Source organism: Populus trichocarpa, chromosome 4 (assembly GCF_000002775.5).
Source record: "Populus trichocarpa isolate Nisqually-1 chromosome 4, P.trichocarpa_v4.1, whole genome shotgun sequence".
In the NCBI taxonomy this organism is placed as follows: Eukaryota; Viridiplantae; Streptophyta; class Magnoliopsida; order Malpighiales; family Salicaceae; genus Populus; species Populus trichocarpa.
In genome coordinates, this window is record NC_037288.2 from 328,714 (window position 1) to 384,391 (window position 55,678).

The following is a 55,678-nucleotide window of genomic DNA, read 5'->3' on the forward strand; positions in this document are numbered from 1 at the left end:
AGCAAACAAAGAAAGAAACAATGCAACTTATCTCAGGTATGGCGTACTATGAGTATTAATATCTTCACTTTACGCAACTAGTTCTTTGCCTATAATCTCTAAAAGACCAGTTAGAGTTTCTAGTAATTATGATACTAAATGGGGACTTCTAAACCAATAAAAGACCTCCCGGACACACCCCGAAAGGGTCGTCGCGACGTCACTTTCCCGCAAGGAGCGTAAGACATCATTGTAGCTTAAGACACAAATTATTATGGATTGTTGCAGTGAAATTATCATGTTGCCCTTGAGTGGAAAAATATGAAGCCTTGAGGGTGGGGGTGTTTTGATCTTTTTCACCGGCCCATTGGTCTTTAGAAGATTCTACGGGAGTGTTTACGTCTTTTTAAAATTTTCAGCATGCCAAAAATACTCTTTTACCCCTAAAATCAATAAAATTTACAACTGTTGATCAAAAGCTTTCTTAATAGTAAAAATATTTATTTGCTTCCAAGGTCAAAAAAATATTGGGTTTCTGGATAAGGGTTTTTCTAGATTTTTAAATATCCATGTATAATGAAAGTACATCCTTAACCTTGAAAAAAACAAAAAATAAGTTTTGCATTTGAGGGTATTTTTGTATTTCACACGATTATTTTGTGCAGTTGCTATGATCATAGGGGCATTTTGGTATTTTTTACATTGTTTTAAAAAACAATTTATAATGAGAAAAGTTGTTGGCATGTGTTAGTGAGTGGTTGACGTCCGCACCATTTAAACGGCGCGTGTGATGCCACCCGGTGACCAAAATTGGCATTCCTCCGTCTTCCTAAATGTGTCATTGTGTTCTCTTTCATGTGGAGTGACGCATGGTAGCTTACGGTAGTCGGATTGTCAATGATGGTCGTTTGATTTATTTCCTTTTATTTTCTTTCTCTTGACAAATAATGTACAACATTATCCTCTTTGTTTCTTACTTTTCCATTTCAGTCCCCATTCTTTTAATTTTCTATTTCGTTCTTTTTACATTTATAAAGTTTTTTTTCTTTTCAATTTAGTCATTCAATTACAATTTCTCATATGTTTTTTTTAAACAATTTTAATCCTCATTCTTTTAATTTCTTATTTTGTTCTTACTCTTTTTTATATAAGTTTTTTTTTCAGCTGCAATTTTTCATGTGTTTTATTTTTCATTTCGGTTCCTATTTTTAATTTTTTTTCTTAGCACTTTTGTTGAAGCTTTTTTGGCTTTCAATTTCATCTCTCAATCAAATTTTTTGTTGTTTTATTTTTTTAGTTTGACTCTCATTTTTTTGATTTGTTTTTCCTTTCACTAAAGTTATTTTTCAATTCAATTTAACCCTCCGACTAAAATTTTGTATCCCTCTAATTAATGGTTTTTTCACCCTATTTGTTTTAGATCTTTTTGTGTAATTGATTTTTTTTTCTGGTTTCATCTTTCGACATTTAATTTGTTGGAGATTCAACTTCGTATAATCTTATCGTTCTACTTTATTTTTTTATATTGGTTTTGTGATTATCTTCAAGTTTTTTTTATGGGTTTATCCCGGTCTCATGATTTAGGTTACAAGTTTTGCATGTCTTTTTTGAATATAAGTTTTTTTTAGTTGTTCTGTTTTTGTTTGATTTTTCAAGATATTATTCTAATTCATCTATAATTTTTTTAAACAAATGAAGTTTATTTTTTAAAATAAAAAATATTTATTTTTAAATAATATTGCTTATGTGTTTGGCCTTGCGTAATATTTTTTATGGCGTGAGGTTACTCAATCAGTTTCATTTGTATTTATCTTTTAAGTCATGAGTTTTTTTGGGGTATAAATTTATTTTTTATTGATTTAAATAAATAAATTTAGTAAACACAATCGGGTGAATGTCTCATTTTATGTTATTAAATATCTTAATCTGCATTCATCTCTCGATTTTTCCACTTTTCTCTTAGTTGTTGCTAACGATTTTATTTATTTATATAAATGGTTATTGATTTATTTAATTAGGTATTTGTATAAACTTTATATATATATATATATATATATATATGTTAAAAAATCTTGTATAACCAGTATTTTTTTAAAAGAAAAGAATTTATAACCAGAGAAGCGCGCGGGCTAAATGCAAAGTCTTTGCAATACTTTTTGTTTTGTTTTTTTTTTTTGCAAGACTTGTTGTGAAGGGTAGAAGAGGATAGTTGCAGATCGGCTGACCAGCTCCTAGCTAGGCATGGCCCATAGCAGACAGAAAGTGAGGCTAGCAACAGAGAATTTGTGAGAATGACTATAATATTTTCACATGTGAGCTGATGCTGCGAAATCACCCTTTTTTGACTTGCCTTGCTTCGTGGCTTTTTAGGAGTGAAATGAGATGTTTCTTTGTCTTGTTCCTTTGCACAGCTGCCTTTCATGAATGATTATCGATCTTACTTTATTTCCATGCATTCTTTCTTGGAATCGAATAGTGGTGGTGGTGGGGGAGCGAGAGGCCACGGAGCTGGTGGTTGCTGGCTGGCTGGCTGGCTAGAAGAACTGCATGCATTATTAAAAAAGAAATTTGTGGGTGGTGGTGGAAAAGAGCTCTGACATGGGTGAAATCTTGGTAAAGTTGCTAATCATAAACTTCGAAGGAGGACTGGTGAGGCATGGAAATGTAAAGTGGACTGTACATTATTCTCTTGCCCGATCGATCGAGAGCTAATATTTTTTGTGGCTTCTTTTCAAATAGCACTGGCAATTTTTTTGTTATTTACAAACTAGAATAATCTGAAAAAGTATATATTTGAAGAAAAAAAGCACATATCTATGATTTGCATTATTCAAACAGTGTAATTTATCTAGGAATTATGTATTAATTGTGTTCTTCCCCGCAACATCGATCGCAATCTAGTAAGTTATGTTTTTTCTTTGAATGTGCTAGCTAGTTTTCCATAATAATACATTAGGAAGCATGATTTCGATCTCGTGAAGGTGCTTAATGTTGATTCGGGACAGTCATTTTGCTACCCTCAGTAGACCAGAAAAGGAAGAAGAGGAAGGAATCTCACTGGTAAGTTGTACCTAAATATGACCTTCGATCTGTCTTATTAATATTCCAGAATCAAAGATTACTTGCTAATGTCGAAAACCCTGTTCTTTTTTTTCCTTGAATATAAAGGCAAAAATGTGCTTGCGATCTGCCTTAGATATTCCTTCACTAATAATACAGTCGCAAATAAGAGACAACCTCACTAGTTGATCAGAGGTATCTTGCCAAGTCTCTCAGGTAGTAAGTAGCGTGTAAATCCTAGAATTAGTCAAGGTGGTGCTAGCTACGTCGGCAAGCTACCACGAGAAAGGGTCCATTGTTGCAGCAGGTCTCTAGTCTCATCATTTGATTCAGTAGTTGTAATTATTTGTCACCCACCATTGGCTTCTAGGCCCCATTAATATCTTTATTATATATTTGTAGCAGGTCATGGAGGTAGACGACGCATTTCTGAAGTGATTGGCTCTGCCCAGCCCTTCCTCTCTGCATCAAATTTGGCATCCTACTATTCTTTTTCAACGATAGGCGTCATGGGAGTTAATTAAATTGATATTACAATATAATAATTAAATTGCTTACGTATATATATTAATTCAAAGGACCACATTGATATGTGACTTGTGATTTTTTTTTTTTAGTTTTACGTGGGTGTCCGGACCAGCTTGCGCGCACCTCGACTAATCTCATAGGCCCTGAAGTTAACTACCATGTAATCCTCCAGTGGCCATCATATGAGCAACCACAGGGCTCAAACCTGAGACCACAGAGGGAGTAAATCTCTTGGTCCCAAGTTCTTACCATTGGGTCACCACCTAGATGGTTGACTTGTGCATTCTTTGAACGATGTTGTGGACATTATTCCCAGCTCGATATCTATATATCTAATTAGTAATATAGTGCTAAGTATTTCTCAAAATTCCCTGTTTTTTTTATAAAAAAAATATATTCTGTTACTTCCAAAATAGAGAATGATACAATATATACATTTATTTTTAATCACAAAAAAAAAACAAAAAAACAAAAAAATCATGATAAGGACTTGTGAAATTAAATTAAGCCTGCTGTCGGTGATTAATTTCTATCGAGATCTTCCACCACCCATTTCAAAACAGTGTAGAAACTCAATGTCTTCTTCAACTCTTTGGACGGTGACCTGCAAGAAATTTCTTTTTTTTCATGAAAATGACACCAAAATAATTCATATCATGCACACTGAATTAATTTGATCTCCTATTATAATGTTTTTTATTCGAAGTGGGGTGATGATTGACACACTACCACTCAGTAATGATCACTTCGGACAATATTATGCAGCGAGAAAGAGTTGCTAGCAAGGCTGGCTGGATATAGGAGAAAGAAACCATGTTTATAATTAATAAACTACAAAAAAGGGCATAATTAAAGTGACAAAAAACTTTATATTATTCAACCCTTTTTTAATGCAACGAGGAGGAGGAGGCAAAAGAATCCTACCAGTTGGCAAAAAATCTGTCACTTTCTTGAGTTTCAAGTAAGATATCCGGCCATTAACGGTATATATTAGAACTCGAACATACCATATACTCTACTACCTGGGCTAGAAAAGAGTAGCCTACAAATAGCTAGTTTCTTGTGAATTAATATATAATAATACAATTAATTAAGCACAGATTGATTGTTTAACTATGCATGAATCTTCCATCGAAATTATCAAGAAGAGGAAATTAATGAGAAAGGATGGTCAACATATTGCTTCGTGGCTCAGCAAGTTTAATTTAATAAATTTTGATTAAAGAACCTCGCAAAAATCAGATTAATAAATTTAAAAGAAAAATGAGCCGCTATAAAAGTTATGCACTAATATTAATGCCATGCATGCATGGATGAGCAGTCGAGTAGTTAATTATAGTAGAGATAATTAATAACAATTTAATTACGTGTAGTTCTTGGTTAAACATGCAATACATGTTTTGTCGGCTATCCACCAACTTATTTTAAGCGGTCCACATGTAATTTTTTCTTATTGAATAATCTTTGAATCTCCTATTTCTTATGGAATGGCCAGTGAACACCTTGTTAGTGTTTGTTTTTTTTTTATTATAATTTATTTTTTAAAGTTTTTTTAATTAAAAAAATATTAAATTGATATTTTTTAGGTGTTTTTGGATCATTTTAATATACTGATATAAAAAAAATCATTTTAATATATTTTTAATTAAAAAAAACACGAACCCTTTAACACAATACTAAACGCATGCTAATCTACTAGATTTAAGAGGTGAACTTATTATAATAAGACAATAGAATATGCTAATATATTTGATCTTACGATAAAAATAAAACATAAAAAACTTCTTTTTTTTTTAGTTTTAAAAATAAGAGTGTTTTTATATCAATTTTTGCGTACTAAAACTAGATCTCTTACCAACTAAATCCTAAATTAAAAACTCTCTTCGTGGACGTTGGTGTTGAGTTATAATGTAGGGAGGCCAATCCACTTATCAAACAAACTGAATTATAAGGGAAGAAAACCTTTTTGATTTTTTTTCATTATAATAAACGTATCTTTAGATTAACTTTCACGTATTTCGTGTTAATTTTTAAGCTAACCATTTATATCCGAGCTAGTAAATTTTCTTAATAGCTTCCTGTTTGAATTATTATGGAGTTCATTCCCATCTATCAATTCCTGTTTGAATTATTGCCTGGAGATTATTTTTGCAAAAAAATAAATGGTGTCGCCGAGATGCACCAGAAAAAAAATATGGTGGAAAGGAGAAAAAATTGACAGGAAACGTGTGGCCCATGTACTTGGCATCGGATCTATAAGATTTTCGAACATTAAATTCACCCAGATTCAGAAATGGGCACAACCTAGCCCCAGAGAGATTGTTGGCCCATGTTTAAATTCAGATGGCATGTGTCTTGATCTTACTAAATGGATTGGCCCAGCAGCACAGCACACAATCAGTTCCTAATCAACAAGCAATAAAGCTACTGAACAAGGTTTTAGGTTCTTGAACAGTATAACGACACAGAGAATTTGATGGTGCTCAGGATAAGCTTCACGTATTTTGAAATCATCAGTAAACAAATACCAGAGATCAGAATGGTAAAGGAAGTGTCAACGATCCAGTGTTCATGAAAAATCATAGCATCTTCCATCTTGGCAGTCAGCAGCAATCTCAAAGACACTGCAGGTTCAGTTCATATTTCAAATTCTTTAGAGAAGTTATAAGACATGATCAAGAAAGATGGTGTTTGTTTAGGAGCAGTTTACAAGACAATCACGAGAAGTGTCTTTAAGAGATGAGATTCATGGAAAAATCATTAACAACAGAACAGCACAACTCTCAGATCACTTTTCTCCTAAGATTATGTCCTGGTCTTAGAATTATTTTTGTTAGTGTTGCAATTAGTCTGACTTAAGAACTCAGAACACGCAAGTCAGAGATAATCTCCTTCAAGACGGAGGACTGTCCTGATTGCGGAAACATGGAAAGGCACTGTACTCCCATAAATAGGCAAAAGCACTGCTCAAGAGGAAAATACGATATGCGGTTTGGTACTCATCATCTGCTGCTGCATCGTCGTCATAGCAGCTGCTGGATACTGCATAGCTGCCATCCATTGTTGTTGTTTTAAAGGTCCCCCAGAAATACTCGCCTTCGGTTATTAACCTCAAGGGTTTGGTATCATCTGGGATCTGGAGGTTTACCCCCTCAGGGTTTGTCTCGAGTTTAAACTTTAAAATCACCTCTAAATAATTTTGAAAAATTTAATAAGAGCGGAAATAATGTAATGAGGTCTAAATTGACAAATAAAAAAAGCATAAGGATCAACAGTAATCCTTTCCATTTTCAGACACTAAAGATGCAAAGACGAGTAAAACTAGCCATTTAACTTGCGCTTTGCCGTAAGTTATAATTTTGTTTTTTCAAAAATATACCAGGTATATATATAGGTTGCTTCAAAGTGTTTTTTTAACAAGAAAAATTAAAAGAGTAAATTGAAAAACCTACGCAATCATCTAAATAAATAAATTAATGATTATTTATGTAAATAAATAAAAAGTTGCTAACAATAACAAAAAAACAAACTGTAAAATTGAGACATTTAACCAATTATATTTAATAAATTTATTTATTTAAATAAATAAAAGATAAATTCACCTTAAAAAACCCAAGACTTAAACGATAAATACAAATTAAACTATCAGAATAAACTTACACCATACAACATATTACGCAAGGCCTAATATATCAACAAAATGTAAGGAATGTACACTTTTTAATATAATAGAAAGATATATATAAAAAAAAGATACAAAAAAGTCTCGAAAGAACCCAACAACCAACCCATGTCAATAAATCAAATACATGATCTAAGACATGCAATTTGGATGACCCCATAAATAGAAAACCGGAAAAAATACGAGTAAAAAAATATTTGAAAAACAATACTTTAAAAAAAGACCAAAGTCGACCCGGGCTAATCTTTCAGATCTATGACCTAGGTCATGAGACCGGGGTGACCCCATTAAAGATAAACCCGAAAAAACTGAGAAGAAAGATTCTTAATAAAGAAATATTTGAAGAATGAAATTGAGAAAAAATGTCAATAAAAAAACAATGAAAAACAAATAACAATTAAAAGAATTAGGACTAAATTCGATATAAAAATTAAATAAAATTAAATGTTTAGGGATGGAATTGAAAAAAACAATTAAGAAAATAACAATTACAAGAATCAGGATCAAATATGACATAAAAATTAAATGAATATAAATGCTTAGGAATGGAATTGAAAAAAAAAAACAAATCAATCAAGAAAATGATTAAAAAAATAACAATTAAAATAATGAAAATCAGATTCGAAAAAAATTAACAAAATCAAACAACTAGAGATGAAATCGAAAATAAAATCTAATTAGAAATAATCAATATAAATAAAACAATTGTAATTAAGAGAAGATTGATTGAATCAAAAGAAAAAAAATTCAAGGGCTGATATAATTTTTTGCATGTCCAGCACACAATCTGAGGAAAAAAAATAAGGAAAAAAAAGAAAAAAAAAACAAATTAGCGTCAAATCAGACCCAACCATCATACACGCGCTACCTAAAGAGGAAGAAGATGTTGAGACAAATCCAATGATACAATGGAATCATGATTCAAACCACTAGAGTTAGCCGAACACGCCACTCAAAGACATGCATCAACAACTTTTGGTCTTAATTTTTTTTTTGTACAAAAATAAAAATACCCTTAGTATTAAACAATAATAACAAGAAAAATTATTATAAAATTACAATAAAGTCTCTAAAACCAAGGCTAACAGTTTTAAATGGTAAAGGCAATAAAGTAATCACACTTTTTATTAATTTATAAAAAAACAAATATGCCTCTAAAACTAAACAACAATAATAAAAAAATCATTATAAAATTATAATCAAGTCATGGAAGTTAAGGCTAATAAATTTTAATAATAAAGGTAATAGAGTAATTAAATGATTTATTAAAAAATCAAAATTATTATGAGAATTCTGGATTAAAAGTTTTTATTGTTAATTTTGTTTTAAGGGTAATATGATAAGTGTACTTTATAAAAATTAAAAAAATATTGTTGCCCCTTAACAAATAAAAAATGATGAATTAACTATATGCAAATTTTATTTTATCCTTTAAACAAAGCCTTATAAATAAAAAATAAAGAATAAAATAATAATTTTATTGTAATCAAGATATATTTTTACTGTGGATTGGGGTTCAATAGTTTTTTAGTTAATACGGTTAGTTTGTGGATAGCAATGCGTCACCAATCAACAACAGAGGTCAAACTGCAGCCTTAACTGTCTCGAAAGTCATTTATTTAAACTGAAATTTAGGGAAAAAAACTGTAATTATAATATAAATAAATGAACAAGAAAGGGTTATCGATTTTAATGCGAGCTAAAATGAGACCCAATAATGACCCATCAAAGCTCTCTCCTTTCTCGCCTACTCTATCTGTAAGTAATTTTGATTTTTTTTTTTAAATTTATTGAGAATTTTGTTTTTAATTATCGTTAAGTATTGCAAATACTTAATTTATTTGTTTCAAAAACAGAATGGGATTAACCAAATGATGACTGATCCTCCAAGAAATCAACGGTCTACTGATGATTCACGCAGCAACTTCAGTGCTTCTGGGAATCATTACGAGAGGTCTTAATTTTATTTATTTTTTATGTTGATTTGTTGTTTTTTTATTTTTATTTTTAGTGGGATTTGATTGTTTTATTTATTATTTATGTTGATTTTTTGTTTATTATTATTAGTGAGATTCGATTGTTGTTTTATTATTTAAATATTTTTTTTGTTATTAATTTATATTATCACATTGATTTATAGGAATTTTGATATAGTGAAGGACTCCATGGGCTTGGCGATATCGCTGAACAAAACTGAATCTTTGGATGTTGTACTTGATGATTTCTCACAGGTAGATATAGATATATAAAATTAAGAAATTTGTGATCGGTGTTTTTGTTTGATGTACTGATTTGAGGATTGTAAACTGTGTGTGTGTGACTTTTAGGGTTATTTTAGTCTTTCGAATGAAAATCGGAAGAAATTGGTGATTGTGCTTGCCAAAGAGTATGATCTTAATAGGATTCAAGTTCGTGAATTATTGAAGCAATATCTTGGACTTGAGCTTCGTAGTGGTGAGGTTTTTGTTGGATGTGTTACTGTTGTCATGTTTGTGTTGAGGTTTGTATGGATGTTTTGTGAGATTGACGGGTGTAGATGTTTTGAGTTTCAGGTAATGAAGGTGAATTGAGTAATGTTGATGACGAGAACATGTTTTCTGCTTTTTATCGGATTGAGAGAAACTTGAGACAAGCTCTTAAGCCAACGTACAATGTTCTTTTTGAACGACTTAATAACTATACTGGGGGATTGAAGTTCTTGTCACTTCTTCGAGCGGATATTTTGTCTTTTCTTGGGTAAGGTTATGGCTTTTTCTGCATATTTGCATGGATTTTATGTTTTGATTTCGATGTGCTCGGTATGACTCGAGTCATTGGAAACATATATTTATTAGAAACTTATATGGAAAAACGGAAGAGAGAACGATTTTGTTTAACAACTTTAATATTTTTGCTTCTCATTTTGATTGTCTTTTGAGTTTTTAGATGTCTGTGTAGAAGTAGACACGAACACTGTTGTCAAAGTGCTGCAGCTTCTACCTTTTGATGCATTAATGTTGCACGTCCATCAGTCTTACACAATTTCATTCTCCACCCAATGAATTGGTTCTTTTTACAAGGTCTTGCAAATTAATTGACAGTCAGAATGCATCATTTTTTTTCTTGAAGAACTTTTACCGATCATTATTGTTAGTTTGTTACTGCTGGCATTAAGTTTTAATATATGCTAAATTAGTGGTATACCGATAGTAATATATGGTGATGGAATTCAGAATTTCATTAGTTGATTCTTTCTGTGTGCAGAGAGGAAAATATTGCCTTGTTGCGAGCATTAGATTCCTGCTTAAAGGAGAAACTTAGTACTTGGCTTAGTCCAGCTGTGTTGGAGCTTCATCAGATTACGTGGGATGATTCTGCTTCTTTGCTGGAGAAAATTGTGACTTATGAGGTATGTTTCTTTAACCTGTCTTGCACTAATCATGGATCTAATTGTTTCCTTGTCTGGGCTGTGTATATTCTAATAGTGCTGTTTTGTCCAGGCAGTGCATCCAATCAGCAATCTTTTGGATCTTAAAAGAAGGTTGGGTGTTGGCCGCCGTTGTTTTGGATATTTCCATCCAGCAATACCAGGTTAGCAAATCTTTCACTGCATGCATGGACAGTGCAGTTTATTATCCTTTTACCTAACCATTTGGTTAATGTTATTCATACATGTGATAGAAAGTTTGTACCTCAAAGCCTTGGTGCAATTATTTGGCTTCCATTCAAATTGATGTAAGGTAGTAAATGTTTGATAAACTGTTTCATATCCTGCACATGTCATTGGGAATTTTTTGATGGAGATTAACCTCACCAATGTGAGAAAGGCAGATACCTCGCAAATAAAAATGGTGTTGATTTAGCATCTTTATCAGTAAATTTGGAGTGCATTTATTGAGTTAAGATCTTAAATCTGTCACGAGCAAATTATAAAAAATGTTTACCAGAAATCACAGACTTGATTAACAAATAATGAATTGGAGTTATAGAATGCTTCTACTTTTTATTTTTTTTTTAAAAAAATTTCAACAGAATTTTTAACTATTTATTTGCTGTGGTCTAAATCTTGAAATTCTTTTAGGCGAGCCCCTTATTTTCATAGAAGTTGCACTTCTGAAGAATGTGGCTCAGACAATACAGGTTCATTTCACAAATTGAAATTTGTATTTTTTTTAGGGCATTGCTGACAGTTTCTTAAAATCTAACAGGAAGTTTTGTTGGATGTTCCTCCCATACCTGAACATGAGGCTGCTTGTGCATTATTTTATTCTATATCGTCAACTCAGGTAAGAATAATTACTTCTACCTATTCTCTCTTTGTTTCAGATTGAAGGCATGTGTGGTTGCAAAGATTTGGTTTGCCAAGCCATGTGATGGTTGATTATCAATTAGGGAATGTATAAAGTCAAATAACCTACCACACCATGTATTTCTGCTCCCTTTTTGCTTGAGCCTTTGCCTTTAGTTGAACTATACTTTCCAGAATATTTTTGGTGAGAGCAACTGCATTATTTTATACCTACCCTGGCCTTACAAGGAAGCTTATTCTTCTTTTCCACTGATGTGCCCTGTAGCAATTGCTTTTTTTTGTTTACCACATGCGCCTTTTACTGATGAGGATATAGACGTGGCAGTTGTAAAATAAAGTGTTTTTTGGTGTGCACTCGTATTTACTTGTGACAGCTATTGTTTATCCATAACAGAGTGTTGAACAACAAACTTTGATTATCTGCTTCCTTCTTACCTGATTACATACTTACAGAAAGTTAACAGCCTGGCTTGGCAGGGATCAATCTAGGGAAGTTTCTTATTAAACGCATGATTACATTGGTGAAAAGAGATATGCCACAAATATCTGTAAGTATTTTTCATTCTCGTTCTTAAATTAAAAAACTGGTATCTTTATTGAACAAACTTTCCTGTAAGCATTGTTGCTTCATTCGGTTGAAGCATGAAATGTATTTCTTTTTTGCGTAAGCAACTTGTGTTACTGGTATGAAACCTACCCTCTTCACTTGATTAAAGTCCTTTGATATTAGTTGTTTTATTGGAAAAGAAGAAGTTACACTGATCTTTGTATTTTCTGGAATCTGGAATGCCATGGTTAATTAAAGTCTTTTGTCTTGTGAGATTCTATTAGTTGCTGACATTTTTCATTTATTCTACAAAGACATTTGCAACTCTAAGCCCAATCCCCGGATTCATGCAATGGTTGCTATCTAAGTTGGCATCTCAATCAGTAATTGCTAAAGTTGACAACATGGAACAACCAACAGGTGGATCTGGCTCCACTTTTCAGGAGAACTTACTCGAACCTGATGAAGAAAGAATGCTTTTGAATTCTGCTCTGTAAGTTTCTATTTGTTATCTGTCTCTTTGAATTTTGATTATTCAGCAGTTCTTATCCCCAAGAGAGTTTGGAACCTCATATTTCCCCCCCAGTAGCATCTGGAATACCATTCTTTAAATACAGCCTGCTTCCAAATTTTCCTTTTTTTTTTCTTGCTTCATTCACCCCTAGGTCATACACAAACCATTAGTCTTTTCTAAACCATAATTTCCTACATTTTTTTACCGACCTAACACATATGAGACTACTAATTCCCTCACCCAGCAACTCATTTTTTCACCTTTCTACTATCTTGCTTTGCTATTTTCTTAATGAAGCAGATCCCAAAGAGCCTAAAACTTGTTCTTTCACCAATTTAGGCTCTAAATTGCTTTTAGTAGGTTTTCCTAGTACACAAAACACATACACAGAGTATGCAAATATGTCGTGCTTCTTATAGTTCAGGATGATCTGAAGCCCTGTAACCTAATAAGTTTGTACCCTCTTATGTCTTACACAATAGTACCTTGTGTCCAAAGAAGCTGCAAGTACCTCTTTGAACAACATTGAAAGTTTGCAGGTCCAGTCCCCAGCATATAAAATATGGATACATGATCCTTGATGCTCTCTGTTTTCCTCAAAACTCTAATGCTTCTGTGCACAATCTCTCCATTGTCCTCTTGGACTAATCACGATGATACTATTATGTTTCTAAAAATACGACTAGTTAAAAACTTACATTACGGCATTGCTATAGGCTGGATAACACACTTTTACCTGTAGGGAGACTTATGCTGGAAAAAATGGCATGGAAGTGATGCTAAACTTGCTGACATCCAAAAACTATGAGTGGACCAGTTCAGCCGAATTACTTTCTGCCTTGAAGCCCCCTCTAATGCGGCTGTGTGCCAGGTAAGATAACCTTAACATTCAAGTCGAATTAAAGTGCCGGCCAGGGGCTTTGAAAAACACTCACTAGTTTATATTTCCAACTGAAAATGTGGAAGGGACCAAATTCTCATGAGGCACTGCACTTGAAGCATTGTATGATACTAATTGAAATTATAACTTTCTCTTCCTTTGGTACAAGGAACACCTATTCATAACGTTGTTCCATTTGTTTCATCAAAATGATAGGTCATGTGTTGTAAGTGACACAGAGGTCTAATAATTGGGCATGCTGGAGATGTACTTATATTTCTCAGCTCTGTTGTTGCATAAAGCTTATTTTTCTTCATTTTATGAAACTATTTATAGATTTTGGTTCTGTGGATATAGGTACCTTCTCCAAGAGAAGAAGAGAGGAAAAGCTCTAGATTCCGTGGCAAATTTTCACTTGCAAAATGGAGCGGTATAACCTTAATTTTGTAAATTAGTAATTGAATCACTTATAGAAATCACATCTACTAGCTGGCCTGATATGGTTTCTCAATATATTATATATTGCTTTAATTGTTTCATCATGGATCGATTTAGAAGCCTGTAGATTTAGAGTTTGAACATGCTCCTGTTGATTTCATGTTGTTTACGAATTGAAAGTTGGAAAGCTTATAAACAAAATGATCTCCAAGTTGAAAACTTTTTTATACTAAAATTATGCATTTCAATGTTTAACAGATGGTTGAAAGATTAAATTGGATGGCAGACCGGTCAGAGAGAGGACTTCGTCAAAGTGGAGGTATCATGGTGAACTACGTGTACAGGTGACTCTTCATAAAACCAACAGTATTTTCTGATTGTGCACGATTCACCAAGGAAAGGCTGCTTCCACATACGATACTCATGGTCTGGATTAGATCTAACCTATGAAGCTCAGATGCTTCAAAACCCCTCACTTATCCATATCAGGCGTGTATCACCATTCATACTTGACCAATACTTTCAAATACATGTCAAACACTACTATAATGTATCCAAAATTAATAAATAGTTTCTAGAATTGACATATTAACCTATCTGTATCATGTCATATCCGTATCCATGTTTGTACTTCCTTGGATCTAAGATTTGACAGCTTTTTCCTAGAAGACCTGTCCCTTAATTGAACCAATAACAGTAGCTTTCCTAGTTAATTTTTCTGCTGACTCTTCTCATCGTTATTGAACTTTGCTAAAACAAAGAATTGAAAATTATGGACAATTTTTTGATGGATTTGTGGCTTGATAATTTTTTATTCCACTAAAGTTTCAACCACACACAAATGACATGCATTATTGAAAATGACTTGCAGGGTCGAGTGCATAGAACAATATGCTCAATCATATTTCAGCACTGGGCATATACATGCTTCAAGTGATATTCGCTACTATATCATGGTAACATGTTTTCCATGCATAGTATGATTCTGCATTTTCGATTCTACTCTGCATATTCAAAAAACAAAAATCCCCTTTTATTTTGTTTACCACCTCTGATTTGGCTATTGTTTGCAGGCACAGAAGGAACCTGAGGAGACCACCACAGCTTAACTTTGAGGGATAAAAATGCAGTATATAATTTTGGTTCCAGTTTAGCTATATCTTGCACGTGTAGATTACTAGAACGTGTTCAAGGAAGGACAGTTAGCTCAATTTATGGTATTGGATGAGCTTTGATCACACAAGGCTCGCAAAGATGCCATACTTGTTCTGGATTCGACCTCGGACATTGATGTTATTACACGGTATTCCTGTAACTTTCTACATATTGTTTTCAAATTTCCTTGTAATATGAAACTAAAAACCAATAAACTGTCTACATTGTACACAGATGGAACATTAGAAAGCATTACAATAAAAACATCTTTAGTGTAATCTTCATTAAACGTTTATATATCACAATAATTTGGCCTCAAACGCTTCCATTCTGTGACTGAGCTTCGGGACTTTAAACCATTTGAGAATGGTGAAAACAGCTTGAATCGGAAGGACATTTCTGTTGCATAACATAGCTATGGTGTGATAAGGCCAGAACATCGGAACGATTCAGACACACGAGTGCTATTGCATCTATAGATTGATCATTTCTCGTTTTCTACTGTATGCCTTGTTTCTACAACGTAATCTCACATCAGCCATCTGTAAAAAGTAGCAAAAGGAAGCAACACAACCACAAAAAGATGAGAAAAAAAAATCATCCATTATGATTTATCAATGAGAAGCATCAGAAACAAACTGAATTCTGACCTTGACTGATAATCTCTTCAAGTTGTCCCTTCCAAAATCATTCTTACGGTATGCAGATCGAACCTACATCAACATGCCATTATTTAGATCATTGTTTACTTAGCATTTTGGATAAACAATGAAAATGTGAAGAACCACAATTAATATGCTCACCTCTTAAGATTCCTAAAGCTGTAATGTGGACACCATGTAATGATTTAATCATGGGATTTGGGCACATTTTAGAGAGAAAAAATTCTGATGCTAGAGATCAATAATTAAGAACAAAAAATAGAACATAAGAACCATATGGAGATTTGTGGTCAGCATTACCCAAACCATGGATCCTCATTCTTTTACTTGTTAGCATATCTAATTAGTTGTAAATCTTGAAAAAAAAAACAGACTATATATATAAAAATATTCAGTAATAAAATATGAATTATAGCTATAGTTTTTAAGACTTTTCGGCAAAACTTTATCTTTTTTTGTGCTTGTTTTTTTTCTTGTTGGTTCGGTTGTGTCAATATCTTTTACCATAAAAAAAAGGTTTTCTTTGAATTTATCTCATCATCGTAAGTCTGTCTATATGGAGTTAATAGAAAAATAAATATATTTTTTTTTGATTCATTTCACGCACAATTCTTTATTTGATCAAATACCTATAAAATTTCTTTCGTGTGAACTAGAACTTGAGGCTTTCATTTTAGAACCAGATTGAATCTTGAAAATGATGCACTGAGTTCAACCTCTTCTTTACAGCATAGGAAAAAAAGAGTTTGGAAATTACTTCATGCAGTCTTACATCAATGCATGTTGACTTAGTCTCCTGAGCTCTTCCTAATTCCAAGTCCTTTCCATGAAATTTTCCTTTCGAAAATGAAATATGCCTAAAATATTGGGTCCCATATCAAGTTGATTTTTTTGCTGGTCTCTCCCATAAACAGCTCTCAGGTCAAGCAAAAGTTGCAGAATTATGATATCAACAACAATGGAGGAAAAACCAAAAGAAGCTAAAACGCCAATGACAGGCTTTGCGTCAATAAACGAAGACCTTTTCCAAAACATACTCAAACGAATACCAGCTTTATCCTTTGCATCAGCAGCTTGTGTAAGCAAATCATGGAGCCGAAATTGCAATCAAATCCTCTATAAACCAAAGCTTGCCTCCGCTTTTTCTCTGAATCCAGTCCAAAAGGTTTGTTGGGTCTTCAAAAAAACCAACAGAAAAGCCATCACTTTACTGTACAGTCTCTAACTTGAATAGAGTTTTTGTGTTTTCTGATGATAGTCAAATTAACAGGTTGCATTAGAAGAGGTTGTCAATAAGGTTCTCTCTGAGCCAATTAGACCCCAGTTTGCCATTGCAAATGTTATTGGGAGTGGGGTTGATTTGAGTGGAATACTCGATTTTGTAAGATTGAACATTAACTGCAATATCAAACATGTTCTTGTGGATTTTCTCCTCTTTTTTTGTTGTTTTTGTTAAGTTAACGTCGGATTGCCTGTACGGTTTGTGTTATAGTTAGCAGCAAAACTTGGTTCCAAAACTCCAATTATTGTGTCTTGTGCTGGTGGAATCATGGGAAGAGATGCTGTTACTGATGAATATAAAGAGGTCAGCTCTGTAACATTCTTTTAATTGCTTGCTTTTGTTCTTTCTAAGAGACATGAAAGAATGCATTATTGGCTTCTTTTAAAAAATATGTAGGTTATGATAGAAGATTTTTGGGTTGATGGTGCATCAAACTCAAGCTTTGGTATCATGTTGGCTGTGGGATTTTTACCAGGACTAAAAGTTGATGCCATCCCGCTGCTACGACCAAGAAAGGTAACAAATTATGCAACCAATTAACCTTCGTTTAAAAGATGATGCTCTTAGCTGTTAGTATCCAAGGATAGAGTAGACAAACACAAAAAGGATAGAAACATGTTTGGTTGGAAGGACAGAAACAGACATAAAATAAATCTGTTTCTAGTGCAGTTTTGAAGTGAATTCTGTCATTTTAAAACAGGAAAGACAGGAGGAGATGTCCCATATGTCCTCACTATCTATATCTTTTCTGTCTCAACTTCTAAGTTTGGATGGCTTGTTTAAGATCGGATCGAGAAGTCTTCTAATAACCCAATAATATCCTTACTGTTAAAACCTTGAAAAAATCTTAAATTGCATAATCGGCGAGCCATAAAAGTATTAATTGAAGAAAATACATAGACCTTTATGTATTTGTTGACAATAAGCTAACTAATCTTGAGTATTTTTTCTGAAATGGTAACATCAGGCACAGGGAGTGGCAATGGTTGATAAGTTCGTGATGGATATTAGGAATTATGCAGCTTTAGTATCTGATTCCACATCACCGAGTCTGATTATAATGTTTGGAGTAAGCTAATTTTTTTCTTATTTTCTTGCAAATATCCTTGTATTTCTTCAGAAAGTTTCTCGCTAAGATGTGACTTTAATTCATGATGATACAGAGCGAAAAAACTGACCAGAAACCTGTAATGGAAAAGCTGGGTGAGTTTTTCTCAACTAAAACCCTTGGCCTAGATTTGTGTGATTGAAAAGCTGTAATGAGAACTTTTGTGCTGCTATAGAGCGAAAAAACTGACCAGAGTCCTTGGCCTATATTTTTAAAATATTTGCCAGACATGATAAACTGTCGCGCATCAATCTACTATATTGCTTCTTGAAGTTGATAATGCATTGTGTGTTGCAGATCATGCCATGTCGAGGGAAACAATTGTTGTCGGCGACGAGAGAGCTCAATTCCTGTACAGAAGTGGCATAGAGTCAAGAAATGTCTATTATGGGAGCGTCGATCAATATTTTTCTGATGCAGTTGCTCTTGTATTTGCAAGGGATCAAAACAGGCCTTCTGGTATTTTAACTGTATTCATCTATGTTCTTGCAACTAAAATAGATAGACAATGTACTTGCCTTTTCTTGATCCTGATCAATCTGTCTTAATGGCAGGCACAGGGGAAATCCATTTCCATTCTGCATTATCAAGTGGTGTTTCTGCAATAGGTCCAAGGTTCAAGGCAGTTTCTGCCAATGAGATTGAATCTGAGACAGGTCTTAGTACATGGCTTTCTGTCAGAAGAGAAGGAGGACAAGAGATTCTAGGTGGTCAGAGGATTATAGATGACATCAACAATGAGGTATGATATCTAGTCTTTTGGAAAGCCATGCTTTAGGCATCTGGTGTTTTCCTAAGGAAAAATGATTTGTAGACAGTGGATTTTTTGGGAACATTGTATAGTTTAGTCCCTATCATTTTTGAAAAGAAGAAAAACAGGTCCTTCATTTAAAGATTTTGTAATTAGGCCCCTTTATTTTGAATTTGCTTTTCTTCTTCCTTCATCAAAATTAAAATACATCCCTCTTTCCTCTTTTCTTCTTTTTCATACAACAAAACAAAACGAAGTGCCAGCCATAGCTATACTTTCTCTCTCCTCATTTATCTCTTCGTCGAACTGTAAAATAAATTATAATTAAAAATAAAAATGTAAATTTTGAAAAAGTTGAGGATTGAAATGAACATTTATCATAACTTAATAAAATAAAATTTCATCACTTTAATATATTGCATTCGAGATAAAATGTACTGTATAATGCAAATTCTATACTGTCTAAAGACAATAACACGTAATGTAAATTCTCTGCCACTCTCCTTCATTCGTGCATGTTGCAAGCCACTTCTGCTACCATATATGAACATCAAGTTCTTGAGCTGTCTACTAATTCGTGTCCTATTAATTATCTTGATTCTTAATTAATTCAGTACATCCTTTCGTTGTTGTTAGTTTTCTATTGTATTTGTCTCTTTTCTGAATTATAATTTAATATGTTAAAGTTGGGGAACCAAACTAAACTGTTCATTGGAGTTTCTGAACAAAGAAAATGCTTTGTTGGGCCAGAGAAGCCAAGACAGATGAGATCTCTAGCTTTCCATGAAGTTATGGGGTGAGTGGTTGAACTCTCACCTTCTATTTTAGCCTTGTATTTTTCATGCAGAAGTTTTCCATGTACTCCAAAGAATGTGCAAAACTTGAAAAATTGCAGAAGTTACTGATATTTTCCGTCTTGATCACCCCATTAAACATAAGGGTTGATCAGTGGTATTTGTAGCCATAAATTAATTTAGAAGCTTTTTTCCTTTGTTTGATTTAAGACCATTTTCAAAGATTCTCTTCTCATTGAGATAGTTGCTTGTCAACAGTGGAGATGTAGAGCACCTTTTTGTGGATGGAGTCGGCATAAAAACTGGAGACTACTTTCATCTTTACCATCCAGATCCAAGCGCCGCATTATCTTCTTGTAGTAATATCTCCAAGAATTTCAGAAACCTGAAGCTAGATTGGAGTTTTAGAAGCTGCCAGCTTCATGCAGCTAGGGGTGTTGGTGAAAAGGAAGTTATTGGAGGTTTCGTTTTCGCTTGTTGGGGCCGTGGTGAGTCATTCTTTGGGCACAGCAATGTTGATAGCTCACCATTCTTGGATAACTTTCCTGGGGTCCCAATGGCAGGGATATTTACTTATGGGGAAATCGGACGGGGCTTTTCAATCTTGAATACAGATTTTGAATCAGGCCAAGAAGATAAGACTTTGTGTTTCTGTGTACATGTTTATAGCACTGTATATTTGTTGGTGTCTTATACTCCGGCACCTATAGAGCATTAGATCTTGTCTATCTTCTTCTTCATGAAATCGTATCTGATTTCGTGTTGTTAGGGTCATTGAAAAATCCTTGAGGTTGTAGGAGTATACTTTAGAACTACGTAGTTCTCAGGATTCTTTTCACATTTTCTGCTCATATTTTAGTATTTCTATATCATACGAGCCTCTATGAAGTTCGCTCGAACGTATATGAGTATATAAAATAGCTAAACGTGACTGCATAGTAGAAAATGTATAAGAACATATCGAATTAAGAGAACAAGTTTAGAATTTAGAAGCAGATTGAACAAGTTGATGAAGGATGGAATTTGGTTGCCCGATTGCTTTCAAAATTGTTTTCTCCCTCCCTTGATAATGGGACCAATCTACAACGAAAGAAAATGAAATGGATTGGACATGGAATACTTTAAATTTAATTGAGAAACTGTGGAAGTGGCTAAGGAAGAATTTGAAAACAATAAATACGCAAGAGAGGATGGTCTCGGGCCAAAATCTTTTATGAACCCACTAGAACTACCCTAAACCATGGGTCATGGGCTTGCTGGTGGAAGAGACAACCGATAGTAGTTTTAAAACACTCAACAAAAGATAAAACAATCTATTTTATTTCATAAATAACAAGTTTATATAAATTATAAACTCTCTAACTCTTATTGTCTTTTTCCCTCCAATGTTTTTTTCTTTTATTTTTCACACAAAATAACATAAATTTAACTACTTATTTATACATAAAATAAATATATGAAAAGTCAAAGTTTTAAGTGCAAAAAATAATGGTAGCTAGGTACTAGTATGACAACGGCTGATGTCTATCAATCAATAGCTAGTGATATTGAATTTAATACAACATAGTTAGTTTTATGTGCTATTATCTAACTTCATTTATCTGAGATGCTCTTAGGGTCTATTTGAGATTATATTAGTGGTCATGATTTATAGTGCTTTTTGTTTAGAAATATATCAAAATGATATATTTTTTTTTATTTTTTAAAAATTAATTTTGAGATCAGCACATCACAATGATATAAAAACATTAAAAAAAATTAGCAAAAAAAAATTTAAATTTAAAAAAAACATGGTTTTAACTATATTCCCAAACACAGACTTAATCTATGCCGTGTACAAGAAAATAAACCTAAATTCAATTTTTAGCCTCTTATGTTCTTCTCCTCCTGGCCTTTAAATTCCAAGCCAAGTGGACAGCTGGTTGTGACCTTGCCTTAGCCTCATACTATGTATGTATGGCAAGGGTCAAACCTCACACATATATATCAGCACCATCTCTAACATAGACATTAACGAAATCCTTCGTTACAATCCTACTATCCCAAATCAAGATAGCATGCGTAGTGATACATACAAGAATCAAAATACCCTTTTCTTGTGATTGTTTAAATGGTGATTTTTCGGGCCATACTTTTTCTTACATTACTCAATCAGATGATACTTACCTTAAGATTGCAAGGAGTTTTGCTAACCTCACCACTGAGGATTGGGTACATGGAGTCATCATATGGGATACCACTAAGATACCAACCATGTTCCTATCAATGTAACATTGAATTGTTCGTGTGGAGATGAGCAAGTGTCAAGGGATTATGGATTATTGTTCGTGACATACTCGCTTCGTCCAAATGAGAGCTTGTCATCCTTAACGACGGAGTCCGGCGTGCCGGCGGACTTGCTAGAGAGGTACAACCTGGGGATGAATTTTGACTCCATATGAATTTTGTGTTTTTCCAAAATCTTTTCATGCATGAATCCAAAATGTTGTGGCTTGTTAGATGGACATTTTGGGATAATAAAAAAACTTGTATCTTAATTTGGATCTTGGTCAAAAACATGATAGTGATTATATAATATGGTTTGTCTCTGTAACATTGGACCCCCTCGACCTAGTTACATGCATGGTTGGCCCTGTCAACGGTTCGAGTAATAACTAGAGTGTTTGAAACATTTTATGTTTGAAATATCGAGCAGAGTCATTGCAGGCGTATCTGTCGCAGGGCTAGCTTGCTGGAGCTTTCTTTTTGGCTACTTGTTTTTATTTTGGACTTTATACAAGAAGGAAGGTTGAGGTATCATCACTCCCAGAAACAGCTGATTATTAATCATACATCCTTGGAGAGGATGGGAGCGAACTCTTGATCCCTTGTAGCTAACTCTAATTAAGCCTAATGCAGTGCAAATGCACTTGTAAGCCTGTGGCTGTTCAAATTGCACGAGCCCTGCCCCTGGCCTAGGGGAATATAACGGAGAAGACTTCGGAAACAGCTGCTCATGTTTGTTCTCCGGGGCTATCAGGTATTACAGTAGACAAATCTGTGGAGTTTTCTTATGAAGAGTTTGCTAAGGCTACCGATGACTTTAGCATAGATAATAAGATTGGGCAAGGTGGGTTTGGATCAGTGCACTATGCTGAACTAGGAGGCGAGGTTCGTTGTCATGATCTTTATCAATCATTGATTCATCATTAATAAATGTAGAAGAAACAACCAAGGAAATCTCCTGGAGAAAAACATCCACTGGTTAAGTGCCATTCATAACAGGATTAAATTGCTTGAATCTAATCCCTTCCGCGCTGAATCAACGCACTCTTTCCTCCACCTACTGTATTTGCAGAAAGCTGCAATCAAGAAGATGGATATGCAAGCATCGAAAGAATTCTTGCTGAGCTGAAGGTTTTAACACACGTTGATCACTTAAACCTGGTAATTAATATTTGATCCTTTCACGCCACTCTTGCTCGGGAACTTTGGCACCATTGAGCAGTTATCCAGGAACTTATGTGGGATCTCATTAATTACTTTGCATTTGATGTTCCTTTGTCATATAACCATCTCAACCTAGAAGTTTAAGCTGTTAGGTGATGTCCCAAGCTTGAAACTTGCACAGGCCTACATTGCCTTGTACTTAATTTTTATCAAATAAATGGGGGTGGTGAGATTCGAACTCAAGACCACTTGGTCATCAAGGCTCTGATACCATGTCACAAAATCATCTCAACCTAAAAACTTATGTTGTTAGATAAGATTCCAAGATATGATTTATATTATTCTCTAACACTCTTAATGATCTTTAAGTATTCAATCATCTTATAGCCACTGCATTGCTTGCGAAACAATTTGGGGCAGGTATGATTAATAGAATATTGTGTTCAATCACTATCACATTTAGCAGTTTTATCGATATAAAATTTTATCAATGTTTACACTAATATGCTACCGATGAATATTTTACCGACGGATTCATGGACAGATACTGATTGTTGAAAAAAACCTTGTTGGTAATTTCTACTATGTTGTTAATAAAATTTTTTTACCAATGGCATTAGAAACAGATAATACATGCCAAAAAATAACATACTCACTTCACTCCGTTGGTAATTCTGTCGGAGAGTGACTTCGTCAAATGATCATCCTCATATCTCTCTTTCAACAGGATTGTGACTTTGTCGGCCATTTTATCAGTATTAATGCCACATTACTGTATGATTTACTTTTTTAAATCTCACTGTAATTGTATCGGTAATTGCGTCCGTAAAAACTTACACGTCATCTACTGTTTGGTTTTTTTTATTCCTTCTATTCTGACTGCGATTCTCTTGATATATACCGATGATATATTTCTGTCGGTGTTTACCGATGGAGTTAACGATGAAAAAATTTGATTGGTAAATATCACCAAATATAAAATACTGATAGAAAAAATCCGTCAGTATTTTCATTTATATTTATCAATTTTCTTGCAGTGAAGGTTACTATTCTTGGCCAATGAGTTCATTGAGAATGGAAATCTAAGCCAACATTTGCGTAGTAATTCGGGTAAGAATGCATCTGCATAATCAATTTCTAGATTTTGTGTCAAGTTATTCTAATGATCATGTTAAAGATCTGTTCTTTTCTCAGGGAAGGTTCCGTTGCCATGGTCAACTAGGGTTCAAATAGCTCTAGACTTGGCCAGAGGCCCTGAATACATCCATGAGCATACTGTACCTGTATATATCCACCATGATGTCAAATCAGCAAACATTCTGATAGACAAAAACTTCCGCGGAAAGGTTGTCGATCGTCCCGTATTCATACTGTAGCAGTGTAGCCTCTGAAGTCTATTTATGTGAAGTACTCCAAGATAATATTTTGTACAGGTTGCAGATTTTGGTTTGACAAAGCTTAGTGAAGTTGGAAGTGCCTCATATTGCTCACATGCCTCGTGAGTACATTTAATAACTTGACTTGTATGTCTGGATCTTCTGCAGTTCGAGGATGTTCTGAGACAGCCTGATCCAAGAGAAAATCTCCCTAAACTAGTTGATCCTAGGCCTAGAGATGACTACCCTCTTGACTCCGTTTGCAAGGTGAAATTTGATCACAGGAAATCCAAGTTTCTGCAATCTAGACCTGTGTCATTACTAAAATACTTTAGTTTTGTGTTTTGTTCACAGATGGCTCAGCTTGCTAGAGCTTGTACACAGGAAATTCCTCAACTAATTAAGACCAAGCATGAGATGATCAGCTGTGGTAGCAATTGTGATCCTTTCATCCACAACTGACGATTGGGGTGTTGGTTCATTCTATGATAATGCCTGTGGATTGCAATGATTGTTACCATTATAAATCCCGATTATATTTTTTTTTCTATTTTATTGACTTTAGTCTTTGAATTTCTAGATTATTTTCTTTCTATATTCATCAATTTACATAGGCTTATGATGCAAAGTCTCAGAATATTCCTTTGTAGCTAAAGTTTTAAGCAAAAAAGTTTTATATGTACAAATTTTTCTCCAAAATCTGGCTGGAAAAGTTTGGTTAGCTTTTGAAAAATTTTGAATTTTTTTTTAGTTTAAATTATTATTTTTTGATATTTTTGAATGGGTTTAATATATTAATATCATAAATAAATTTTAAAAAATAAAAAATATATATTATTTTAATATTTTCTAAATAAAAAAAATACTTTAAAAATAATCATTTCTATCACATTTTTCAACATCCTCTTAGTATATCTTTACCTTTAGATCACAGTAGGATTTGGTTGATAAAAAAATTGAGTAGTTGAGGCCTAAGGGTACTTGATTGAGACAATTGATTGGTGGGAGACCTGATTGATTCAGACATATATGATAGTTTTGGGGGCAAATATATCCTTCCTTTTGTAATATATATATATAGTATGCTTGCTTTAGGAGGAATATCTTAGGTATTGTTTGGTTGCTATTTTAAAATAAAAGATAAAATTGTTGGGAAAGATTTATTTTCATGTCCTTGTTTCTTGCTCTCTAATCAAATAAGTTTCTATTTATTATGTATGTATTTATCTCTTCTTTCCTCTAACACAAACCAAAAGTTCTTCCATTGAATTACAGTACGGAATCATCTTTAATTACAGTACGACTTGAAGCTTTTTTAGAATAAATTTATCATGCAGTAAATCAGCAAAACACAAAGTTACGTGTTTCCTCCTTCAAGTTTACCTACTATGGTAGAAAAGTGACTATGATCTCCACAAGAAATACATCCCAGGGTGCTTCTTCTTCAACAAATTCACCTTCACGCAACAAATTAAAGATGACCTTTCTTGAAAACGTTTTCTTCCACAGGCTTGACAATGGCGACTTGATCAGGATGATAGGGCGGTGGTTGAACAAATACAAATCTTGGATGGCTTCAAGCATAAGGACTCCTGGCCCCTTCCTTCCCAAGTCCTCCCATGAAATGATTATCATGCCAAGAATTGTTATCGTTATGATAAAATAAATCCAAATCCGATGGAGTAGCATCGCCTTGAATATTCCAATATTAAATCAATGGTTCAACCACTCCTACCTTTATTATCATTTGTGTGGGCAGATTTGGTCCACCGGCTAGCTAGTGGGCAGGCCAACATCATTGAATTAATTAAATCCAGCAGCAAAAACTCTTAATTTCTTGATTGAATCATCTCACGTGGGATTTAGTTCTTGTTTTAAATGAACAGTAAGAAATTAAAAAAAAGTCATAATTTCTGCTCTTAAATCAATCTTCTCCTCCTTGGACGTACACCAACCACACACGGACGGCACACCATCCCCACCCCTCTTCTATGCCGCCGCGTTGGAAGGTCTTGATTGAGCTCACGTTAGTTCCAGTTTTTTTTTATATATAAAAAAGAAATTCAAAGTTTTTTTTCTGCATAATCATCGAATTTTGACTTGTGATCTCCCAATCCTAAAATATCATTATCTACAAATAAAAAAATAAAAAAATAAAATCGTGTAGATCCTAAATAAAATTGGAGTCAACATGCATGCATAGTAAAGTAAAACAGTTGGAAAACGAAGACAGCGTTTACTGTAAAGCCGGTCACCTCCAACTCACTGCTTGCTGTCTCCCCCAGTTTCAAAGCACACACGCAATCCACACTTTATCCACGTGCCTCTCCATAAATATTGTTCTCTTAGGGTACCATTTGGTCCCTGTTTCCTTACTCATGTTCCAATCTGGTCCTCTCTTGATCTATGATCTTAATGTCGTCCTTTTATTGAGTCTATTCCCTGCTTTGTACGGCAAATTTGCATGGAATAAAATTATTTTCTACTAATATGATCTTGTTTTCAACTCTTTCCGAGATGATCTTTAGTGATTGTAGGCTGAGACATAGAATGATTATAGCAGTTGAGGGACTAAATTGAAACAGAAGATAGTAAGAAGATTAAACGAAACAAAGATGAAAGCAGGGTGATCAAAAAACACAATCTCCCCTCCATTATTTGACAGATCCCACTAATCACCATTTTAATTGGATCGTGAGACACAGCCTCTCAAACAGCGCGTGAAAGGACGTCCTCATTCCCTCCATAATCCGCAAAGTAGCCGTTGCAAATACCACGTGGCAACTTGCCGACATGAGTGTTGGCTTGTCACAGATACTCTTACGTGTAAGAGCATAAAATAATACTATTTGTCTTAATTGGGTTGTTTTGTTTTTTTCCTAAATACAAAATAGTGCTCGCTTATAATAGTTTAATTTCAATTGAGTCCCTTAACTTTAACCTCATGCAATTTAAGTACAATTATTATTGAACTAACAATCAAAGTTCCTCAATCACATTTGCTGAAAAAACAAAATACTAGTGAGTTTGATACAATTCTTACAAGCTTAGGATTTGATTGCATTTTGAGCACCAAAATAAAGCATGTCAATAAAATTCATAAATTGGGTAATTTTAAATTTATTTGAGCTCTTAACTCTTTATCCAACTCAAAGAAAATAATATAAATTTCATCATTTTATTTGATATGAAATGTAATAATTACCAATCATTTTTCATAAATATTTAATCAATTCTCCTTATTTATTTTCCATTTTTAGCTTTTACTTTATTTATTTATTTATTGGGTTTGATAAAATATATTTTCATGAGGCTCTTTTCAAAATAAAAAATTGCAATTTCCACTTCATATTAAAAAAGAAGAAGTTGTGTGTAGGCATATGGTGATGGGACACCACAACCAGCCACATCAAAAAAAAAAAAAAAGTGATATGAGAACTTAATTTCAAGACAAGCGATGATCTATTAATTTCAAGACAGCAATGGTGAATCTACAAGAATTAGTGGTTTAAGGACTAAAATGAAATATTCGTGACAATGTCAGTACTGAATTGTAGCTCTCATTTCTCGAGTCGAGCGGAGACACACTTTTTTAGCAGTATAAAAAAAGATGGGCTCAAATCGAAAACGTTAGCATCGAAACAACCAGAACGGGAAATTTTCACTTTCCGATATCTTTTTTCTTTACTTTCTCCCCATCTTCATCTTCTTGTACTATATATTCCCATTTTCGGACCTTACCTTTTGATCTGTAATTATTATTATAATAATTACTGAAGGCGTGTGTGGTAGCGTGCTAGCTACTTATCCTTTCAAACGAAGAGGAAGCATACTGTTTACTTGGATTAAGCTATAAAGTTATCCAAACACTTGCTAACTCAACTTTCTCGGGTTTTTTTTTTTTTTTTTGAAGATTGAGAGGTCAATATATCATTGGAGATAAGGAAAGAAGTTGGTTAATAGTAAGCAAATTTCTTTTTGAGGTCCTTTGGTTTACCTGCTGTGTTGATTTTTTTTTCCTGTGTTATTTGATGTGTTTTCTGGTGTGTGAAATGCGCCCCAGATGGAAAAATTTATTGAATATGGAGACTAATTTGATGTGTGATTAGGATTCGTTTAATTTTGATTGATTTGCTTTGTAAGTATAAAAAGATGATCTTTTTGAGATTTTACTTGAAAAGTTGCTATCTTTTGTTTTGACGTATAGGGATTGAAAGGAGCTGTTGGATGTTAAATATAGTAGTTGAATTTCTTATATGTTTTTTAAATTTGCTTGAGAAGTTGTTTGTTTTTAATGTTTTTTATAATGTTTTTGTTTTGGTTCTTTTTTTGAAGGTATAAATGGCAACGCTTGCAGATATAGCGGTTTCGGGGGCTATAAATTTACTGAGTGCATTCATTTTCTTATTGGCATTTGCAATTTTGAGGCTACAACCCTTCAATGATAGAGTTTACTTTCCAAAATGGTATCTGAAGGGCTTAAGAAGCAGCCCCTCGCGCTCTGGGGCATTTGTTCGTAGGGTGGTGAATTTAGACTTTAGGTCATATATCCGGTTTTTAAATTGGATGCCGGAAGCGCTTAAAATGCCGGAGCCTGAGCTTATTGATCATGCAGGGTTGGATTCTGCTGTTTACTTGCGCATTTACTTGATGGGGTAATCCCTTTTCCGTTCGTTTATCTTTCTTTTTCTATGCTTATTTCTTGATGAAAGAGTATGTGCTGTATTTGTGGGGACTACATGTTTCTGAAAATGTTTATGTCATTTGTTATTATGTGCTGAGCTCGATTTTTTTACCTACGCAGACTTAAAATTTTTGTGCCTATAACATTCCTTGCTTGGGCTATCCTGGTGCCAGTCAATTACACTAATGATGCTCTAGAGGCAGCCAAGATGGTGGCCAATGTGACTGCTAGTGACATTGACAAGCTTTCAATTTCGAATATACCACTTAAATCACAAAGGTAGGAATCCATCCTCCTTTGCTAACTTCTGCTTCCTTGTCATCTCCGAGTTTTGATGAATCTTGATATATTCAGATATATTGATCACAATTCTTTTACCATGTTATATAGCGTAATGACCCTTTATGGATAACTAGACGCATAGATTATTCTGTATCTGTAGAATACATGTAAATTATTATGTATCTGTAGAATACTTATTAATTGCTAATTTATCAAAAACCAAGAGTAATTGTTTTCCTCAAGACAATCACATGTTGTCTTGTATTTCTTTGTTCGCATATCCTACCATCTTCTACGTCCAGGAATATCTTCTCCTTTTCTTTTTCAGTGTGCCCCTATATTTATATTTATTGCATTGCAGATTTTGGACGCATATAGTGATGGCTTATGCCTTTACTTTCTGGACGTGCTACGTGTTGCTAAGGGAGTATGAGAAAGTTGCTGCGATGAGGTTGCAATTTCTTTCCTCAGAAAGACGTCGTCCAGATCAATTCACAGTAAGATGAACTATTTTCCTTATTGATTTATTTCTTTTTAGAGTTTTTTTCCCTCAACCCTGAGCTTGTTCCTCAATTTCCATTTTAAGAAATGAGTTCCATTTGTGAATATTTTCAAAATTGGCAGTGGTAGTTTGCTTACCCTTTTTTCTCTGTCCTTCTCCTATTCAAGAAACTTGCATCATTGAGTTTACTCTTCCCAGGTCCTTGTTAGGAATGTACCTCCAGATCCAGATGAAACTGTCAGTGAGCTTGTGGAGCACTTTTTTCTAGTGAATCATCCAGATCATTACCTCACTCATCGGGTATGTTCCTACCCAAACAAAATTTATATTGTAAATAATCTTTGGTAGAAAGCTATGAATTTATTTGATGACATGGAATAGTCCGCACCAATTTTGTTTTGCAAAATATGGGAAACCATTTGTTCAAATGTGTGTGTGGGCATTATGTGGATCAATGTGTGCTACTGGTACTTGATAAATTATATATCTTCAATGATTTTAGGTAACATTATGAGGCATGCACTTGAATGCATTTGATCATAGCTTTTCCATATGTGCAAATGCTTGCCATCTTCCATAAGTAAACTGTTTCCCTCAGCTATTGTTCTTTCTTTTCTGTTCTTGTCCCAATTTTATCTCTGGTGGTTTTGATGATTTATTGCAAACCTTAAAGTTTGATTGCTTCAAGTGCCAATTTTTATTCCAGAACTGACGTGGAATTGACAAAGTGTTAGTACAGGAGTTGTGTCTGATTTGGAATGTTGTAAACCTCAAAGTTAATTGTTTTAAGTGCCACCGTTTCCTTGTTTCTATTTGTGGCTGTGTAACAGTGTCACATTCCCTGCTGGACATAGAGACTTCATTCTTTCTAAATAGCAATTTAATAGAGAATTGCACCAATTAACTACTCTGCATTTATTGTCTTTGGACTCTGAAAAATGATAAAAAAGAAGTGCTAGGATGTTTTATTTGTTGAACTAAGAATGTGCACCTCCGCTTGTTTTTTATGAGCATGTTGTATTGCTGAGGTGATTTGTGGAAAATGTTGTTGCTCATAAAAAACGCTTCCAATTTTCTTGACTCGGTGAGTGTTGCAGCTCTTCCTAGCCTTTCTTTATTTGAATTAAATAGCAAGGGATAGGGAAAAGGTTTGGTGGGTTGAGGAGGCAACATGTGTACCACACATGATCTATTGAGTGGCTTTAAATGGACCCTTTACTTGCTGGAGTATTCATATAAACCCTCGCACTTTCTTATGCACCTGAAATTCTAGGATAGTTTGTACTTCAATTTGTAAATTTGTCTTAATAAATTTTTAATGCAGGTGGTGTGCAATGCCAACAAACTAGCCAGCTTGGTGAAGAAGAAGAAAAAAAAGCAGAACTGGCTTGACTACTACCAACTCAAGTACTCCAGGGATCAATCGCAGAGGCCTCAGATGAAGGTAATTCTCAAAATTCAATCTGATAGCCTCTTACTTTTTCCTAAACCTAATTTCGGTTTTGACCTCAACTCTTACGGTTCTTGGATGTTTCAGACTGGTTTCCTTGGGCTTTGGGGGGGAAAAGTGGATGCAATCGATTATCACATATCAGAGATTGAGAAACTGTCAGAAGAAGTAAGCAGCTTCAATTTCTTATCTAAATTCCCTGATCTCTCAAAAATTTTGAACCTTTTGTTTTTTTTTTTTTAAGCATATAATCTGGCAACCTCTTGTTCAAAAGTCCATGAAGTTTATTAGTTGGTTTTAGGCTCACTCAAATGAGTTAAGAGATGCTGCATATTCTCACCAGTTACTATTTGCATCATCATACTAATTTGAGTCACGGATCATTTTGGTATTATTCAGATAGAAGAAGAGACGAAAAGGGTTTTAAAGGATCCAAAGTCTATAATGCCAGCAGCATTTGTTTCATTCAAGACTCGATGGGGTGCAGCTGTGTGTGCACAAACTCAACAATCAAGAAATCCAACTTTGTGGTTAACAGAGTGGGCTCCGGAGCCTCGCGATGTATATTGGCAAAACTTAGCCATTCCATACATGTCACTCAAAGTTAAGAGGCTGATAATTGGAGTTGCTTTCTTTTTCCTTACCTTCTTTTTCATGATACCTATTGCATCTGTACAAGCGCTAGCAAGTATTGAGGGAATAGAGAAAAGAGCCCCTTTTCTGAAGTCTGTTATTGAAATGTACGTTTCTTCCATCACGGTGCCTTCTAACTTAGTTGCAAGTTTTCTTTGTTAGAAATTACTTATTGTTTCATTATTTAATATGCAGAAAATTTATCAAATCTGTCATCCAAGGTTTTCTTCCTGGCATTGCATTGAAGCTCTTCCTTATCTTCCTGCCAACAATATTGATGATCATGTCTAAGTTTGAAGGCTTCGTATCTCTATCTTCTTTGGAAAGGAGATCAGCAACGAGATACTATATTTTCCTCATTATCAACGTATTCCTAGGGAGCATACTCACTGGAGCCGCATTTGATCAGCTAAATGCTTTTATTAATCAGTCTGCTAACGAGTATGTTACTCTCACTTTTTTGTCAAATATTGTGTCTTCAGTATTTAATTACTCTACTAGGGTGTATGCATATTTAAGGGAACTTGATTGCATTAGGGTGAGCGGTAATGTATGCTGTAAGAGCCAAAAATTGTCGGTAGTGTTAATGGGCAAGGAATGTTATTTTCTCTGTTTGAAGGTTTGTTCATGGCATGTGCCTTCAAAGGTTTTCCAATAACATATATTTTATTGACTGTAAATTTTTTTATCCTCCAATCAGTAATTTATTTTATTCTCACTTTTCATCAATCTAGAATCCCTTTATACTTGACTGATTTGATAGACTGTTTATTCATGATTTCTTCCCTTTTCCTGGTATGAACCCATATGGTCTCCGTGAATATGTTTTTCATTTTATCATCTGCAACTTCCCTTAAGTTTTTATTATATTTTTCTTCTTTTCTCATTTCTTCATTTATTTATGTGGCAGAATTCCTAAAACAATTGGTGTAGCTGTTCCAATGAAAGCAACTTTCTTCATAACCTATATAATGGTTGACGGATGGGCTGGCATAGCCGGAGAAGTTTTAATGTTGAAACCACTGGTACTCTACCACTTGAAAAATTTCTTTTTGGTGAAGACTGAAAAGGACAGGGAAGAGGCAATGGATCCTGGAAGTCTTGGTTTTCACACTGGCGAACCCCGTATACAATTATATTTTCTGCTAGGGCTTGTATATGCTACAGTGACACCAGTTCTCCTTCCATTCATAGTTATTTTCTTTGCCTTCGCCTTTGCAGTGTTCCGTCATCAGGTAACAAGTTGATACTATTGGTTATATGATGTTCAATCCAAGAACAATTCAATTGCATATGGTTAATGCCTTGTGCCAACTAAATGTTCAAAACCATACAACTTAATCCAACTTGGAAGATTTACTGGACCAAGGTTCAGTGCAATTGGATACAATATATTCATCTTTTCCCTAAAATTTATGCAGATCATAAATGTTTACAACCAAGAGTATGAAAGTGGTGCAGCATTCTGGCCTGATGTCCATGGGCGTGTTATTACTGCACTAGTAATCTCGCAGCTGGCTCTGATGGGACTGATGAGTACAAAAGAAGCTGCACAGTCAACACCATTTCTCATTGCTCTCCCTGTCCTCACTATATGGTTTCATAGGTTCTGCAATGGACGCCACAAATCTGCATTTGTCAAATATCCATTACAGGTGTGTTGGTGTCATATTGCAGAGTTGATGCTTTTTGTTTGTGTTGATTTTTCTGTACTTCCTTGTTTGCTCTCGATTGATTTGCCTGCATAATACTGATAATTTCTTATATGAAATTATGAATTTATTTTAGCATATCATCTGCATATATGTCAATATAGAGTTGCTGAAAATGTTCGTTACAAACTCAGGTTATGTTCTATGTATGACCAATTCTGGCATTTGATACTATCAATAAGTTTTGTTTCATTAACACGAGACCTTTCAAGTGAATTCAAGTTATTTAGATTGTAGCAAAATGACTCAAAAGCTGCACCTGCAAACTACTAATCTTGTCTTGAACCATGGTTTTCAGGAAGCAATGATGAAAGATACCCTGGAACGAGCAAGGGATCCAAACTTTAATCTGAAAGCCTACCTTCAGAGTGCTTATGTTCATCCAGTTTTCAAAGGTGGTGATGATGATATTGATGAAGACGACCTTCTGAGCGGAAAGATGGAAACCGAGAGTGTCTTAGTGCCTACAAAGCGCCAATCACGAAGAAATACACCAGCACCAAGCAAAATCAGCGGGGGATCCTCACCATCTTTGCCCGAGACAGTTAAAAATGGAGAGCCTTGAAACAGAGATCGTTACACGTGCATGACTACACCTCGCAGTACATTAGACACAATCCATTGCCAGGAGACAGTGATCCGTTGTAAACTTAACGAGTCCAGATAGCAAAGTTTGTTCTATAGAGAGACAAGGACTAGGGTGCCTGTATGCTTATGAACGATTGCCTTGTTGCAGGGCAATGCAGCAAAGTATAGAAGAGCCCAAGCTATGAGGAGAAGATCTTTTCATTGAATACGGCGACTAACATGTATAGTTGTGTAAACCAACATTTAGAAATCCACACAATATCTACTCTACTTTCTACCATGCTATCAATTCATCTACATCTGTCTTTGAAGTTTGAAGGTAAGGGCAATCTAGTCCCCACACTCTTCAAACATATTGGGACCAAGTCCCTCACCCACCTAAGACGTGTCCAAATTCCCAAATATAAAATATGTATACGACCCTTGAAAAATTTAATTTTTTTTCCTGTGTTTTCCCTTGAACGAACACATAAAAAACATCTAGTAAACCAAAAGAAAAGTAATAAAGAAGGAAAAATAATATGAGAATAAATTCATTTAAAAACGAAATTAACACTGACACAACATTATATCATAGCATTGTTTGAATAATAATATTCTCTATTAATATGAAACTCTTTTAATAATATTTTCACTAGATTGATAAATAGAATGAATATAGAAGTTGAGGGATTGAATTGAAACAAAAGATAGTAAAAAGATTAAAATGAAAGAAGAATGAAAGTAGGGTGATCAGAAAACGCAATCTCACCTCCATTATTCACAAATCCCACCAATCATCATTTTAATTGGGTCGTGAAGCACAGCCCCTCGAACAGCGCGTGAAAGAATATCATTTTTTTCGTTCAAAATCGACAAAAAGTAGCTGTTAGAAAGAGCACTTGGCAACTTGCGGACAATGGACGTGGTGTTGCTTTCTTACGAATGCTCTTCCATGTCTTACTTGAGTTGTTCTGTTTTTCTCCTAAGCACAAAAGAGTCTTCACTTATAATAGTTTGTTTCAATTAAGTCCCTTAATTTTAACTTCGTGCAATTTAAGTAAACAATTATTATTGAACTAACAATCAAGTTCCTCAATCACATTTGTTGAGGAACTTGATTAGGATTTGAATTTGAGATAATTTTCATAAGCTGGTGTTTATAGTTATATTTTCTTTTCACTCGGAAAAACATTAAAATAATATATCTTTTTATTTTTAAAAAATTATTTTCAATATTAGTACATAAAAAATAATATGAAAATACTAAAAAAAAAGTAATTTTAAATAAAAAATAAAAAAATTAAATTTTGATGAAAAAAAAGTTGAACCTCCAAGTAGAACACACCCATAACAACAAACAAATATATAAAAAAATACAGATTTTAATCCTGTATTGGAACAAATATAATACATTTTCCTCCATGATTACTGCTTTCTCTCTTACCAGTCACATTATTAGAGAATAAGAAATTCATACATGTTTTTTTCTTAGTCCCAATCAGTAAATAAAATAAAATAGTCACATGATCCTATGTTGAAATGTAGCCATGGGATCCTTTTTGTTTAGAAATGAAAATGCATCTTTTTGGGCCCACTACCTTATATTTGTACTGTTGTAATTTTAAAAAATAGATTTTAAAAAATTATTTTTAGTTGTTGTTTTAAAAGATATGTTAAAAAATATATATATTTGATTAAAATTCCTATAAGATGAATTTTTGCATATAAAATAAATAAAAAATAAAATTTTAAATTTTTTAAAAATATATTTTTTTAATATATTTTAAATTAAAAATACTTTAAAATACAAACTTTACTATAATTTCAAGCACGGCTTACTAAACTGTTTGTTCCAGGTTGTTGAGGGAAAAAAAAAAAAACCTGCAAGCTACCATGGTACCAAACGGTATTTTAGTACTTTTTAAGGACTAAGATGAAATAACCGTGACAATCTCAGTACTGGATTGTAGCTCTTCATTTGTCGAGTCGAGCTGAGAAAAAGAGCAGCCTTTTTTAACACTACAAAGAAAGATAGCCCGAAATCGAAAACGTTATTCGAAACAATGTGAAAGTGAAATCTCCAGATTTCACTTTCCATTTTTCTTTATTGTCTTCATCTTCATCTTCTTCTTGTGCTATATATTCCCATTTTTGGACCAGACCTTTTGATGTGTATTTATTATTACAATAATTACTTCTTGAAGGCGGGGGTGGTAGCGTGCTAGCTACTTGTTCCTCAAAAGGAGAGGAATCATACTGTTCACTTTGTTAAGCGGAAAAGTTTTCCAAACATTTGTTAATTCAATTGCTCAGCATTTTTTTTGAAGATTGAGAGGTCAATATAGCATTGGAGATAAGGAAAGAAGCTGGTTAATAGTAAGCAACTTAGTTGTTTTTGGGATCCTTTTCTTTACCTTTTGTGTTGATTTTTTTTTTTCTGTTTTTTGATATGTTTTCTGGGTTCTGGTGTGTGCAATAGTTGTTGAATTGTGACCCAGATGGAAAAAGTTATTGAATTTGGAGATTAATTTGATGTTTAATGAGGACTGGTTTAATTTTGATTGATTTGCTTTGTAAGTATAAAAAGATGATCTTTTTGAGATTTTACTCGATAAGTTGTTATCTTTTGACGTTTAGGTGTGTTTTTCATTGAAAGGAGCCATTGGATGTTAAATATAGTGGTTGAATTTTTTATATGTTTTTTAAATTTGCTTGAGAAGTTGTTTATTTTTAATGTTTTATGTAAGGGTTTTGTTTTTTTGTTTTTTTTTGTTGAAGGTAGGTATAAATGGCAACGCTCGCAGATATAACGGTTTCCGGAGCTATAAATGTACTGAGTGCATTCATTTTCTTATTGGCGTTTGCAATTTTGAGGCTACAACCTCTCAATGATAGAGTTTACTTTCCAAAATGGTATCTGAAGGGCGTAAGAGGCAGCCCCTCGCGCTCTGGGGCGCTTGTTCGTAGGGTTGTGAATTTAGACTTTAGGTCATATATCCGGTTTTTAAATTGGATGCCGGAAGCGCTTAAAATGCCGGAGCCTGAGCTTATTGATCATGCAGGATTGGATTATGCTGTTTACTTGCGCATTTACTTGATGGGGTAATCCGTTTTCCTTTTGTTTCTCGCTCTTTTTCTATGCTCATTTGTTGATGAAAGATTGTATGCTGTACTTGTGCGGTCTAGATGTTTCTGAAAATGTCTCTGTCATTTGTTATTATGTGCTGAGCTCGATTTTGTTACCTACGCAGACTTAAGATTTTTGTACCTATAACAATCCTTGCTTTGGCTATCCTGGTGCCAGTCAACTACACCAATAATGCTCTAGAGGCAGTCAAGATGGTGGCCAACGTGACTGCTAGTGACATTGACAAGCTTTCAATTTCGAATATACCACTTAAATCACAAAGGTAGGAATCCATTGTCCATTGCTAACTTCGGCTACCTTGTCATCTCCGAGTTTTGATGAATCTTGATATTTTCAGATATTTTTACCACAATTCTCTTACTATCTTATATAGCATAATGACCATTTATGGATAACTAGACGCATAAATTATTCTGTATCTGTAGAATATTTATTAATTGCTAATTTATCAAAAACCAAGAGTAATTGTTTTCCACAACAATCATGCATTGTCTTGTATTTCTGTGTTCACATATCCTACCATCTTCTACTTCCAGGAATATCTGCTCCTTTTCTTTTTCAGTGTGCCCCTATATTTATATTAATTGCATTGCAGATTTTGGACGCATATAGTGATGGCTTATGCCTTTACTTTCTGGACATGCTATGTGTTGCTTAGGGAGTATGAGAAAGTTGCTTCAATGAGGTTGCAATTTCTTTCCTTGGAAAGACGTCGTCTAGATCAATTCACAGTAAGATGAACTATTTTCCTTATTGATTTTTTTTTTTGAATTTTTTCTGGAGAAGTCATTTTTGGAGGAGAAACTATGTGTTTTTGGGATCTGCACACTTCTTGATTATAACCTTTAAGAGTTCCAAATGGTTTGGACTTGAGTAGGTTGAAAAAAGACATACAACCTTTGCAAGAATGAAGTTCTGCGGAATATATGACTCATGCACTTTTAGATTCATTAAATTCATAGGTGGCATAGCTACTGAGATCAATGTAGTCAACTATGTCTCTCCTAGAACTTGGTTAGCTACCTCTCATTTTGTTCTCAGGTTCTTCCTATTTGTAGGTCATTTATGGCACGTAGGAAGGGCTCGTGCAGCTGCCGCTGGATTTGAAAAAGGAATTGATCATGATTTTGAGCCTGTTTTTTCCATGACTCCTCTTAACTAGTTAAGAAAAGAGACCAATAGTTGAAGAAGGAATCCATTTGATTCTACTATACATATTGATCGGGTCAATCATGTCATACTTTGAGAGTCTGCCTTTTTCCTTCAACCTTGAGCTTGTTCCTTAATTTCCATTTGAAGAAATACATGCCATTTATTTTTTATGAAATTTTTCAAACTGGCACGGGTTGTTAGACCTAAAAAATGGGCTGAATTTGTTTGTCTAACAGCCAATTTCATCTTTGCTTAATGTTGTAGTGCAAATTCTAGCTACCCATCTTTCTCTATCCTTTTCCTATTCAAGAAACTTATCATGAGCTCACTCTTCCCAGGTCCTTGTTAGGAATGTACCTCCTGATCCAGATGAAACTGTCAGTGAGCTCTTGGAGCACTTTTTTCTAGTGAATCACCCAGATCATTACCTCACTCATCAGGTATGTTCCTGCTCAAACATAATTTATATTGTGATTAATCTTTGGTAGAAAGCTATGAATTTGATTGATGATATCATGAAATAGTTCACATCAGTTTTGTTGTGCAAAATATAGGAAACCATTTGTTCAAATGTGTATGGTAGGCATCATGTGGATCAATATGTGCTACTGGTACTTGATAAATTATATATCTTCAATGATTTTAGGTAACATTATGAGACATTCACTTGAATGCATTTGATCATAGCTTTTCCATATGTGCAAATGCTTGCCAGCTTCCATAAGTAAACTGCTTCCCTCAGCAATTGCTTGTTCTTTTCATGTTCTTGTCCTAATTTTGTCTCTGGTGGTTTTGATGATTTATTGCGAACCTTAAAGTTTGATTGCGTCAAGTGCCAATTTTTATCCCAGAACTGACATTGAATTGAAAATGTATTATTTCAGGGTTTGTGTGTCTGATTTGGAATGTTGTAAACCTTATAGTTAATTGCTTTAAATGCCAACATCTTCTTGTTTCTATTTGTGGCTGTGTAACAGTGTCACATTCCCTGCTGGACATAGAGACTTCATTCTTTCTAAATAGCAATTTAACAGAGAATTGCTCCAATTAACTACTCTGCATTTATTGTCTTTGGACTCGTAAAAATGATTAAAAAGAAGTGCTAGGATTTTTTATTTGTTGAACTAAGAATGTGCACCTCCGCGTGTTTTTTATGAGGATGTTGTATTGCTGAGGTGATTTGTGGAAAATGTTGTTGCTCATAAAGAACACAATTTTCTTGACTAGGTGAGTGTTGCAGCTCTTCCTAGCCTTTCTTTATTTGAATTAAATAGCAAGGGATAGGGAAAAGGTTTGGTGGGTTGAGGAGGCAACATGTGTACCACACATGATCTATTGAGTGGCTTTAAATGTACCTTTTACTTGTTGGAGTATTCATTAAACCCTCACACTTTCTTATGCACCTGAAATTCTAGGATAGTTTGTACTTCAATTTGTAAATTTTTGTCTTATAAAAATTTTAATGCAGGTGGTGTGCAATGCCAACAAACTAGCCAGCTTGGTCAAGAAGAAGAAAAAAAAGCAGAACTGGCTTGACTACTACCAACTCAAGTACTCCAGGAATCAATCGCAGAGGCCTCAGATGAAGGTAGTTCTCAAAATGCAATCTGATATATCTTAAGAAGTTACTGCCTCTTGTCCCAATCTACTGCCTATTACTTTTGCCTAAACCTAATTTTTGTTTTGACCTCAACTCTTATGGTTCTTGGATGTTTCAGACTGGTTTCCTTGGGCATTTTGGGGGAAAAGTGGATGCAATCGATCATCACATATCAGAGATTGAGGAACTGTCAAAAGAAGTAAGCCTCTAGCACCAATTTCTTGTCTAAATTCCCTGATCTTTCAAAAATTTTGAACCTTTTGTTTTATTATCTTTTTTAAGCATATAAATCTGGAACCTCTTGTTCAAAAGTCCATGAAGTTTATTAGTTGGTTTTAGGCTCACTCAAATGAGTTAGAGATGCTGCATATTCTCACCAATTACTATTTGCATTACCACTCTAATTTGGGTCCTGGATCGTTTTGTTATTATTCAGATAGAAGAAGAGAGGACAAGGGTATTAAAGGATCCAAAGTCTATCATGCCAGCAGCATTTGTTTCATTCAAGACTCGATGGGGTGCAGCTGTCTGTGCACAAACTCAACAATCAAGAAATCCGACTTTGTGGTTAACAGAGTGGGCTCCGGAGCCACGCGATGTATATTGGCAAAACTTAGCCATTCCGTACATGTCACTCAAAGTTAGGAGGCTGATAATTGGAGTTGCATTCCTTTTACTTACCTTCTTTTTCATAATACCTATTGCATCTGTACAAGCTCTAGCAAGTATCGAGGGAATAGAGAAGAGAGCCCCTTTTCTGAAGTCTGTTATTGAAATGTACGTTTCTTCCATTACAGTGCCTTCTGACTTAGTTGCAAGTTTTCTTTGTTAGAAATTTCTAATTGTTTCTTTATTTATTATGCAGAAAATTTATCAAATCTGTTATCCAAGGTTTTCTTCCTGGCATTGTGTTGAAGCTCTTCCTTATCTTCCTGCCAACAATATTGATGATCATGTCTAAATTTGAAGGCTTCATATCTCTATCATCTTTGGAAAGGAGATCAGCAACAAGAAATTATATTTTCCTCGTTATCAATGTATTCCTTGGGAGCATACTCACTGGAGCTGCATTTGAACAGCTAAATTCTTTTATTAAGCAGTCTGCTAACGAGTATGTTACTCTCACAAATTGATTAAATATTCATGTCTTCATTATTTAATTGCTCCATTAGGGCGTATGCATAATTAAGTGTGAAGGTGTGTTCATGGCATGTGCCTTCAAAGGACTTCCGATAACATATATTTTATTAACCGTAATGTTTTTTAATCCTCCCATCAATGATTTATTTTTATCTCACTTTTCATTAATCTAGAATCCCATTATACTTGACTGATTTGATAGATATTCCCATATTCATGATTTCTTCCCTTTTCCTGATATGAAGCTCATAGGGTCTACATGAATATGATTTCATTTTATCATCTACATCTTTCAAAAAGTGTTTTTATTTTTTTTCTTCTTTTCTCATTTCTTCATTTATGTATGTTGCAGAATTCCTAAAACAATTGGTGTAGCTGTTCCAATGAAAGCAACTTTCTTCATAACCTATATAATGGTTGATGGATGGGCTGGGATTGCTGGGGAAGTTTTAATGTTGAAACCACTGATATTCTACCACTTGAAAAATTTCCTTTTGGTGAAGACTGAAAAAGACAGGGAAGAGGCAATGGATCCTGGAAGTCTTGGTTTTCACACTGGCGAACCCCGTATACAATTATATTTTCTGCTAGGGCTTGTATATGCAACAGTGACACCAGTTCTCCTTCCATTCATAGTTATTTTCTTCGCCTTCGCCTATTTAGTGTTCCGTCATCAGGTAACAAGTTGATACTATTGGATATGTGATGTTCAATCCAAGAACAATTCAATTGCATATGGTTAATGCCTTGTGCCAACTAAATGTTCAAAACCCTACAACTTAATCCAACTTAGAAGATTTACTGGACCAAGGTTCAGTACAATTGGATACAATATATTCATCTTTTCCCTATCTTTTCCCTATTCAGATCATAAATGTTTACAACCACGAGTATGAAAGTGGTGCAGCATTCTGGCCTGATGTCCACGGGCGTATTATTACTGGGCTAGTAATCTCACAGCTGGCTCTGATGGGATTACTGAGTACAAAAGAAGCTGCACAGTCAACACCATTTCTCGTTGCTCTCCCTGTCCTCACTATATGGTTTCATAGGTTCTGCAATGGACGCCACAAATCTGCATTTGTCAAATATCCATTACAGGTGTGTTGGTGTCTGCATACTGTGGAGTTGATGCTTTTTGTTTGCTTTGATTTTTCTGTACTCCCTTGTTTGCTCTCAATTGATTTGCCTGCATAATACTGATAATTTCTTATATGAAATTATGAATTTATTTTAGTATATCATCTGCATATATGTCAATATAGAGTTGCTGAAAATGTTCGTTACAAACTCAGGTTATGTTCTATGTATGACCAATTCTGGCATTTGATACTATCAAGAAGTTTAGTTTAATTAACTCGATGCCTTTCTAGTTATTTGATTGATTGATGTGCTAATGAATAGTTTGTTTAGATTGTAGCAAAATGACTCAAAAGCTGCACCTGCAAACTACTAATCTTGTCTTGAACCATGGTTTTCAGGAAGCAATGATGAAAGATACCCTGGAACGAGCAAGGGATCCAAACTTTAATCTGAAAGCTTGCCTTCATAGTGCATATGTTCATCCAATTTTCAAAGGTGACGATGATGATGAAGACGACCTGAGCGTAGAGATGGAAACTGAGAGTGTCTTAGTGCCTACAAAACGCCAATCGCAAAGAAATACACCAGTACCAAGCAAAATCAGTGGGGGATACTCACCATCTTTGCCGGAGGCAGTTAAAAATGGAGAGCTCTGAAATGGAGATCGTTAAATATGACGTGCATGAATACACCTCGCTGTACATTTGACACAATCCATTGCCAGGAGACGGTGATCTGTTGTAAATTAAAGGAGTCACAAAGAGCAAAGTTTTTTCATAGAGGGAAAAGGAAGAAGGGCCTGGTGAAATTCTGACACGAAATCGTGTTCTGGATTTTATCGCAACGAATGGTCCTTCAAACTTCAAAGACAAATATAGATGAATGATAGCATGGTAAAAAGTAGATAATGTGTGGATTTCTAAATTTTGATTTTTACAACTATACATGTTAATCGCCATATTCAATGAAAAGATTATAGGGGAGACTTTGGTTCCCCCTTGTCTCCACTCATAGCTTGGGCCATTCCATGCTTAGTTTCATTGCCCTGTGATATGGTACAAGTGTCACCCTACTGCATGGGCCATGGCACTCGTTCATAAGCATACGGGCTCCCTACACAAGGGCCATCTACTTTCTACTTCCTACACTCTTCAAACATACTGGGGCAAGTCATTTTTCCACCTAAGACGTATCCCTATTCTCAAATGGACAATAACTGTAAAAAGGTCAAATTGTCTCCCACTTCAGCCCCAAGTCACCACCGGACTTCAGCGTGGAAGGTTTTCTCGGTTTCTACTTATTATTTATCGTTTTTGATGATGTTTCAAAAAATTCAATAGTTTAAGACTAATATTTATGGGGACTTTAGCGTGGAGGGTTTTCCCAGGGTTTCTACCTATTATTTATTGTTTTTGATGATGTTTTAAAAAATTCAATAGTTTAAGAATAATATTTATATGTTAGATAATTAATTAATCCTATGGTTCTAATAATCTACTCCATTTTTTTTAGCCAAAATTGCCAAAATAGGTGTAACTTAATGTGAAAATCTAAGTACCTATAAAAGGTCACTATGATAGATCACGAGACTCTTAGATATTTAAGTATATTTAAAAAGAGAGAGTGCAATTATATTTTAAAGAGCAATGTTCTGAAAATATATATGCAATAAAAAATAAAGATTATAAACTCTTTATCTGGATGGTTTAGGTGGTGTTTATAACCCTTGAACCTTATTCTTTTGCTGGAGTTGAGGAGTTAGAGAGTCATTCCACCCTTACAAATTAATTTTGTATTGTGAGCTGTATTTCACTCAATTTACCCAAGATACCACATCCACACATCTGTCTTCTACTGAATTTATTAAGCTAAAAGATGGAGACGTGGTATGTCATGGGAGACTTTTATATACCTAACAATGTAGGTGGAGTAGGATCCAAGCAAAAACGACTTGGTGAGACAAGCACAGGGTGTGGCGTGGGGAGACAAACGCCAAACGAGGATAGCCAGACGTGAAGCCTAGGCTCAGTAAAAAATTCCAAGGGTTAAGTGTTGGGCCTAAGCCATAAGTCCAAACCCAAACAATGTCTTAGATTGGGTCTGATAGAGCGCCGAGCCTAAGAAGGGTCGAGCCCTGTAGGGCACAGGGCCTATAAAGGGTTGGGTTTGGGAGGGGTGCCAAGTCCAAGAAGGTTGGGGCTAATAGGTTGGCATGTCCATGGTGGGTGGGCCTGGTTAGGGTGTCAACCCCACGAGGGTTGGGCCTGGTAGGGTGGCGGGTCCATAGTTTTGGCCTGGTATGGTGCCATGCCCATGGTGTTTGAGCTTGAGACCTATAAGGGTTTGGCCTCATAGGGTGCCAAGCTTATGGTGTTTGGGTTGATACGGTGCTAGTTCTATAAGGGTTGGGTCTATTAGGGTGCCAGACCCAATGTGATATTCCTAATAAATCTAGGTTTATTAGTAGCCCTCAAGTCTTTGCGATATAAAATACACGAAGATTCAATTACCCGATATCTTGGACAAGATGGTCATCTTTTTTCTCATATGAGAAGAGGGGTGGAAACCTCAGGGTAATGCACTTGAGAACTTGTATGTAGGAGCATGCACCATGTTTGAAAGAAATTTTAAGTGCATAGAGGAGATTAATAGAGGAACTTATACTTAAATTTTTTTTTCTAAAAGGCCGAGGAGAGTGAACCTATGACAATTAATGTATACTTGGAAAAAATAATTTAAAAGACAGAGGCAACGGACCCATGAAGGAGGAACTTATACTTAGAAGAATTTCTAAGGGGTGGAGGAGAGTGAACCCATGGTGACACCTATACTTAGCTAAGATGTGAAGATGACGGTCCCATTAAAGAGGAGCCTGTACTTAATTTTTTTTTAAAAGACTATAGGTTCAATACTCATATTTTTAAAAAGTTTAAGAGGCCAAGGAGAACCTGTGGCGACACCTATACTTAGAAAAATTTCAAATAAGTAAAGGGGAACAAACTTATAGTGACGCCCATACTTAGAGAAATTTCTAAGGGATGGAGAGAAGTGAACTTATGACGATGCTCATACTTAGAAAAATTTACTAAGAGGCAAGTGAGATGGACCAATGAAGAAGGATCTTATGCTTAAAAAATTTATAAGAGGCTAAGGGGATCAAACCCATGACGACGCTCATACTTAGAAAAAATTATAAGAGGTGGAGGGGACGAACCAATAGAGGAGAAGCCTATACTTAGAAAAATTTCTAAAGGGTGGAAGGGAGCGAACTTTTAACTAGGCCCATACTTAAAAAAAAAATTTAGAAGTGGAGGGGATGGACCCATGAAGGAAAATCCTAAACTTAGAAAATTTGTAAGAGGTTAAGGGTTTCACGCCTATACTTAGAGAGATTTTTAAGAGGCTGAGAGGAACAAACTCATGGTGATACCCATACTTATAAAAAATTCTAAGAGACGGAGGGGACAAACCTATAGAGGAGTAGCCTATACTTAGAAAAATTTATAAGGGGTGAAAGGAAACGAACTTCTGACGATGCATATACTTAAAATTATTTCTAAGAAGCGGAGGAGATAAACCCATGAAGAAGGAGCTTAAACTTAGAAAATTTCTAAAAGGCTATGAGTTCCATGCTAATATTTAGAAAAATTTCTAAGAGGCTGATGGGAACCCATGATGATGTCCATACTTAGAAAAACTTATAAAAGACGGAGGGAACAGACCCATGAAGAAAAAGCCTATACTTAGAGAATTTTTAGAGGCTATGAGTTCCACGCCTATACTTAAAAAAATCTCTAAGAGGCTAAGGGAAACTCAAGGCTACACCTATACTTAGAAAATTTTTAAGAGGCAGAGAAGAATGAACTCATAACGATGTCTAACCTTAGAAAAGTTTCTGAGGGGAAGAGAGAACGAATCCATGGTAGAGGAGCCTATATTTAAAAAATTTCTAAACTGTTATGAGTTCCTTGCCCATACTTAAAAGAATTTCTAAAAAGACGAGGGAAACTCATTGCTACATCAATACCTAGAAAATTTTCTAAAAGGTAGAGGGAATAAACCTATGAAGACACCTATACTTAGAAAAATTTCTAAGGATTGAAGAGGACATACCCATGAAGAAGGAGCTTATACTTCAAAAACTTTCTAAGATGCAGAGGGGATGAACTAATGGAGAAAGAGCCTATACTTAGAAAATTTCTAAAAGGTTGAGGGGAACCCACGACGACACCTATACTTAGAAAAATTATAAGAAGTGGAGGGATGGACCTATAAAAGAGGAGCCTATAGTTAAAAATAATAATTCCAATAGACCGAAAGGAACCTATACTTAGAAAAATTTCTAAGAGGATGAGGGTTTCACATCCATGCCTAGAAAGATTACTAAGAAGCTAAGAGAAACTCATATTGGGTCATTCCCTATGTAGTATGAGGTTCGAATGCCCCATTCTGATATGAGATCTTATTAGAAAATGGTATGCTATAGTGATTCGTAAGGCATTGAACCTCTCATTAGAGAATGGTTGCATGTGGGAGGTCTGATGGTCTCTATAGCAATACGTGAGGCATGGTAGCCCTCTACTAAAAAGTGGTTGCATTTAAGTGTAAGAGGTATATTATCTCCCTAGTGATGGCATGAGATATAGGAACTCCTCACTAAAAAGTGGCCAGTGGAGTGTGGGAGGCCTAGTGAACTCCAAGCGATGACGTGAGGCGTGAGAGCCCTATACTAGAAAGTTATCACATTAAAGAGTGGGGGGCCTATGGCCGCCCTAGTAATGGCATGAGGTTCATAAGCCCTTCATTGGAGAGAGTTCATACCTGAGAGTGGGAGATCTACGATTATCTTTGAAGATTATGTGAGGCTCGAGAGCCCTACTAGAGAGTTGTGCCAGTCCAAGATTGCACTGGAAAGGAAAAAGATCCAAGATTAATCCTTAGAGATTTTATAAAGCTCAAGAGCCTTATTAGAGAGTCGTGACAGTCTAAGACTACATTGAAGAGACGAGAGATCCAATATTAATCCCTGAAGATTTTGTGAGGTCTATGAGCCCCACTAGAGAGTCATGCCACTCCAAGACTACATTGGAAAATGAGAGGCCTATGATTGTCCTTAGAGATGGCTTGAGGCCTGAAAGCTTCATTGGAGAGTCGTGCTAGTCCAAGATCACACCAGAGAGTGGAAGGCTTACAACTGTTACTAAAAATAGTGTGAGGTTCGAAAGCTTTACTAGAGAGTTGTGTTGGTCCGAGACTGTATTTGATAATGGGAGATCTTTGGTCATCCCTGGAGATAACATGAGACCCGAGAACCCCACTAAAAAGTCGTGTTAGTCTGAAACTGCACTAGAGAGTGAGAGGCTCGTGGCTGTCTTTGGAGATAACATGAGGCTTGTGAGCCCTACTAGAGAGTTGTGTCAGTCCAAGATTGCACTAAAGATTTTTTATTGAGGATTGTGTATCCTGAAATGACTCGTTTAGAGTTTGGCGTGTAATGGTAGGATCAGTAATTGATGACCATTATGTAGTATCTATGAGGAGCTCATCTAGAGTACTGGTTATATGCATGGGTATCGTAATGGCTCGAGACTTCTAGAGAGACTTAACGAGTGTGGAGCCAAAATACTTGCTTGAAGGTTACTCTACCTAGACTCCTCCGAGTAGTGCAATTGCCTACTGGAGCTGGGTTTGATTTTTCTCCCAGGTTACCAATACGACTTGAGTAAAGACTTGCACCTGGTTAATGAGTTGTTGAAGACATGGTTGGGTAAAAGTGCCTGTGATGGCGGTAATATGTAAATTTATCATGCGTCAAGCCCATATGTGTTTTGGTTATATGCCATGGATGACCTAGAAATGTAAAAAACAAGTTTTAGAAAGAAACTGATGGTTTTTTTTTATCAGTTTTCCGCAAAACAACGCTAATTAATAATGTCTCAAAAAAATCTAAATAACTTAGGAATAAGGCTTATGTGTTTGATGATTGGTTAATCACTTGGTCTTAGAAATCTACTCAACTCTTCAAATCTAGAATAACTAAAAAAATGTGTAGCTTGATATGGGAAGCAAATACCTGCAGAAGGTCCCCTATGGTAGGTTATGAGACTCTAAGATGCCTAAGTAAGTATCGTTGGAAAGAGAGAGAGTGCAATGATATTTTAAAGAGAGATGCTTTGAAAATATGTATGCAGTAGAGAATGAAGATTGTGAGCCTTACCTGAGTGATTTAAAGGGTATTTATAGTCCATGAACCTTGTTCTTTTACTGGAATAAAGAGATTAGAGAGTCATTTCACCCTTATAAATTAATTTTATATCATGAGTTATGTTTATCCAAGATACCACAACAACACAATTATATTCCACTGAATTTATTCAGCTAAGAGATAGAGACGTGGTAGGCCATCAAAGACTTTTGTGCACCTAACAATGTAGGTGGAGTACGATCAAAGCTAAAATGCCTTTGGGAGATGGGCACAACGTGAGGAGCCGGACAAGGAAGGCTAGACACATAGCCTGAGATCACTCAAATCCCAAGGGTTAGGTGTTGGGTTTAGGGCATAATTAAGTCCAAGTCCAAACAATACACTAGATTAGGTTTGGTAAAGGATCGAGCCCAAAAAGGGTCATGTTACGGGGCCATAGAGAGTTGCGCCCTGTAAGACAGAGGGCTCATAGAGGGTTGGGCCCGATGAGCATCAGGTCTAGAAGGGGTGGACATGGTTAGGGTGCCATGTCCATAAAAGTTAAGTCTAGTAAGGGTGTCAAGTTGAGGGTTAGGCCTAGTAAATCACTAACCCAATGTGATAATTCCTGATAAATCATGATCTACCAGTTTTATAGGTCATTTACAAATGTGTTTCATCATTCCATAGATACGTGTGTTCTCCTGCATCAAATTGATGTGTCAAGCGAACCTTAAAGAGTAAGAATTTACAATGTTAAATGACAAATTTATGGCCAATACACCTTTTTATCGCAGTTAGCATTCACGTCCCCTTTCTAGTTCGAACTTAGTAAGAATTTATAATCCTGGAAACTAAGAAATTAGCTTGATTTTAGCACTTAAATGCAATCCAACACAACCTTGTGACAAAATGCAACAAGGAAAAACTTTCTTTTTGAAGAGTAGCCAAGAAACTTAATTGTTAGCTAAGTGTTACTTAGATGGGAAATCATCAACCTTTTGCAATTGAAGACTGATAAGAAATCTCAACCATAGTTCATGAATTGATCTTTACTCATCTCCAATTCTTTCACTAGAAGTCAAAAGGACAAACCGAAACTTCCACATACCAACCCACTTTCCATTTTTGGACCCTTGTAACAAAGTGCAGAAACGGAGAGGTGGAGAAGAATGAAATGGCTAAGGAAAGAAGAAGAGACTTTAAAATTTTGAATTACCGTTATCTGTGACCGTTGCAAGAATTGTAAAGCCACGTGTTGGCCATAGGTAGAGCGAGTTAGTTATTTTTTCTTTCTGCCACAATTAGCTATGCCAGGATTTTGAGAGGAATTCCTCATTGTATTAAGCATTTTTTGCCAAATGTTGAAATCTGATATTCATCATCTTCTCTCTTTATCGTCCAGCCTGCTCTCTCCTTCTCTTCTCTTTAATCCCTTCTCTGTCAATATCTTGTCAGCACCTTCAGCTTCATTGAATTTTCCATATTTGGCTTCCTGTTGACCTCACAAAGATTGATTCTTCACTGGAATCTCTCTTTGTAGGTTCTATCAATGTCTATCTGCCACAAGTGGTCTCAATAAGAAAAGTATGGTTTCTTTTTTTGTGTTGTACGTATGTTTTTGGGTTCTAATATGTGAAATGTTTGTTAAATTTTGACCCCCAGATGGAAAAAGTTGTTGAATTTGGAGATTAGATTTTTTTATTAGGATTGGTTTAAACTTGAATGTTTGTTTCGCAAATATAAAAACACAAAATAGATGATCTTTCTGGGATTTGTTCTTGAAAAAAGTTGTGAACTTGATGTAAAAGAATGTTTGATGTTTCTGTTGCGTTTTCATTGAAATGGTAACATGTTTCCAATTTTTTTGTTTTCTTAGGTTTCTTTGTTGAAGGTATAAATGGCAACGCTCGAAGATATAGGGGTTTCAGCAGCTATAAATCTACTAAGTGCATTAATTTTCCTTTTTCTATTTGCAATTTTGAGGCTGCAACCTTTCAATGATAGGGTTTACTTTCCGAAATGGTATCTCAAGGGCTTAAGAAACAGTCCCTCGCGGTCAAGGGCATTGGTTAGTAGGTTTGTGAATTTAGACTGTAGATCATACATTCAGTTCTTAAATTGGATGCCTCAAGCACTGAAAATGCCAGAGCCTGAACTTATTGATCACGCAGGATTGGATTCTGCGGTTTACTTGCGCATTTACTTGATGGGGTAATGATGTTGTTCTGGTCTATGCTAATGTTTTCCATTTGTTAATCTTTCTGTTTCTATGCTTCCTTGTTGACAGAAGAGTATGTGCTGTACTTATGCAGACTTAAGATTTTTGTCCCTATAACTATCCTTGCTTGGGTTGTCCTGGTACCAGTTAATTACACTAATAATGCTTTAGAGGCAGAGAAGATGGCGGCCAATGTGACTGCTAGTGACATCGACAAACTTTCGATTTCAAATGTTCCACTTAAATCACAAAGGTGTGAAGCCATCTTTCATTGCCAATGTAACTGTCATTTGACTCGTTCATAGAACTCTCTTCTTTTTTCTTCTGCAAGTAAACCACATAGCAAAAGTCATGCTAAGTCCTGCATTGCAGATTCTGGGCTCATATAGTGATGGCTTATGCCTTTACTTTCTGGACTTGCTATGTACTACTGAAGGAGTACGAGAAAGTTGCATCAATGAGGTTGCAATTTCTTTCCTCAGAAAGACGTCGTCCAGATCAATTCACAGTAAGATGGGAATGTTTCCCTTATTAATTTATTTGCTTTTTTTAACTTTTTTTTTTCTAAATCTTGAGTTTGTTCCACTGTCTCCATTTAAGTAAATAAATGCCGTTTGTGAAATATTTTCAAGTTGGGGAGGGATTCTTGCCCCGAAAACGAAAAAACAATCGAGCAGGGATTGTTTGTGTCTCATCTTGCTTAAAGTTCTAGTACAAATTCTAGTTTATCCTTTGAAGCTTGTATGATTGATTTGGTCTTCACAGGTCCTAGTTAGGAATGTACCTCCAGATCCAGATGAATCTGTTAGTGAGCTTGTGGAGCACTTTTTTCTGGTGAATCATCCAGATCATTATCTCACTCAACAGGTATATTCCCGCTCAAAGCCTCAATTTGAATATATATATATATATATATATATATATATATATATATATATAGAGAGAGAGAGAGAGAGAGAGAGAGAGAGAACTACCATGAAGTTGATTGATTGAAAATTTTCACTTTGTTAATAGTTTTAGAATACAAAAATTCTAATGCAGGTGGTGTGCAATGCTAACAATCTAGCCAGCTTGGTGAAGAAGAATGAAGGCATGCAGAACTGGCTTGACTACTACCGCTTCAAGTATTCTAGAAATCGATCACAGAGGCCTCAGACGAAGGTACTTCTCAAAATGCAATCTGATATACCTGCTTCATGTTTAAATCCACCGAGGCACCGACTATTGCCTTTTCTGAAACCTGATTTTGGTTTTGACCTCAATTTTTACCCTGCTGTTTCAGACTGGCTTTCTTGGTCTCTGGGGGGCAAAAGTAGATGCAATTGATTATTACATATCAGAGATTGAGAAACTGTCGAAAGAAGTAAGTCCCTATCTTCAATTTCTTATCTAAATTACCTAATGATTCAGAACGTTCAAGCTGTTTAGTTGTTTTTCTGAGCATATAAATCCGGCTACCTACTGCAAAAATGCAAGTATAAGTAGTTTACGAGTTGCTTATGAGCTTCTCATTTCCCATTAGTTTTTGCATCACCACTCTAATTTGGTGTCATGGATGGTTCTGCTATTATCCAGATAACAGAAGAAAGGGAAAAGGTTTTAAATGATCCGAATTGTATCATGCCTGCCGCATTCGTTTCGTTCAAGACTCGATGGGGTGCAGCAGTTTGTGCACAAACTCAACAATCAAGAAATCCAACTTTGTGGTTAACAGAGTGGGCTCCCGAGCCGCGCGATGTATATTGGCCAAACCTAGCCATTCCATATGTGTCGCTCTCAGTTAGAAGGCTGATAATTGGAGTTTCGTTCTTTTTTCTTGCCTTCTTTTTCATGATCCCTATTGCATTTGTTCAATCTCTAGCAAGTATTGAGGGAATTGAGAAAAGCCTTCCCTTTTTGAAGCCTGTTATTGAAGTGTGAGTTTTCTTTCATCACAATGCCTCGTCACTTAGTTGCAAGATTCCCTCCTAGACATTACCGATTGTTGTTTCATACAGAGAATTTATCAAATCAGTTGTCCAAGGATTTCTACCTGGGATTGCGCTAAAGCTCTTTCTTATCTTACTGCCGACGCTATTGATGATGATGTCTAAATTTGAAGGCTTGACATCTCTATCATCTTTGGAAAGGAGATCAGCAATGAGATATTACATTTTCATCATTATCAATGTGTTCCTCGGAAGCATACTCACCGGGGCTGCATTCGAACAGCTAGATTCTTTTATCAAGCAGTCTGCCAGCGAGTACGTTTTTCTCACAGTTTTATTCATGCAATTTCAGTGAAGAGCTTCATTTTTTTATGTGTTTCTTGCACGTTTCCTCTGTGCAGAATTCCTAAAACAATTGGTGTAGCTATTCCGATGAAGGCAACTTTCTTCATAACCTATATAATGGTTGATGGATGGGCTGGAATAGCTGGAGAAGTTCTAATGTTGAAACCATTGATAATTTACCACTTGAAGAATTTCTTTTTGGTGAAGACTGAAAAAGATAGGAAAGAAGCGATGGATGCAGGCAGTCTTGGCTTCAACACCGGCGAACCCCGTATACAGCTATACTTTCTGCTGGGGCTTGTATACGCACCAGTCACACCTATTCTCCTTCCATTCATAGTTATGTTCTTCGGCTTCGCTTATGTGGTGTACCGTCATCAGGTAAAGATTCGATCCTTTTGGTTATACCACGTTCAATCTGCAGACTGTTTATGTTCATATTCTCTGCGCAGATCATAAATGTTTACAACCAAGAGTATGAAAGTGGCGCCGCATTCTGGCCTGCTGTCCATGGTCGTGTTATTACTGCATTAGTAATCGCACAGCTGCTTATGATGGGACTGTTGAGCACAAAGCAAGCATCCAGCACAACACCATTTCTCATTGCTCTTCCTGTCCTCACTATATGGTTCCATGTCTTCTGCAACGGCCGCTATAAATCTGCGTTTGTCAAATATCCATTACAGGTGTGTGACTGCTCCGCTTTACCAGCATAATTCTCATCATTTCTTATATCAATCTGAAAGTATTTTATGATATGTCAAGATAGAGTTACCTAATGTCTATGTTCTTGACTAAATTCTTGACAGTTGATACTGTCAAGAATTTAGTTTTTCTGCCATGATGTTTGTCAATGGTCACTTGGGATGGCACAAAAAATCCACATGTATAACCTACCCCAGCTAGTTCGAGGTTAAAGCTTTGCTGTTGTTGATGCTTGTCAAATGAATTTAATTCGTTGTTATTAAAGAGTCTTATAAAATCATTTTTAACTTATGTTTCCTTAGTGTTCTTGTACATGAAATAAATATATAAAAAATTAAAATTATATGTTTAGTTATAAGAGATATAAATATATAAAAATAAATATGTTTCTAAAATATTTTTAAGTAGCATTTAATTACTGTTTCGAGATAGAAAAAATTGAAATGATGTAGATAAAATTAAGAGATTTTAAAAACATAAAAACTCATTCTAAAACTTTATTAGAAAAAGATTTATTTTATATATATTTCATGATATCTCTAGCAAAACACTCTTGTTCTTTCTATTTATTATATATTTCGGAATGAGAAGAAAAAGGAGACATGTCTTTTTTTGTCTCAATTATCTTTATTTTTTTTATTCCAAAAAAAGTAACAAAACAATATTTTATAATTCACTAAAGGCTTGAGCTTCCAAGCTAAAAATTTCTTTGATCATCTTAGAAGTACTAATCTTACTGCTATCACTGCTCTATCCAGTAAAAAAAATGAACACACAGGTTTTCAAGTCCAAAAGTTTTCCCTTGTTAAAAGTTGATATGGAACCATTCTTCCTTTAAACTTTTGAATTCTGGTTTTCAGGAAGCAATGATGAAAGATAGCCTGGAACGAGCAAGTTCTCCAAACTTCAATTTCAGATCCTACCTCGAGAAAGCATATGTGCATCCAGTTTTCAAAGGAGATGGCAACGATGATGATTATGAACAGTATCTGAGTGAAAACCAGGAAGCTGATGCTGAGAATGTGTTAGTGCCTACAAGACGCCACTCTCGAAGAAATTCACCAGCAGTAAGCCGAGCAGCTTCACCTGCTTTATCCGAGGAAGTTCAAAGCGTAGAGCATCGAGTGTGACACTTGCATGCCGATTACATCTCATACTTGTTCTACAGTGGGCAAAGGAAGAAGGGCTAGCTGAAAAATTCTCACAGGAAATCAACAAGTTTTGGATTTTGTGGCAATGAATGGCACTTCAATCTTCAAACACAAATGTAGATTTATATACATATATAAAAAATCACGTGAATTTATTTTTATTTATCATTCGGGTTTCAGGTCTCCTATTTTTTTTCCATTAAATGTTTTTTTTTCTATAATTTTTAATAATTATATATTTTTTTAGTTTTTTCAATAATAAATCTCACATTAAAGATAACACCTTTCTATTTATAAAAAAATTAATGTCATTAATAATTTAAAACTCGAATTTAAAAATATAGATTAAAAAAAAGCTATAAATTGTAGAGTTTTCTTAATAAGTTTTAAAAAAGAAATTCAAGTGACCCTTACAAGAAAATTATGGTTGGAGCACAATGCAATTTCAACAACAACTCACCACATGAACCCTTAATCAAAAAAATTGAAGTACAAATGAAACATTTAATTGAAAAGAAAAAAAAGATATATAGATTTAAATTAAAAACAATAACAAAAGTAGGTTCTTAACTAAATTTTCAAGAGAAGATTTCTAGTGGTATCCATACAAAAAAATTATGGTGTGCTAATTAACTAAGGTAGTGTTTGATATTTTTTTAATATTTGTTTTTTATTTTAAAAATATATTAAAATAATATTTATTTTATTTTAAAAA

At 34.9% G+C, this 55,678-nt stretch overlaps 5 protein-coding genes and 1 pseudogene across 10 annotated transcripts; all 6 read left to right on the top strand.

Moving 5' to 3' along the window:
- Nucleotides 1-8,813: 8,813 nt before the first annotated feature.
- LOC18097331 (uncharacterized) lies at nucleotides 8,814-15,349 on the top strand. Its single transcript, XM_024599805.2, has 16 exons — nucleotides 8,814-9,007; nucleotides 9,106-9,203; nucleotides 9,390-9,480; nucleotides 9,577-9,703; nucleotides 9,802-9,985; nucleotides 10,493-10,637; nucleotides 10,729-10,819; nucleotides 11,310-11,368; nucleotides 11,437-11,514; nucleotides 12,002-12,085; nucleotides 12,399-12,577; nucleotides 13,341-13,469; nucleotides 13,836-13,908; nucleotides 14,175-14,260; nucleotides 14,788-14,872; nucleotides 14,990-15,349. Exons 1-16 carry the CDS (start codon nucleotides 8,915-8,917, stop codon nucleotides 15,023-15,025), a joined length of 1,638 nt encoding a protein of 545 aa, XP_024455573.2. The 5' UTR covers nucleotides 8,814-8,914; the 3' UTR covers nucleotides 15,026-15,349.
- A 228-nt stretch (nucleotides 15,350-15,577) lies between these two features.
- Nucleotides 15,578-20,540, top strand: LOC18097332 (F-box/LRR-repeat protein At5g63520). The gene is made up of 11 exons (XM_006383805.3): nucleotides 15,578-15,769; nucleotides 16,648-16,898; nucleotides 17,004-17,114; nucleotides 17,226-17,318; nucleotides 17,412-17,531; nucleotides 17,983-18,084; nucleotides 18,179-18,218; nucleotides 18,421-18,582; nucleotides 18,678-18,865; nucleotides 19,561-19,670; nucleotides 19,927-20,540. The coding sequence occupies exons 2-11, from the start codon at nucleotides 16,677-16,679 to the stop codon at nucleotides 20,384-20,386; spliced, it is 1,608 nt and encodes a 535-aa protein (XP_006383867.2). The 5' UTR covers nucleotides 15,578-15,769; nucleotides 16,648-16,676; the 3' UTR covers nucleotides 20,387-20,540.
- A 368-nt stretch (nucleotides 20,541-20,908) lies between these two features.
- Nucleotides 20,909-24,984, top strand: LOC18097333 (chitin elicitor receptor kinase 1-like; annotated as a pseudogene).
- A 3,298-nt stretch (nucleotides 24,985-28,282) lies between these two features.
- On the top strand, nucleotides 28,283-34,604 carry LOC18097334 (calcium permeable stress-gated cation channel 1). Of its 2 annotated transcripts, none has more exons than XM_024598477.2 (12): nucleotides 28,283-28,435; nucleotides 28,809-29,128; nucleotides 29,278-29,436; nucleotides 29,801-29,936; nucleotides 30,140-30,241; nucleotides 31,266-31,385; nucleotides 31,479-31,559; nucleotides 31,791-32,131; nucleotides 32,220-32,465; nucleotides 32,935-33,259; nucleotides 33,446-33,679; nucleotides 34,035-34,604. In XM_024598477.2, the coding sequence occupies exons 2-12, from the start codon at nucleotides 28,815-28,817 to the stop codon at nucleotides 34,299-34,301; spliced, it is 2,325 nt and encodes a 774-aa protein (XP_024454245.1). In that variant the 5' UTR covers nucleotides 28,283-28,435; nucleotides 28,809-28,814; the 3' UTR covers nucleotides 34,302-34,604. The 2 variants fall into 2 exon arrangements, with proteins under 2 accessions (XP_024454245.1, XP_024454246.1); XM_024598478.2 differs by lacking the exon at nucleotides 28,283-28,435 and adding an exon at nucleotides 28,594-28,611.
- Nucleotides 28,295-43,436, top strand: LOC18109321 (calcium permeable stress-gated cation channel 1). Of its 4 annotated transcripts, none has more exons than XM_052452321.1 (12): nucleotides 28,295-28,435; nucleotides 37,089-37,408; nucleotides 37,558-37,716; nucleotides 38,050-38,185; nucleotides 38,945-39,046; nucleotides 40,075-40,194; nucleotides 40,325-40,405; nucleotides 40,643-40,983; nucleotides 41,072-41,317; nucleotides 41,699-42,023; nucleotides 42,214-42,447; nucleotides 42,828-43,436. In XM_052452321.1, the coding sequence occupies exons 2-12, from the start codon at nucleotides 37,095-37,097 to the stop codon at nucleotides 43,083-43,085; spliced, it is 2,316 nt and encodes a 771-aa protein (XP_052308281.1). In that variant the 5' UTR covers nucleotides 28,295-28,435; nucleotides 37,089-37,094; the 3' UTR covers nucleotides 43,086-43,436. The 4 variants fall into 4 exon arrangements, with proteins under 4 accessions (XP_052308281.1, XP_052308280.1, XP_052308279.1 ...); XM_052452320.1 differs by lacking the exon at nucleotides 28,295-28,435 and adding an exon at nucleotides 36,329-36,682 and having other exon boundaries at nucleotides 37,085-37,408; XM_052452319.1 differs by lacking the exon at nucleotides 28,295-28,435 and adding an exon at nucleotides 36,329-36,682.
- Nucleotides 43,437-49,748: 6,312 nt separating this feature from the next.
- LOC18097335 (calcium permeable stress-gated cation channel 1) lies at nucleotides 49,749-55,147 on the top strand. Of its 2 annotated transcripts, none has more exons than XM_024598473.2 (12): nucleotides 49,749-50,200; nucleotides 50,493-50,827; nucleotides 50,929-51,087; nucleotides 51,207-51,342; nucleotides 51,600-51,701; nucleotides 51,876-51,995; nucleotides 52,117-52,197; nucleotides 52,410-52,750; nucleotides 52,832-53,077; nucleotides 53,164-53,488; nucleotides 53,560-53,793; nucleotides 54,673-55,147. In XM_024598473.2, exons 2-12 carry the CDS (start codon nucleotides 50,514-50,516, stop codon nucleotides 54,940-54,942), a joined length of 2,328 nt encoding a protein of 775 aa, XP_024454241.1. In that variant the 5' UTR covers nucleotides 49,749-50,200; nucleotides 50,493-50,513; the 3' UTR covers nucleotides 54,943-55,147. The 2 variants fall into 2 exon arrangements, with proteins under 2 accessions (XP_024454241.1, XP_024454244.1); XM_024598476.2 differs by lacking the exon at nucleotides 49,749-50,200 and having other exon boundaries at nucleotides 50,499-50,684; nucleotides 50,788-50,827.
- The last annotated feature ends 531 nt before the right edge of the window (nucleotides 55,148-55,678 follow it).

Excerpts from the sequence above, each read along its gene's own strand:
- LOC18097331 (XM_024599805.2), top strand. The coding sequence starts at position 8,915 with ATGAACAAGAAAGGGTTATCGATTTTAATGCGAGCTAAAATGAGACCC. Across the intron at positions 9,704-9,801 it reads TGGACTTGAGCTTCGTAGTG|GTAATGAAGGTGAATTGAGT; the intron begins GTGAGGTTTTTG and ends TTTGAGTTTCAG. Across the intron at positions 10,638-10,728 it reads AGAAAATTGTGACTTATGAG|GCAGTGCATCCAATCAGCAA; the intron begins GTATGTTTCTTT and ends TGTTTTGTCCAG.
- LOC18097332 (XM_006383805.3), top strand. The coding sequence starts at position 16,677 with ATGATATCAACAACAATGGAGGAAAAACCAAAAGAAGCTAAAACGCCA. Across the intron at positions 16,899-17,003 it reads CTCTGAATCCAGTCCAAAAG|GTTGCATTAGAAGAGGTTGT; the intron begins GTTTGTTGGGTC and ends TCAAATTAACAG. Across the intron at positions 19,671-19,926 it reads GCTTTCCATGAAGTTATGGG|TGGAGATGTAGAGCACCTTT; the intron begins GTGAGTGGTTGA and ends GCTTGTCAACAG.
- LOC18097334 (XM_024598477.2), top strand. The coding sequence starts at position 28,815 with ATGGCAACGCTTGCAGATATAGCGGTTTCGGGGGCTATAAATTTACTG. Across the intron at positions 29,129-29,277 it reads TTGCGCATTTACTTGATGGG|ACTTAAAATTTTTGTGCCTA; the intron begins GTAATCCCTTTT and ends TTACCTACGCAG. Across the intron at positions 30,242-31,265 it reads ATCATTACCTCACTCATCGG|GTGGTGTGCAATGCCAACAA; the intron begins GTATGTTCCTAC and ends TTTTTAATGCAG.
- LOC18109321 (XM_052452321.1), top strand. The coding sequence starts at position 37,095 with ATGGCAACGCTCGCAGATATAACGGTTTCCGGAGCTATAAATGTACTG. Across the intron at positions 40,406-40,642 it reads TTGAGGAACTGTCAAAAGAA|ATAGAAGAAGAGAGGACAAG; the intron begins GTAAGCCTCTAG and ends GTTATTATTCAG. Across the intron at positions 42,024-42,213 it reads ATTTAGTGTTCCGTCATCAG|ATCATAAATGTTTACAACCA; the intron begins GTAACAAGTTGA and ends TTCCCTATTCAG.
- LOC18097335 (XM_024598473.2), top strand. The coding sequence starts at position 50,514 with ATGGCAACGCTCGAAGATATAGGGGTTTCAGCAGCTATAAATCTACTA. Across the intron at positions 51,088-51,206 it reads GTTCCACTTAAATCACAAAG|ATTCTGGGCTCATATAGTGA; the intron begins GTGTGAAGCCAT and ends CCTGCATTGCAG. Across the intron at positions 52,198-52,409 it reads TTGAGAAACTGTCGAAAGAA|ATAACAGAAGAAAGGGAAAA; the intron begins GTAAGTCCCTAT and ends GCTATTATCCAG.